The 72,089-nt window shown below is 35.7% G+C and overlaps 3 protein-coding genes and 1 non-coding gene across 4 annotated transcripts; 2 read left to right on the forward strand and 2 right to left on the reverse strand.

Annotated features, from left to right (window-relative positions):
* The first annotated feature begins 292 nt into the window (after positions 1-292).
* On the forward strand, positions 293-24,485 carry LOC142628498 (piezo-type mechanosensitive ion channel homolog). Its single transcript, XM_075802584.1, has 22 exons — positions 293-863; positions 2,437-2,517; positions 2,628-2,813; positions 3,278-3,437; positions 3,556-3,713; positions 4,338-4,494; positions 4,604-4,790; positions 7,266-7,381; positions 8,009-8,093; positions 9,506-9,721; positions 9,806-9,983; positions 12,285-12,413; positions 12,670-12,843; positions 13,023-13,253; positions 14,347-15,894; positions 16,292-18,789; positions 19,663-20,058; positions 20,974-21,132; positions 22,559-23,062; positions 23,183-23,324; positions 23,432-23,576; positions 23,901-24,485. The coding sequence occupies exons 1-22, from the start codon at positions 815-817 to the stop codon at positions 24,034-24,036; spliced, it is 7,635 nt and encodes a 2,544-aa protein (XP_075658699.1). The 5' UTR covers positions 293-814; the 3' UTR covers positions 24,037-24,485.
* A 2,135-nt stretch (positions 24,486-26,620) lies between these two features.
* Positions 26,621-26,702, forward strand: TRNAS-UGA (transfer RNA serine (anticodon UGA)). The gene has a single exon. It is a non-coding gene; the product is annotated as a tRNA-Ser (tRNA).
* Positions 26,703-29,332: 2,630 nt separating this feature from the next.
* Positions 29,333-31,023, reverse strand: LOC142627504 (uncharacterized). The gene has a single exon (XM_075801382.1). It carries the CDS (start codon positions 30,928-30,930, stop codon positions 29,959-29,961), a length of 972 nt encoding a protein of 323 aa, XP_075657497.1. The 5' UTR covers positions 30,931-31,023; the 3' UTR covers positions 29,333-29,958.
* Positions 31,024-70,697: 39,674 nt separating this feature from the next.
* On the reverse strand, positions 70,698-71,291 carry LOC142628500 (protein DMP4-like). The gene has a single exon (XM_075802585.1). It carries the CDS (start codon positions 71,289-71,291, stop codon positions 70,698-70,700), a length of 594 nt encoding a protein of 197 aa, XP_075658700.1.
* Positions 71,292-72,089: the final 798 nt, after the last annotated feature.

Consider the following 72,089-nt stretch of genomic DNA (forward strand, 5'->3'; position numbering starts at 1 on the left):
CTTAAAATTAAAATTGAAAATTATAACTATAATCGGCATGCTATATGCATGACCGTGTATAACTATGCGTTTACATTAATAATGAGTGCCCAACTATAAAACTTATTTTTTACCTCTTAAAAAAGAAAACTATATAACTTGTTTTTATTATTTTTTATTTGCTGAATACCTGACTATATATCTTAAAAACAATTCTACATCATTACATTGATTTGGTGGGACCATTTTCAAGCCAATGGTACAACTCAAGATCTAGTTTTAAGATACGCGGATGACAATTCAGTTGCCTCTTATTCAGGAAACATACCCCAGTGGAGCGTCATTTTGTTACATCAAACACAACGAACTGAGATTCTTCTTAGAAAGCGTGGAACACGCCTAGTTAAATCTGGAAATTCGTATGCTCCTTCTAACTTCTTTTACAAGGCAAGCCCCAATTTTCTTCTAATTTCTGGGTTATGTTCCCAAATTGGGGTAATAGGAAAAGGATTTTCTTGATTCTTGATATGGATGTTGTTTGTTAATTGTAACTCAACGAACCCATTTGCCATTTTATGCCCTTATTCCCTTTGTTAACAATCCAGGAAGAACTTCAAGCAAAAGAATGAAGAAACCAGGAAAATTGAGGTTAATATGGAAAAGGTCATTATCATAAGCTGTTTGGGCCTAATTTGGTTCTTCCTCAAATGGGGTTTGTTTATTTCGATCAAAGACTTAATGAAAAGTGATGAATTTGTAGTATTATTATAGATGGAGATAATGCAATTCAAATGATTCTGAAAACACTGAAATCTTATTGTTGAAAGAGGTTGTAATGGGAAGGTTCCTCAGTGGATTCGTACTGCCTATGCTGCTGTTGACAGGTATTCAATGTTTTTCGTCTTACAAGAATTATTTTTTGTGATTTATAAACCTTTTAGGAAGTTCAACGTGGAATGCTTTAGGAATTACTCAGCTAATATACTTTCAACCTAGAAAGGATGTGTCACATTTAGATTGTTTGAAGTGTATGAGCTTGGAAGTATTTTAAACTAATAATGCTAGTATATGTGAAAGCATATATGTGTTTCAATGAAATTTTATACTTGAGTAGGTAAATGGGTCGAATTAGAAACTTCTTCTGTGTCTGGATGAATTTTATATTGTACATGGTCTATGCATATGGAAATTGTAACTTGGTGAAGTAACAAAAGATAAGCACTAAACAATCTAGTGTGCAGAATGTATTATAAGTTTATGGCACTTGTAGACACTTATTAGAAAGGATCATAGGGATGATACTTGTCATTGAATTTGAATATAGGTTACATAGGGCTTTAGTTTATATGATTGCTTAGAATGAGTTCTTTTGCTCGCCCCCCACCAACAGAAGAAAAGAAAATGGTGAAGCCTTCTTATGAGTTTGCAAAATATCAGTCATAAGGTTTGTATGCCACCTCTTTCATTTTGGAAACATGACGTTGTTTACAAAGATAACTATGTTGATCTTGCGTTAGGATTTATATTGGCAAATATCCATGACAATGTATTTTGTAACAGTCTTAATTATTGGTCCAAAATTATGTCTTAGAGCTACTAAAAAAATTGTTCTTTGAACATTCGCCTCTTGCTTGCCTAAAGCTCACTCAAGTGAAGTTCATCAGATAAAGATTTCGCCCTTTGCTTGCTTTTGTCCCGCTCAAGTGAGACATTAACCTGCTCGTGCAAGGTCATCAGAATTCTTTTTTTATTTATTGAAAGTGTATTGAGGAAGCTTATTTGGGTTTCTCAGTTAATGCTGCATACCGTTTTGTTGAAGTGTGTGCCTGAGCCTAAAGAAAAGAGGAGGAAGAGTTGTAGGGAAGTAGGGTTAGATCAATAGAAAAGAAAACAAAGGGAGCATTGGGTTTCATGCCTCTAGAGCCGTATTCTTAAAAGGATATACGGAGAGTGCTTTGAGGTAGATTGGTCAAGCTCTTGAGCTCCCAGCCATTCTTGATGGTGTATTGGGTAGAGCTATGGGTGTGGGTTTGTTGACCAAAAACAAGAAAGCAGAGAGGCTCTTGGTTTTGTTGAGCTCTTGTGCCTTGAGAACAATATAGAGCATTTTGGCTAAACTTGAGCAATAAGAGAGAGCTCGGTACCTTAGCTTGCATATTCCCTCTCTCCCTCATTTTATTTGGTTAGCGAGGGAATATTTGTCACTAGGCATGTGCCCTTCAAATAATGCTATTAATGATCTTCAAAGATCTTAATGGTGATCTCAAACTACCCCTGTCTGAAAAAAGAATAAAGAGAAATCATCTATTATTTATGATCTTCATTTGAGGTCAATTTGTGAGTTTACTTATATCATGCTTAATTTTGTGCATCCGCTAGGTGATTTTCTTTATGTGCATACTTCTTTCCTACTATACCAACTGTATTACCATTCACTTCTTTATCTGCTACATGCAGCTGCCTCACTCAATTGGAATTTGATATCCCTGGCTGATTTATTAGCTTTTCTTTTCATTCAATACAATGCTACAAAAATTGGTAAGCTGCTTACACTATTTGTCAGCTAAATTTTCTTTCCTTTGACTTCATTTTTTCCCTGTTATCGTTGCCTTTGAGTTTGACTGGATCATCTTTCTTGAATTATTTAGGTAAGGTTTATCATTATCATTTCTACCTTATTTCAATCTGGAGGGCCGCTGTCTGGACATTACGTGCTTGTTTTTGGCAGAGGGGTGCAGTTGTGGAAATTTTAGATTCCATTGTCCGCTTAAAGTTGTATGGAAAAGAAAAAAGAAGAAAAAAAGAAAAGAAAAGATATGCTGCAAGTTATGACTGTAACTATGATAGCTTAGTGTTAGACCTAATGCGTCTTTGTATCCTCAAATCCTATGAAAACTACTTTGAGAAAACTTAATGGGTTATCAGTTTTAAAATACATACATGGTAAATTTATTGTTGTGAGTACTATTAAACTTCTGATTATCCCCTAATTATATTATTCTGTTAACTTATGATGTAAAGATCATTGAACCATTTTATGATAAGTTTTTATTATTATTTGGTTTTAAGATTGTTAAAAAATTGTTATCTACATGGACTGATAGGATCAACTATTATGTTAATAGGAGTGGTTGATCTAGGATTTAATTGCATGTATTTTTTTCCCTGACCCAAATTAAATATGGCCATACATTTGCAACTGTTTTGTCATTGCTTATTATTATTATTTTAAATTAATTTTTGGGCTAATAATTAATACTTATTTTCTAACTGTTATTAATGTTTTGTCATCTAATAGGTTCTCGATTTCAGAGACAATCCTGGTTCTCATGGTTTGTTGTTAATTTTTCCTTACTGGCTATTCTTTCACATGCCTTATTTCATATTGTTTTGGCTATTGAGGGGGATCAATGGAGTATAGCGGATGCTCAGTGGGCCAAGATAATTGGTTTTATGAGGTATAGGATGTGTCTATTTCTTATGTTTTACCTTACTATCTCATAGATGCTCGGTCATGAAGATACATGATTACCTTGTCAAAAGTCACTCTATACATAGATGTGGGATGTTTTGCAGAGTCCAATCTTGGAGGTCTTTGTCTGTGATATATTTTTTGGTCATACAAGTATTAGCAGCCTCCGTTGCTCTAATTGAAATCTATGGGAGTAGATTTGGTCTGGATTCATGGAGAGATTCTTGTTTGGGGCATCTATATTCTTCTGTCGATCGCATAGGTTTGTTGATTTAGACTATGTAATATGACTTTCTTTTTGGTTATAAATTTACTATTTCTTTATCTTTTCTTTATGGATCTGAAAGGGTGCTATTTTTTCAAGAGTATAGCTTGGTTAAGTCAGGAGTGCTTATGTGTGGATTTGAATGTTGTGATGTATAATATTTACTAATTTATTTCCTTACAAAAAGGAAGAAAGGTAAGTCTTGCAATTTTCTCAGAATTTATAATGTTTTAGATAATTTTAGTAGATCATGAACAGGACGAATGCAATAAGCATAAAAGTTTGCTCTTAACAACCCCTCTCCCTCCCTCAGTCCCTGGTCCATTGCATAAAATATGAGTTATAAAATTTTAACATCCTTCAAGTAAACACTCTTTTACTTGACTTCCATTCTCAACAATCGGGGAGATGGCATCTCATCTGCATCTGAGGTGGTGAAGCATCTATGATTTCATTTGCATCAAACCTAGGATCACTTGAGTTCAATGAAGTAGAATTTCTCTCATTAGGTCTGGGTGATGGGTCACACTTGACTAGAATTGAGTATTGATTTCCTTTTTACAATATAAGTTTGACTTGGATGTTGAATTTGGACTATTTTCTTGTTTTGCTGCATTGAAGGTTCTCATCTCCGGGTTTTATGCTGCTTATTGTTGCCCGCTGTACAGCTAGTCATGGGAATCAGTCACCCATCTTGGGTCTCTTTTCCATTTTTCATTTGTAGCAGCATTGGACTTGTTGATTGGTCTTTAACAAGCAATTTTCTAGGTCTCTTCCGGTAAGCATTATAGTTTGCATCAAATGTCAATCTTTCTACTAGTCATTCTACTTATAGCAGACAATGCCAATCTTTTTACTGATTTAAATTTTTTCATACTGGAATGAAGGTGGTGGAGGCATCTTTTGTTTTATTCAGGCTTGAACATCATTCTTCTTTATGTATATCAACTTCCCATTGAGTTTTCTGAGATCTTTCTTTGGGTTGCTGAATTCATTGGGCTCTTCAAAATATCTGCAAAATCAGAGTGGTCGGAAGTTTGTTCTGGTCTTTCCCTCTTACTTTTCTATGTCATGGTGAGCATAGTTTTACTAGTACATCTATTAACTAGGTTATGTTCTGTTTGGGGCATTGGCTGGTATGATGGTATAGTATTGGTTGTCAAGTGGGGATGCATCATACGTGAGTTTAGAGTGGCCACTTCTTGCAAAAGTTCTGAAGCTAATAACCTTTCTTAGGTTTTGGCTGGACCATCACTAGGTAATGGCCTTATCAAATGAAACAATTATGTTCTCATGTTGCAGTTTGTTCCTTGTTTCTTGTATCAATTAGGGTTCTATGCATATGTGTCTAATTTGTTCTGAATTCCCTAAATAAAAATGACCACTCTTTCTAGGTTATAACTTATTACTAGCATTTCTTTATCTTAAGAAAGATAGAATACCATGGTCAATTTTGTGGTCTTATAAGTTTTCTTCAATCCAAATGTTGTGATCATAATCTTGAGTTTGTCAGTTGGTCCTCAAAATTTTTTTTTTTCTTATTTTTGATCTTTTATGGAGACTTTTTTTTTCAGTAGTAAAAAGTAAGATCTTGGATATTGTTAAATTACAATTTTCCGAAAAGCTTAAGCTCATGGGAAATGGTAAATTTAATCATTTAATGATATAATTCTAACACTCCTCCTTATGTGTGGGCTTAAATTAGCTTTTAATAGGTGAAGCCCAACACATGGGATTTTAAAATAGGAGGTAGTGTAAAGGAGGTAGGGATCAAACTCGGAACCTACTACTCTAATATCATGTTAAATTACCAATTTTACCAAAAGCTTAAGCTCATGGAAAATGGTGAATTTAATCATTTAACCACATAATGCTAACAAATATGCTTGTTGGTGTAAGCTTGAAAACATTGTTGGGCTGGTTTCGTATCAACTTAAGCTTTGGACAGAATGGGATCCCTAACATGTTATCAGAGGTCTATGATTTTAGTCTTGCTCCCCAGTTTCTCCTTTTATGTTTGCATGTTCTTCATTTAGTGTTTACAGTAAGGCCTGTACATGAGGTGGTGTTGGTGTAAGATAGGTATTCTCAACAACTTGAGCTTTTGGAACAATTGGTTCTTATGTTGTTTCCTTCACAAAATGGATCTTTTCTCTATTTTCTAAAATAAAATTTGAAGAATTGTTAGTAATTTCTTCCTTTATCATTTTTTTTTTGGGGTGTAATGAAATTTACAAGTTTTCCTTTTTGATAGTTGACAGACATCAGCAAAGGGAAGGCTTAGACTTTAGGCACTAAGGGATAATAAATACATAGAATCATTAAACAGACACTTCGGTACAATAGTCCTTAGGCCATATATACTGGAGTTTTTGATGAAACCCAATTCTACAGAAAAATTCATAGGAAGGAGGAAAGTGAATAATAAATTTTAACCATCAAGATCTCTCATTAAATGCTCAAGATAGTGAAACATCATCCACAACCATTTGGCAGAAATGTTCTTGTTCTGAGGAACCATATGATAGGATGCCTAGTTCCTTCTAATTTTGATTCTTTACCCTGAGTATCTCCCAACCTAAAGCAAATTAAATTAAAACTCGCAATTTAAATCTACTAGTTACAAGTGGTTCTGGAAAGCACGGTAAAATTTATGACATGCATAGTACGAGTTGAAGTTAAGCTGCCTTCTGTTAGTGAATTGTAAAATCTACTTTTATTGAACATATTAAGATTTTTTATCTCCTTTTTAATACATTAATGATTTGGAAAGTGTCCAAAATATACACATTCTTTGAGTTGGTTCACCTTATTTCTGTGGAATCTACCTGCTGACTGTAGCCATTTATGTATAGATTGGTTCTATTATAAATTGGCCGTAGAAGTACTTCAAAATATTAGCATGGGGCAAATGTAGAGCCAGGTTATTTCATGAGCATCTTTGCAAAGGTCAAAATGCTATTTTAATCATCTGCATGTCTCCAAGTTGGAGATTAAGTCTTATTTCTTACACACTCTCTTCGAATGGAGTGTGGTTTTTTCTCATTTTTCCTTTTCTTCCTTCTCTATTTTTCTTGATCGTTGTTCTCTTGTTTCATGATTTCTGCATCATTAGTACATCCCCTATGTACTCGGTTTGGCAATTCCTTTATTATTATTAATAATACTCTTACGTTATTTATCAAAAAAAAAAAAAAAAAAATGTCTCCAAGTTGACATTTTATTTGGTACACTGAAAAAGGTATGGTGAAAATGATTTCTTGGGTACACTTATCATTGTTCGATTGGTATGGGTAGTTCTATTATCTATTATATTTGAGCTTTGATACTTGCACAAATCTTGTGCATTAAGACACAATTTAGTCACTGGTGGTATATGTATGACACTAGGAAGGGAGTGGAGCTCTAGGGCACGTAACTTGACATGTTGACTGTTACATGAATTTGTACCCGGGAATTATGAGACATAGATTTGTGCAAATAGCAGTTCTCACTATCCTTGTTCTGTTATGTGCTCATTAATTTTTCAATTGTTACTTTTGTTCACAGCTATCCTGGATTAGATGTGATATTGCAGAAATGGATATTATCATGTCCACAGGAGAAAGCAGCTTGACTGAGCAGCTTCTGCCCAAAAAGCATTCGTTTTTCATACGCAAATCAAGGTAATTGGGAATGGTTATATCATTTTAATCTTCATTGTTAAATTAACGATTGTCCCAAAAGCTTAAGCTCTTAGGAAATGATGAATTTAATCACTTAACCATAAATCTAATACTTCCCCTCACTTATGGGCCTAAACTTCTCCTTAATAAGTGGGGGCCCAACAAGTGGGAATTTAACATTTTAAATAGGAGGTAGAGTAAAGGTAGGGATCGAATTCAGGATCTCCTGCTCAGATACTATGTTAAATTACCGATTATTCCAAAAGCTTAAGCTGTTAGGAAATGATGAATTTAATCACTTAACCATAAGTCTAACATTCATAATTTCATCTCTTTTTTTTTCAAGGAATTTATTCCTAGTTACACAATTCAATTGGCTATACTTCTGTAAAATTTTGGAGCAGACTTTACACTCTTATGGAAATGATATCTTAGAAGGGAAATAGTTTCTTGTCTCTGAAAACCTCTCTAATTGCATAAATGGATCCCTTTCAAGTTTTTTTTATTTTTTTAATGTGCCAGATCTTGTCTCAGTTGCAAACTTATATATCTTTCATGGACATAGCTACGTGATGTTTAACTTGCAGTCTCACTTTTTATTCACCCTTTCTTTATAATCTCCAGCAGATCTGGTATAAGGCACACCAATGTTTTAACGCGAGGAGCAATTTTTCGGACTTTCAGTATCAACTTTTTCACTTATGGTTTTCCGGTAATCTTGCCTCGTTAGTTTATTGAATTTTTTTGCCTCTTCTTTACTAACTGATCATTTGATTGCTGGTTTTATTATTACATATATTGAAGTGTACATGATTTCCTTTGAATGTTTCTGGAACATTATTAATGCCCGATGGAATAACTTGTACTGTACACCCCCTATGAACCCATTTACAACCCAAATTGGGCTGTAGTGAGGTATCAGTAGATCTTGTGTCATTGGAAAAATTTACTTGAGACTATGAGTATGATTAAAGAAATTTGAGATCATGGCCTGTAAACTGAGATTCAACTGTAACAGATCAAGAGTACTTTAGATATTGAAACAAATAAAGAAGCAAACATGTATGGATATGCAAAAACGCACACGTTCAAACCATAAATTGTTCATAATGAATGTTTTTGTCCAAATCACATTTGGTGTGTAAAGTCAATTTGTAAAGCTTCTAATCTGTTGTGCTATTTAATGTCTAGCCACAATATATATTCCTAACCGGGTTGTTTAGCCAATGAGCACTAGCTCAATTGACAATTAATGCGATGGAGGGTGAGGTTGTCAGTTTAACACCTGTTAGAGTTACTTCTAGTTATAACTTATAAGTAACTCTAACAAGACCCTCTGGTCCCATTCAGTAAGTGCATTGTTGACTTAAAGGAAATCTGTAGATTAAGATTTGCTGGTGGTTGGGACCAATGTGCAAACTAAAGACTCTAAGTGGTATAATTCTGCCACTATAAAAAATATTTCGGGAGAGAACACTTGTGAGCATCAATAGGCTCTCAATCATTACTTGAAAAATTATAAATTAGAAAATACTGTCAAAATAAGTGTTAATGTTGTAATAAAATAATTTCATAATAGCCATGGCAAATTATATGGTCATCACCTTGTCTTCAACCAAAAGTTTTCTAAAATTTTGAAACTAGGGAACAGGAACAACTATCAATGTCAGAGATAGATGGAAAAGCAAAAGATGTAAGTAGTAGGACTATCTATATTATGTAGGTCCTACCCTCCTCAATGCTTCATACTTTGTACCTCATTGAAATTTTACAGGGTCTCCATAAGTGTTGATTTTTTTTTTCTATATTGAATAGCATCATAATCTGATTGACTGAAACTCATTTAAATATAAAATATTATACCATCCTCATAAGTAACTTATTTTTTTTTTCATAAGTAACTTATTTGTATGGTGAATTTGTATGAGGCATTATTGTCTTGATCTTAGGTTGGTTTCTACCTTCAAAACCAAAATACAAGTGTTTAGTTTCCTTAACTTAGTAATATGTCTATTATCTTATTTCCTCTTTGGGATTTTACTCTGCCTTTGCTTTCTATATACTAGTATTATTAATATTTTATGTCTTCTATACTTTAATGCGTACAGTGTTTCAATGTGGCAGATTTTATTGCTTGCTCTTACATTTTGGAGTTTCCATTTTGCAAGTCTATGTGCGTTTGGATTATTGGCTTATGTGGGCTACATTTTGTATGCCTTCCCTTCCATGTTTCACCTGCACTGGTTAAATGGCTTGCTTCTTGTTTTTGTTCTCTGTTGGGCTGCGAGTACGTATGTCTTCAATTTGGCATTTACAGTCCTTAATAAGAAACTGTGGAAGGTACACTCTTTTATTGGATGCTTGGGGTTCATATTCACATTAATATATGATTTTCTTGGTAAGATCTTCAAAACTCTTTTGCAGGACATGGAGATCTGGGAAACTATAGGCTTATGGCATTACCCTATCCCAGGATTTTTTCTACTTGCTCAATTTGGTCTTGGTGGTTTTGTTGCTCTGTGTAATCTTGTGAACAATTCTGTTTTCCTATACTTGTCTGATGGAAATGGACAATCTTCAAATGAAGATTCTTCTTTTGAAGGTGAGGAATCACATGGTTGGTAAAGTAGGCTACTAACAAAAATTTCATTACATAGAAATTTGATTCTTGGGGGCTCATGCAGGTTGTTTTTGTTCTTGTTTTTGTTTTTGTTTTGTTTTTGTTTTTGTTTTTTTTGTTTTTTGTTTTTAATGAATAATAGACAATACACAAAAAACCTCTCAGTGCACTTGAAGTTTACTATGAGAGCAAATCAAGAAAAAGTGCAACTATCAATGAAAGCTAACAAATTAGAAGAAGAGTGGATGGGTAACGCAGCTATCCACTCATGCAAATCACTAAGAAGGAACAACTTCAACTCTGTGGAAAGCCTCTCTAAACCTTCAAACGCTCTTCAGTTATACTCCTTCCAAACAGTCATCGTAATACAAAAGGGAACTGCGCACCACACATCACAAATACCCTGCCTAACAAATGTTGCTTTCCAGCATGCCAACACATCAAGGACTTGTTGAGGCATAACCCAATGTACCTTGAATAAACAGAGAACAGGGTACCAAAGCTCCCTAGCATAATCGCAGTGGAGGAACAGATGGTCAGCCATCTCCCCGGCCTTCTTACACATGTAACATCACTCAATTACATATACCTTATGATGGTGTAGATTATCAATCATGAGAATCTTACCCAGTTCAGCTGTCCTAGTTACAGAGTTGACCTTAAGTGGAACTTTGACCTACCAAATACTTTTCCAATGAAAATATAGTACTTTCCTTTAGAAAGAACTCTAAAAAAACTAGACCTTGAACTTTCCACTCTTAGTAGGCCTCCAATACATCTGATCTTCAACATCACTATTAATCTTAGTTGAGTGGAGAAGATCCATAAAAGTGACCGTCGCTTTCAACTCCCAGACATGTACTAACTGTGTGAAAGTAAAATTTCAACCTTGGAACCATCTCTTCAGTTAAAATGATCTACTGCAATAGCCACCTTTTCCTAAGCAATAACATACAAAGCATGGAAAACATACTTAAGAACCCTATCCACGCACCACCAATCTAGCCAAAAACAAACATGGGTCTTTTCTGACTTGAAATGACAGACTTGACAAAATGATTCCATCTGAACAAATAAACTTCCATAAATAGACCCCATACCCTCCTTTGACCTCCCTTGAACACCATCCACCCCAATCACTACTGTACTTGCACTCCACAACTCTCCTCCAAATAGCATATTTCTCTGTAGCAAATCGCCAAAACCACTTCACCCAATAAAAGCTTGGTCGAACGGCATCATCTGCCTTAATCCCAAACCTCCCTGTTGGATTAGGGTACAAACTGCCAATTCACAAGGTGATATTTAAATTCTTTTCCATTCCTCCCCAAAGAAAGTCCCTCTTCACCTTCTCTATACACCTAGCAATACTATAAGGAAGAGGGAAGAGAGAGAGAGAGAGAGAGAGAGAGAGAGAGAGAGAGTAAATATGTAAGCAGACTAGAGAGTGCTCCTGAACAGAGTAGGCCTATCCCCCTTAGATAAATAGAGTTGCTTTCAACTCGCAAGCCTTTTCTCCATTTTTTCCAAGACAAGATTCCAAATCTCCCTAAATTTAAATCTAGAATTGGCTATTATTCTTCTAAACCCAAGAATAATTGGTTCCTGAGGTAGAGGAATTGGCTATTATTCTTCTAAACCCATAAATAATAGCCAATTCCTCTACCTCAGGTACCAAACCAACAGGTACTAATTCAGACTTTCCGAGTTTTATTTTTAGACCCAAAACTGCCTCGAAGCACAACAAAACACACTTCTAATGAAGCATATGATCCGTTTTTTTATCACAAAAAACTAGGGTGTCATCTGCAAATAGAAGATGTGATACCGCCTGAGTTAGCCACCAAAACAACAAATACGGATTGAGGTTGTTTCTGCCATATGCTCGTGTCCTGTGTCTACATGGATACATATAGGTTGGGGGTGTAAGATTGGTTTACACCACAGAATATGCTCTTTTTTTTTCCTCATGAAAACTTGGCTAGGTATACCATATAGTAAAATGTAAAGTTGGTATATCCTTGAAAGCAGCACATTCCTAATGCTAGTGTATTTCCAAGTGTGAGGCACATCAAGCATTCATATTTTTAGTGTCCCAGTGACTCTTTTTGTTAAGCTTTCACAGTTATATCTCTTCTATTTAGCGTTACTCCTATATTTCACTATAAATGTTGTAATCATATTTTTAAAAGATTCCTTCTTGGCCTTTCATTTTATTATTGGATAAGTTATTCTCAATTATGTAATTATCATTCCAATTTTAACATGAATTTACTTTTTTAGAGAAAGAAGAGACTAAAGTATTGATTGTAGCTACAATTGCATGGGGCCTGTGTAAAAGCTCTCGTGCTATAGTGCTGGTGCTGTTGTTTCTTATTTCTGTGAGACCTGGCTTCATCCATGCTGTATACAGTAAGTCAAATAGTTCACTCCTTTTTCTTTTCTTTTTTTCTGATTAACTTGTATTTACTCATTAATGTGGCACTGAAAAAAGTGTTCATATGTATAAAGTCTTTTTTGGATAGCATCCAATATATATGAGTATTCTTTTCTTTTTTTCAGATCTTTTTGAAGGAAGGCATAATTCTGTTATCAATATTAGCTAATTTGATATAAAGAATTTTACTATGTACTAACTTAGTGATTTTCTTTATGCTTCATTCCTCAGTGATTTTCTTTATGATGCACCTATTGAGCAATAGCATCAGTAGGAAATTACGCCAATCCTTGATTCTTCTATGTGAGGCACATTTTGCGCTGTTATACATTCTTCAGCTTAATCTGATCTCCAAAGTGTTGGAACAGAAAGGATCATTTGCTATGGAAATGATCTCACAATTAGGTAAAAGGGTTGTGTTAAAAGTAGTCTGATTCAACCTCAAAGATACAAGTATGAATATTTTATTCTAAATATCATGCATTTAATATTATTCAGATATGTGGATGTGCTTGTGAATGTGCATTTATCAATAATTTTCTTGATACGATTAATCTGTATTTACATTTTATGAGTTGTTGCAGGTCTGCTTAATCATACTAGTGGGGATTTCATGAAGATAGCAGCGCTTGCATGCTTCTGTGCCATTCATAATCATGGGTTAGATATGCTGTTCTCATTTTCAGCCATTGTGCAGAACACTCCTTGCCCTCCAATTGGGTTTAACATCTTGAGAGCAGGTTTGATCAAATCAGTATTATTATCAGTTCATACTTCAACATCCAGTGAGACGCAGAACAATAACCACTCTCAAGGTAAAACTACATCCAGGATTGACTATATTGTATAATGCTTTAAATTCTTTTTTCTCCCTTTTATCAATAATTTCTTTTTAGTATGTGCAAGTGTCTCTGGAATTATTCTCAGTCTACACATTCTTACAAAAGATGTCAATAAACTGACTTTATGGTCATCCACAAGGATAAAGCATTTTGACCTCTATTAGAACATGCAGCCAGAGATGCTGCCTGCAATTATAGGTGTATGATTCTGAGCATCCACTATGTCCCATACTGGATTGAATGAAAAATTTTCTGCCCCTTTAAATTCTTTTAGATGTTTCTTTGCTATCATTGTCATCATCTCCATCATAATAGAAAGTCTATTGAAATTTTCTTTTATCCGAAAATCCTACAATTATTTTTTTCCATTCAAGGAACTCACAAAATAAATTTTTTGGTGCAAATTGGTGAGTAATCAGGCAACCAGGTAGGTTAGACATCTGGGAGTGCTATGTACCATTTTATTTTATGGATGGTATGTGCTAGCTGATTAGATGAAATTAAGTGCTTATCTAGGAAAACTTAAATGTAGCAGGATCTATCCAGCCATTTAATTTGCACTTTTAATTTCAAAGCTGATATGTTCTTAATAAAAATTTTCGTTATCTATCAAAAAAATAATTCAAAGCTGATATGAATCTTTCCTACCTAGCAAAAAAAGAAAAAAGAAAAAAAGTAATTCATGATATCTTCTGTGCTATTGGTATTTTTAGTTGGGTCCCAGTTTTCAGAAGCATTCTGCTTGATATGCTAGGATTCTTCATCATGAGTTGATTTCCAACATCCATCAGTCTGTGCTTTTATATAGGAATTTTGATAATGACCATAGATTTGGCCCCTTTTTTATGTTAGATATAGTCAAGTGTACTGTCTGTAGTAAATATCATTGCTGTATATAATGTGACAAATTTATAATGTTGCAAGTGGTCTAGGAGTTATGAAATCGAATCATGTTGATATTTTTAGTTTAGGCCAACACAATTTGAAATTTTGTCAATTTTCTCAGAAAAATTATTTATATGTTTTGAAAATGATGATAGACTATAAGTTTTGTTTCATCTTTCAGAAAGGAGGATAACATCATATCTGGCTGCAGTGGGGCAGAAGTTCCTTTCAACTTATCAATTGTGTGGAGCTTACATTGTCTTTTTGACCATTCTTCTTAATCTGTACCTATTAACACCTAATTATACTTCATTTGGCTACATGTTCTTCCTTCTACTATGGATGATTGGGAGACAACTTTTAGGGAAGACAAAAAGACGCCTTTGGTTTCCTCTGAAAGTTTATGCAGCTATAGTGTTTGTGTTTATCTATAGCATGAGTGTCTTCCTCAGCTTGCAGACATGGTTGTCAAAGGTGGTTGACTTTAATTCTGCCTTTGGCTATAGTCCAGAAGCTTCAACATTGAAGAATATTTGGGGGCCCTTGGCTGTATTGGTTGTGATGCAACTATATAGCTATGAGAGGAGACAGAGCAAAAATTTCAGATTAGGTGACAATGATGCACCTGAAATAGGAGCCTTTGCTTTTATGAAACGTGTATTGATTTGGCACAGTGAAAAGATACTATTACTTGCCCTATTTTATGCATCTCTCTCCCCAATAAGTGCATTTGGATTTCTTTATCTTCTAGGTCTGGTGATTTGTTCTACATTACCAAAATCTTCTCGGATTCCTTCAAAACTGTTTCTAGTTTATTCAGGACTTCTTATGATGGTTGAGTATCTTTTCCAGATCTGGGGTGATGAGGCTGAGATGTTTCCTGGTCAAAAGCACTCTTATTTGTCTCTGCTTCTGGGTTTGCAGTTGTATAAGCCCGGTTTCTATGGGTTAGAAGCAGGCTTGAGGGGAAAATTTTTGGTTATTGTTGCATGTTTATTTCAGTACAACATATTTGGTTGGTTGGACAAGATGCCATGCCATAATGGAAATAGAGGAAAATGGGATGAGCCTTGTGCTTTGTTTGGTGCAGCAGAAGAAGTCTCATGTATAACTATTGCTTCTACCACAAAAAGTAAACCATCAAGAGATGCTGACCCCCTGCTTGAAAAGAAAGAAGAAGAAACAAGACACCTATGGTCATCTCTTAAGTCTGGCTTATTTCAAGGTCCAGGTCTTGTATCTGAAAATGGTGGCTCCGAAGGCAGTAATACCAGAAAATATCTATATAGGTATTTCTGGGAAAGTTCCAAAGATAGACACAAGTGGAACAGAAAGAGAGTCCATTTTTTTAGAAAGGAGAGGCTTGACATGCAGAAGACTACTTTAAAAATATCTATGATGTTTTGGATGGAGAATATGTTTAATCTATTCGGTCTTGAAATTAACATGATTGCATTACTTCTTGCCAGCTTTGCTGTGTTGAATGCTCTCTCATTGCTTTATATTGCATCACTTGCTGCCTGTATTCTTTTACATCGGCATGTTGTACGAAAACTATGGCCTGTATTTGTGTTCTTATTTGCTTCAGTTGTCACTCTTGAGTACTTGTCTATCTGGATGAATCTGGCATCTTGGAAGCAACATGCCCCTAGTGAGGCACAAGTGACTTGTAATGACTGCTGGAGAATCTCTGATGTTTATTTCAACTACTGCAAAAAGTGCTGGCTAGGTACTTCTCTCAAGAAATGGTTTAAATGTGTGGACGAGCAGGAATTGTAACTCTGTCTGCTTTATATATATGGGTTTCTAAACTCAGTCCCCAACCAATTCAGCTTTCTTTATATTGTGGATAAAATGATAGGAGACGTTTTTATCTTATTTAAGTTGTTAAAGAAACTTCAAAAGTTCCAAAGGACAAGAAATATTTATATTGTACTCAAATTAACGTGAGCTTTTTCAACATATCAATCCATTTCATTGTGAGCTTTTATTTTTCAATTGCCCTGGATATTGGAAGTATATCCAATCATTTCTATGTGGTTTTAGAATATCCTATAAACTTTCTTTTTATTGAATCATTTATTAATAGATGTTAACTTTATCTAACATCAAAAACCTCTCTGCAGGAATGATTGTTGATGATCCTCGAATGCTTATGAGCTATTATGCAGTTTTCATGTTTTCCTGCTTCAAACTTCGTGCTGATTATTTTTCCAGTCTCACTGGATCAGAGACATACCAAAGAATTATGTCTCAGGAAAAAAGTGCAGCTTCATTGAGTGATCTCTCATTTGAAACGAAGTCCTTGTGGACTATTCTTGACTACCTGAGGCTTTACAGTTACTGTCACTTACTAGATGTGGTTCTTGCTTTAATTTTGATCACGGGAACCCTTGAATATGACATTCTTCACCTTGGCTACCTTGCTTTTGCTCTGATATTTTCCCGAATGAGGCTTGAAATACTAAAGAAGAAGAACAAAATCTTCAAGTTCTTGCGACTGTACAATTTTGTGCTAATTGTTCTCTCCCTTGCCTATCAATCTCCTTTTTTGGGGTATTCTAGTGAGGGAAAATCCAAAACAATAAATTACATAAGTAAGGTGATTGGCTTTCATAAGTATGATTATGGGTTTCGAATTACGTCAAGATCTGCACTTGTTGAAATTATCATATTTATGCTGGTATCGCTACAGTCATATATGTTTTCATCCCAGGAGTTTGATTATGTTTCAAAATATCTTGAAGCTGAGCAGAATGGTGCCATCTTACGTAAGCAGGAGAAGAAGGCTGCTTGGAAGACTGCACAGTTGCAACACATACTTAAATATGAACAGCAGAAGCACCTGCGTAACATGCAAGTGGAGAAGATGAAATCAGAGATGCTTAGCCTTCAAATCTGGCTTCACAAAATGGGCACCACTGCACACTGTTGTGACACTTCTCCACAAAGTAAAGGCCTTGAAAGGAGATGTAGCTCTTCAATAGATTTATATAGGGCAAATAGTTTCTCAGACAAAGGGGAAAATAAACAGAATCTAAATCTGAGCAGTGATTCAATATTCTCCTTTGATATGACTGAATCTCCAACAAGTGGAAGAACTGGACGTCCGTTGGCAGAGGAATCCAGGAATCATTCAATGGATTCTTTTCATGAGATTATTGAATTAAAGGAAAAGTCTTCTTGCAGTGAGTTCCCGAATTCACAAATAAGCAATAATGCAAAATTCCATGCAAAGGAAAACCCACTAATGTCAGCCGTACATCTAATCGGTGATGGAGTTTCTCAAGTACAGTCTCTTGGTAATCTGGCAGTTAACAATCTTGTGAGAATCCTGGACATAGAACATGAAGAATCAAATATAAATGAGGATTCTTCTGAGGATGAGGTTTATTATGAGGTGGAGAGTCAGAATATAGAACACGAAAAACATTTGGACCGAACATTTTCTGTGCAATCAGGTATTGAGCGTACCACGTCTGATGCTGCAGGCCCACAAATTGGTATAATCATCCGTTATATGTGGTCCCAAATGCGATCAAACAATGATGTTGTTTGCTATTGCTGCTTTGTTCTGATATTCTTATGGCATTTTAGTTTGCTTTCTATGGTTTATCTTGTGGCTCTCTTCTTGTATGCTCTTTGTGTAAATACTGGTCCAAGTTATATGTTCTGGGTTCTTATGCTAATATACACTGAAGTGTGTATTCTGCTTCAGTATTTATATCAAGTCATCATTCAACACTGTGAATTGACTATAAATGAGAGCATACTTCAGGAATTAGGATTTCCTGCACATAAAATTATGTCATCTTTTGTAATCAGCAACCTGGCCCTCTTTCTGGTGTATTTATTTACTCTCTTACAAATTTCCATAGCTGCAAGAGACAGTGACTGGGCAATGGGAACTGAATTCAGCTATCATAAGAGAAGAAATCATTATGAGGAAGAGATTTTAAAGAGTTGTAGTTGCAGGGAGAGAATACAAAGACTGTTATTACCTCTAAAAAATCTGATTAAAATGTTGATTATAAGGCTCTACAGATACTGGGGATCACTGACACAGGGAGCAGAGACCCCACCGTACTTTGTGCAGTTGTCAATGGAAGTTATCTTGTGGCCTGAGGATGGCATTCAGCCTGAAAGGATTGAGTCGGGGATGAACAAGTTGCTCAAGATCTTGCATGATAGGGAGTGCAAGGAGAAGAACCTAAGTCATTTCCACGCGGCGAGTAGGGTTCATGTTCAAAGCATTGAAAAAAGTCCAGAAAATGCTAATATAGCATTGGCTGTTTTGGAGGTTGTATTTGCCTCTCCTTCAGCAGAATCTAACTCAGTAGAATGGTATAAATCACTGACTCCAGCGGCTGATGTTGCCAATCAGATTCTGAAAGCTCAACATGATGGTATTCTTAAAGGAATAGGGTTCCCATACCCTGTACTTTCAGTGATTGGTGGAGGCAAAAGGGAGATAGATCTGTATGCATACATATTTTGTGCAGATTTGGCTGTTTTTTTCTTGGTTGCCATTTTCTACCAATCAGTCATAAAAAACAATAGTGAGTTCCTTGAAGTCTATCAGCTTGAAGATCAATTCCCCAAAGAGTTTGTCTTTATTTTAATGGTAAATCTCCTTTTCCTTTGAATGCATTTTTGTAACAATGCATAATCATAATAAGGAGATTTTTGTCAATTCATTCATCTGAATTGAACCTTTATTGTGATTCACATGGCATTTGAGGTACAAATCCATAAATTTGAAATGGGCACATGGTTGAAGTTGGAGCCATCACAACTAATGGTGTGCAATCAATTATTGGTTGTCCCAAAAGTTTAAGCCGTATGGAAATGGTGAATTTAACCATTTAATCTAAAAATCCCCCTTCATGTGCGAGCTTGAATTACCCGTATTAAGTGGGACCCAACACGTGGGAATTTTATGAAAAGGGAGGTAAGGTGGTGACAAGGTTTAAACCCAGGTTTTTCTACTTTGATACCATGATAAATTACTGCTATCTCAAAAGGTTAAGTTATTAGAAAATGGTGAATTTAGTAATTTAATCTAACAGTGTGGACTGGTTCTAGAATTTCGAGAAATGGGCTATCTTGACCTTTCACTACCATCATTTGTAAATTCTACATTCCTTGTCTCGATCATAATGATATGTTTGTATCAACAAAGTATAAATGGAGAAATACACCTTTCTTATATATCATATAATGAGTTCCTAATGTACTTGTCTTTTTTATATGACACAAACTTGAATATACATACTTACCAAATAAACTTAGATGGGTTTGAGAAATTTAAGAAAGAATAGTGGACTCATTTCCAAGTGTTTCATACTCTTATTAAGTAGGAAAAAATTTACATTACTTGAATCCTTGAGTTGACCTGACCAAGTTGAGTTGGCTTCTTCACTCTGTATTAGTCTAGTAGATCTATGATATCAAGATAGTTTCTGAAATTGATAAAGTGTTTGCCCCACTCTTGCAGGTAATTTTTTTCTTGATTGTGCTTGATCGCATTATTTACCTGTGTTCATTTGCCACTGGAAAAGTGATTTTTTATCTTTTCAACCTTGTGCTCTGCACATATTCAGTCACAAAATATGCTTGGCACATGGAGCCTTCACACACATATGGAGGAAGATTAGCGCTCCGTGTTATCTATCTCACGAAGGCTGTTTCTCTAGCTCTGCAGGCCATACAAATCCGATTTGGCATTCCACATAAAAGCACTTTATATAGGCAGTTTTTGACAAGTAGTATTTCTCAAATCAACTATTTGGGCTTTCGGCTTTATCGTGCTTTACCTTTCCTTTATGAATTGCGATGTGTACTTGATTGGTCTTGCACGACTACATCTCTGACCATGTATGACTGGCTGAAGGTAAGTCCATTGCAGTCTTCAATGTTTTAATCTATTATCATCATCATTTTCATGTGAGATTTTCCTGCTTCATTTATATTTTCATTCTACAGCATTTAAGATTTTAAATGCTGTAGTTCTTATATTACCAAAATTGATATTATTATAGTAATTAACATAATTCAAATAATAATAAAAATTCCAAAATTCCAAGTATAAATATTAATTATTACCACTTTTAAGTTAATTAGCCAACCAACAATTGTTTTCTCATTATTAGCTGCTTCTACATGTATGTGCAAGGGCTTTATAGTGCACACATTTTGAAACTTACACTTACATCCCTTCAAGTTTCTGGATATTAAGTGAGCTCAAAATTGCAAAACCATATTGACTGTTCCTCTATTTAACTGATGCTATCACAAACCTCTTCTATTTGGTGGCCATCAAATTTACTGATGGAATATGCTGCAACTACCCAAATTCTTGATATTATAAAATAATAATAATTTAAAAAAATACCTACCAAATTCCTTTTTTGATTCTTAATACAGACACTAATTCTTATATAGCTAAGAAAATCAAATCAAACCTAGGTTCTCCCATGTGGAGACTAGGTAGTGCCACTGAGAATGCATAATATTCTAAATAAAGCATATGATCATATAGGCAGACACAGGTATCTTGCCTATTTAATGATGCTGGAGAAAGCATGTTCAGTTAACTATTATTATGGTAGTATCTTTACAACAATATGATGCAGAGTTTCTATACTCACCTTTACACGGTGTGATACATAATTTCTAGTCATCCCTGTTACCTTATAAAAAGGTAACACTAGATATAGAGCTCTTCCCTGGTTGTTGTTTCCTATAATCTTATAGATGGTAACATGCACCTTTTTATATCGGGATCTGATATTGGCTTTCTTCTTAGTTGGAGGACATTTATGCAAGCTTGTTTCTTGTCAAATGTGATGTGGATCTGAACAGAGCTGGACGCCAACAAGGACAAAAGCAAACCAAAATGACGAAGTTCTGCAATGGAATATGCTTATTCTTCATATTGATGTGTGTTATATGGGCTCCTATGTTGGTAAGAATCTTATAACTAACTGTCACAGCACGACCAAGTTTTTTAAGTTCTTTTTGGCAAGGTTGGAATCTGAGAATATATACAAGTATACTCTACACCTTCTGTATCATGTAACATAATAGTGTTGTGAAAAAAGAAGAAGGCAAAGGTTAAGAATTAGTGAAAAAATAATAGTTAATACTAGAAAATTACATTATGAAGAAATGTATGACCTCTGAATAAAATATGAATGAATACATAATAATGATATAGTGACAAGCAATATAAATGACCTCTAAGGTATTTCTGCTAGAGACACATTATGAAGAAACTTATGACTGAGGTATACTGGCAAAATAAATGACCTCCATATAATTTCCAAAAATGTATTATGCAATAATTGAATATGAAATCAAGAACTTTATGGCTTAGGCATCAAGATATAGTAACAAGCAATGTAGATGATCTCTAAACAGTTAGAAAAAAATACAATGAAGAAATTTAATGAAGTTGATTCAATCATAAAGTTTCCTATCTTAAATGTGGATTGTATTATATGCATAATCTTTTGTGGTTATAAAGATATTGCAAATGTTTTTGGACAGCAGGAACACACCTACTCTTACTTGATTGTAAATCTGAATTGTCTGAAAGAACTTTAAATTTTGAAGCATCTGAGAGTGGTAAGTGTTGGTACTGCCCTCCCTGGTCATGCCATTAAATGATTGGTAAAATAATTGAGTCAAAAAAGTTGGTCTGCTTCCATCTCACTGCTGGCATTCATTCATCTGTTTTCTGATTAATAGCAACTCTGAAATTTATGGATTACAAAACACTGCCCCTAGAAATTTCACCTCCTAGTTCTTTGGAAAACATATATTCTCCCATCAATCTCTTCATATATTCAAGTAGCACATATTCTTTAAGAAAGAAATGGTAGTACTCTATTGGAAATCATGGTTAGTGCAGAGTGATAGTACATTGTTAATTCTCCTGATCACAGGATCTGTAAGATGGTGCACTAGCACGCAAGGTATCTAATGCTTTAGAAGTAAAACTTTCTTCCTACTTTCATTTGAGAGATTCAAACGATTAGGTTCAGGATATATAAAATAGAAATTGCATGTTCAAGAAAACGTTTCATGAATCTCTCTAGAAAATAAATATATATGCACACACGCACACACACAAAATTAAGTATGAATTTGAGTGTGTTTGGGCGTGTAGTATGTCGTGTAGTATGTCACTTCTTACCTAAAACTAACTTTGATGTCATGAATTCTATTAGATATCCTGTTTGATTTTTTTTCCTCTTGATGGTTTTATGAGGACTCTGTCTAAGGGAAGTAATGAAAATATTTCCTTTTCATTGATTTATTTTATGTGATTTCTTTCATTTTATGCTTTGGTTCCTGCTTGAATTTTCTTAGCATATTCCTTTGGGCAGATGTATAGCAGCGGTAACCCTACAAATATTGCAAATCCTATTAAAGATGCCAGTGTTCACATTGATATAGAGACAGTCAGTGGAAGGCTGAAATTGTTTGAGACCACTTTGTGTGAAAAGATCTCATGGGATGAGCTTGATGCACATAAGAATCTGGATCCTCAAGGTCATCTAAGTGAATACAACGAGAACGACATTCAATTAATTTGCTGCCAAGCTGATGCAAGCACTTTGTGGGATGTTCCCCCTGTTGTACAGGCCAGATTTGTCAAATCTCTAAGATTGAGTATGGACATTGTCTTTTCTTGGCAATTTACCAGAGAAAGACCTAAAGGAAAGGAGGTAGTGAAGTATGGACTAACCATACAAGATCAGGACCTTCCAAGATCATCAGAAGTGATGAAGGTGCTAAATGGTTCCACAAATAGTTTCACAATATATAATGTTTATCCAAGATACTTCAGGGTAACTGGTTCCGGTGATGTGAGGTTTCTTGAACAGAAGGTATGTTACATTAATAATCTAACAAATTTTTCACTTGATTATTTTTAGTGGGACGGTTAGATTAAATTATGGCAAGCTTATGCATTAGATACCAATCAAACAACCTTAATTTATATACAGGTAGATCTGGTCAGTGGGGATCTTGTTCTCAATCGTGGCAATCCAGAATGGTGGTCTTTCCATGATATCAATTCTTTAAATTTTAGTGGATGTGGAGAGTTGGCAGGACCCATGGCCATAATTGTATCTGAGGAAACACCACGTAAGTGCTACAGAACGAATGTGTTCATTCTAGTTCTGTTTGATTCAGAATCATAAAGAGAGAATGTGCCCACGACATCTAATTTGTTATACTTCATGCTTATTTAGAGGGCATTCTGGGTGAAACGCTCAGCAAGTTCAGCATTTGGGGTCTCTATATTACTTTTGTGCTAGCAGTTGGCCGTTTCATCAGGCTACAATGTTCTGACCTCAGAATGAGAATTCCTTTCGAGAACCTTCCATCTTGTGACAGGTATGAGAGCTTTATCTGCTGTGCATTTGTAACTCATCTCATTCGAAAAATATTTTGAAGTTTCATTTTCATAATTAGATAGTTCTTCTGGGTTCCAATAAAACTTTATCAGACATGTTATAGTCAATAGTAGCTCTTTAGGTGTCCATTATGTCCTATTGTACCATCATGTAGCATAAAGTGTCAGAGGGAGAGAGAGAGAATAATTTCAATTTGCAAATGTTAAATACTCCTGAAATACAAGACATATAAAAATAGACAAACTCCAAGATGATTTGTGTACATATATTATGGGTTAAATTTGATTAATGTTTGTTTTTCTAGATTGCTGGCCATATGTGAGGATATTTATGCTGCAAGAGCAGAGGGTGAGCTTGAAGTTGAAGAGGTCCTATATTGGACACTGGTGAAAATCTATCGGTCACCACACATGCTGCTTGAGTACACCAAACATGACTAACTTATCAAAAGAGTTGTGGGATTTCTGAGGCCCAATCTAGCTGAACTTTTCAAATTCTATTGCTAGCATATTCAGATCCAGTCACAGGAAGAGCACATCACTTTTGAGTGATTTTACATATGAGAAAATTTGTGGAGTTTATATGAAAAGTATAAGTAGCCTTATACATTGGCTCGAAGACACTAACGTACAATCTTTTGATTTCTTCCTTTGTGGATTGCCCGGACTTAAGTAACTGAGACATGCACAAAGAAGAGATAGTGAATGCAAAAATATGCTAGCAGATAGTGATTACAACAGTTTTATCTCCTATCTATGTACAGATTGTGACACTAAGCAATGCAAAATGTAAATTTTGGAATCATTACTAAAGTCTGAGTAATCTAGTGGGTTCCTGCAGACATTTTTTCTCTTCCTTTCCCAACGTAACATTGACATGTCATGACTCTGACTGATATTGTGAGTCATGAAATATTTTGGAGTACTTTTAAAAGTACTCCAAAATATTGTTTAGCATAAGCCTGACCCACACCTAGTCATTCCATAGCGTGCCGCCGTGCCCCCTGCTACTAAAGTTGCTTAGATACTACAGAATTTGAATGGACCTTTTACACCTGCGTGAAGCAATCTATTTCATATTCTTAAAAGCATAAGCTTGAGCCCACCTCTTGTCCTCATTTGCTGTAAGTTGCCAACAAAGTTTAGCAATCAAGCCATCTTTACATCTTTCAGACGTTTATGGCCTGTTTGGAAGTTTAGAGAGGGAGGAGAGTATAGGGAAATAGTTATCTTCCACCTTGTTTGAATATTTTTAAAATTAGTAAGGGGAAATGGAGTAATTAGCTATTCCTCTTGTTTGGATGTTTTAAAAATTAGGAGAGATAGGTGAGAAAATGATTTAAATAGAAAAATTTACCCCTATTTGAAAATGGACTTGCAACATTGGTCTATGATTAATTTGCTAGATTAAATAATAATGACTATAGCATGCAATATTTTTTTTGATAATTTTTTTTTTCTAATGTGAATTAAATAATCAACATTGGTCTATGATTAAAATTTTTTTTTTCTGCTTTTGTGTTATACTAAAAAAAATCCTTAATTGATAATAATTAAAATAAGAAAAAAAAAATTGGTTTGTTTGTTTACTGTTTGAGTATTTCTTTGATTTATTATTATTATTATTTTAAATATTTTTATATAAAATACTCCTCAGCCACCATTACAGCAAAAGACATCAAAAAGGAAAAAGAAAACACGCACGGACCCATTCATTTAGAACCTGGTCCGATATGATCTGATCTCTTTCTTCTTCTTCTTTTTTTTTTTTTTTTTTGTGTGTATGGTCCGATATGATCTCAATTGGCTGAGCACAATAAAAAAGTCGAACTCGAAAAATCCATACGATCCAAACTTTTTTCTCCAATACGTACGTTTTCTCAATCTCCACTAAGCTCTGTGATTACGTGTGGAAATGTTAGCTATAACCAACATAATGTTGTGTTGTTATGATTGGCTTGTATTGTGATGAATTTTTTTTACTGTTAATGCTTGAAGAATGAGTGTAATTTGAGGTTTATAGTCTGTTTGGTTGCTGAGAAAATTGGGAAGAAAATATTAGAATTATATTTTGGATGATCATGTTTGATGTTGTTTGATGCTTGAAGAAGTTGTGTGTGAGAGTTTGTAATTTTGTTAATTGATGTTGTTTGATGCTTGAAGAAGTTGTGTGTGAGAGTTTGTAATTTTGTTAATTTAGAAAGAGTAAATTGAATAATTCATTTGGTCAATAATTTATCTACTCTACTGTTCCTCCAAATCTCTCTAATTTGGGAGAATTAAAAATGAGGAGTTAGAGGTAGTTGAAACCCCTCCAAACTCCTCCTCCTCTTTCCTTAAAAAACTTCCAAATAAGATAATTAAATCACTCTCCCTCCCTCTACTTTACTCTCTCTCCTTCTTTAAACATCTAAACAGGCCATTAGAGCCCAAACCACCCCATGCTTCTCACTTCCTAAGGTCTACATATGGAAACCACTTTTGGTACTCAATATTCATTATCCTTGAACCCCACCAGATGTTTGTGTTCTGAGTCAAAAAGATGCATGGGTTATTGGGAATGTGATGGGAGTTGAGGAGACAGGAAGAGCATCTTCACTCATTCACTCTCCCAAGTTGGGAAGAACAATATTGAATCATTACAACCCTACAACAATTATTATTGCCATTTTACACATACAATAATACAAAGAATAGTACGACTAGATGTCACATTGACAATACACAAGAATATTTTAAGCGCGTGTTATATGACCGTGCAGTAAATTTCATTTTAAATATGTACTAGATTAATTTAAGTTTTATAAATTATTATAAGCAACTCCAATTATTAAAAAAAAAAAAAATTGGAATGTAAACCATCCAAATTGGGTAACAGGTTGGATCAATATTTATGATTTTTTGAATCTTCTTGATTCATTCACCCAACGAGCATAAATTAAAATCGCAACCTTGTTTTCCACCAAGAGGGAAAATTTTTTATTCTGTTATATTATTAATTAACAGGAAAACACATAACAATAACGTCGATATGTCCGAGTGGTTAAGGAGACAGACTTGAAATCTGTTGGGCTTCGCCCGCGCAGGTTCGATCCCTGCTGTCGACGTTTTATGGGTTTTGGAACAAACGACAGTTTCATTTTATTTTTAGTATGGTTAAGTTATGTTTATGTTTCAGAACATCTAAATCTGCAATTAAAATGGCATATCATTCATGTCTAAAGTTGTAAATTGCTTCTCAAAAAAAAAAAAAAATTGTAAACTAATTTGTTTACAACATTCTTAAATTAGTCTGTCAACTTACTTAGGAGTCGACCATAATCTGCAATTAAACTAACCTATCATCCATTTTGAGGTTGTATACTAATTTGAGAATACTATGAAACTGTTGTCCTAGAAGAACAAAACATTAAAATTTATTAAGAAAAAATTACAATTTGACAAGCTATGTAATTTTTTTGTTGGTATGGTTATGATAACAATATCAAAACATTGCAATTAGTAAGCAATATGAGGCATAGCAGTAAGTGATAAGAGAGATATAATATATTTTACTAAAAAGTATTTACAAATTGATGTCACAATTATGAATGGGGTTAATATCACATCAAGAACATAATAAATAAATCACATTTTAATTTTAATTATTTTTTTGGTTGTACTTAAAAATTATCATATCAATATTGAAAGTTTGCAATAAAATTTGTAGTATTCTTAGTAGAGATCAAATTTTATAAGGATGTGGTGTAAAACCTAAGTTTTACTCCTCCAATCCTAACATAACACATTATCATATTTCATATTAAGGAATAGGTAACCACACTCACAATTCTAATACTCATTTGAAAATTTAACTCAACTGTGAGTTTAATAAGATCTTATTATTTGTGGTAAAATTTATTAAGTTTTAAATAAAAAGTCAATGTGACAATTTCTTATTAGATGATACACTTCATCTTTACTGAATTTGGACTCTTCTTGATATTACTCTTTTGTATTTGTAAATATAGCATTTTTTTTTTTTTCCTGAGAAACAGTATGTTAGCATTTAGATATAGCCAAGTTGTGTTTAAAGGTTATACATCAATTTTTTAAACGCCTATCTTTGTAAATAGAAGAGGAGTTCCACTGGGAGAAAATTGCCATATTAGAAAGTTTTTGGATTTCTTTGTTATTTGGGATTTCTCCTGTGTTCTTATTTTTTTATTTTGGAGATCTCTAAAATAAAAATAAAAATAAAAAAGGATTTCTCCTATTTGTCTTGTTTAGCCAATTCAAAGGCTCACGATTTGTCGTGGGTAGTCTTTTATTTATTTATTTATTTTATTTGGAGTTCAAGGTTCCACTGCCATCGCCTCAACTCCAGATTTTTGCAGAGGATGAGATCAATGGATTGGGTTCTTAGTCTTACTTCTCACTTCTCAGTAGTTTCTTCTGTATTCTCCTTTTTGGCTTATTGTATGAAACTATGAATTCCAATTAAAAAATAGAGATTAAAAAGTGCTGCTACTCCAAAAGTACATACTTTTAGACTGCCAAAAAATAATTTTTGTCAGAGCTTTATGCTGACTTTTCAATATACACAGTCAACAGGTGTGTACTTAGACCCTCTTACTTATTTCCTTTTATTTTCTTCTGGGTGGTAATGATATTTCAATACCTCTTTACTTAGAAAAAATTCACATCAAATTGTAAATCCTTATTTATTTAAGCATAAGAATTTTTTTTATTTGACCTAATTACTTTTCAAAACACTTATATCATATTATCTATTTTAATTTCTATATCATTAAAATATTAATTTTTCTTGATTTTCTAAAAATTATTTTTCTCTCTTTACACATTACAATCATCATCAATTTTCTCTCTTCATTTTAAGGTAATGTAGTAAAAATACATTTTGCACAATAAATACATAAAATATGGGTAATTTTTGAAGTTGGTTGGAAAAAAATTGACCTTATGCCATTTTACCGCAATTAATGCGAGGGAACTTATATTTTAATGGCCATCTTTCTATGTTAAATGTCAAGATCAAAGAGAGTTGTAGCTGAATTCGAGTTCAGTTGGGCCTCCAAAAAAGAAGAAAGAAGAAGTAGAGAAGATTTAGAGAGTTAGAGAGACAAAGAGAAACTGGAATGAGTTTGTTCTTATTGCCTAACTCAATACAACAGTAATGCCCCTTTTTATACGTTCCTCAATCAATCCTACTCTAACTGATAATTGACTATCATAATCATCTACAGCTAACAGCTAACTGCACTTACGGCCAGTAATAGCTTGCATTAGCAATACAATATAATTTATGATCCTAACACTAAAGTTGGAAGGAATTAGGACTTGGTACTGAAGTATTAAATGGTGTAAAATACTTCATCTCCAAAAGTCCTGCATTTACTTATTTTTCTTTAAAAAAAAAAAGAAAAAAAGAGCAGATGTGCTAAAAATTAGCGTGAGACTTTTCCTTCTCCTAATTCAATGTCACTTCAAGAGTCCCTCTCAGTCCCCTTTTTAAGTGGTCTATTGATCACATGAAGTACTCAAGTTCTCATCTTATCAAAACATGTCCACCCATATTATTGGGATAAAATTCAAAGTCTCCTCTCATCTGACTTGCTGTGACAAAAATCAGGGCAACACAAGCCAAGTCATGCACCCTACCAAACTTCCCACAAAAATCACATGAATCTCATGGCCATACATTAGGATTTAGATGCAAATTCACCAAAATTTCAACTACTAGACAAAATCATATCCATTTACATGCTAGGAACTTATTCATGAACAAAAATGTAAATACAAAAGACGTCTTTTTTTTATTTTTGGGTACAAACTTAATTGTTTACTCAGCATCAGTTTAGGAAGCCCTTGTACACAAATTCTGAGAGCACTTATCCTATTCCCATACCAATTAAACAAAAAATCAATTTACAAAGAAATTGATTTTGGGTGAATTCTCTGATAATGGTGGGTGTTCCAAATTTTTCTTTATTTGATGGAAGATGAGCTTTGGATTTGAAAAGAAATAAAAAGTGAAACTGTGTCATGTCCTCCTAACAGAGACTTTCTAAATTTGGCAATCTCTCTCTCTCTCTCTCTCTTTTTCCCCTTTGAGTTGGCTATTGAGAGTTTAATTTTCACTTGCCGTCATTCCCCCAGAAACTCCACTGTTGTATCGACACCAAAATTTGAGCTGGGACACATCATATGCAACCATCTCTTGCTGCTAAATTTGGCAGATATAACACATTGCAGAAAAAATCAACAGGCTCTAAAGAAAAAGACACACGCACAAACATACACTTCCTCACAAAACACCACCTTATAGAGTTGTTGCCTGTCATGTGAATAAACATGCTAACTTCAGCCGGTGGTCACACAATGCTGCCTCCACACATTCAAGTTGTGGTGGTGATTACTATGATGATGATGATGATATTGATTATGATGATCATGGCTCGCCATCTCAATACACCGCCTTAATCCCTCTCCACTCACTGGAAACTTCCACTCCTCCACTCTCTCTTCTTCAATATCTTCTTCAACCCCTTCTACCATTTTTTCTTCTTCTCCTTCTTCTTCCTCTTCTTCTACCGTTTCTTCTTCTACCATTTCTTTTTCTTGTTCTTCTTCTTGTTCTACTTCTAAATTTTCTTCTTCTTGTTCTTCTTCTTCTATGCAATCTTGGATGAGGTGCAATCTCAACCTTCCATCTTCGCGAGAAGCACAGAGAGTCTCAGCCCGATCAAGCCTGACCTCAGTGAGCTCAAGCCTGCCATCTTTCCTCACTGCACGCAGGAAGAAACTCCTCCTTCCATTGTGATTCAAAGAAGAAAGCGGTGGAGGAAACTTCTTAACCTCACCAAATTTCATTCTACTCCTCCTCATCCTCCTACTACAAACCCCACCTTCATCATTACCATTAATATCATTATTCCCATCAACCTCTACACGCCTCTCATCTGAACTCTCAAACCCAAGACTCTCAGTGCAAGACATCAACCCGTCAACGATGCCATCTCCTATATCATCCAAGAAAAAGCCAGAATTCCCACTTGGATCTTTCTTAGGAGGTGGAGAAGAACAAGGTGATGATGGTGGTGATGATGATGTGGCCTTAATTGATGATGATTCAAGAACGTTTGGTGAGTGTTGGGTATCATTCGCAGTGATTAAACCTAACCCTCCTGAAGAAGAAGAAGAAGAAGAAGAAGAAGAAATTTGAGAATGACATTGATTATAAGAGAGTTTGTGAGGGTCATTCATGGTGGTGTCTAAGGGGGTGGTGAGGTTAAAGAAAGAGTGAACGCTCTTCTTGCAAAGGCTCATAATCATAGTTGTAAAGAGCAAGAGATGGAGAGGTGTTTGTGTTGTGTTGTGTTGTAGAGAAAGAAAAAGAGGTCATGGAAAAGAATTGCTCTTTGGGTTGTGTTTATTTGAAGAAGAGTTGTGAGAAGGAGATGAGGGTATTAATAACATCCTCACGCCAAAGATAGGGGGGAAGAGAGAGAGAGAGAGAGAGAGAGATGGGAATGGTGAAGGAAATTGCCACAAAGACAAAAAGGTGGTGAAAAATGAGCTGGAGTGATAGAGGAAACGGTGCCGGGTCCCACGAAAGATGGCCTTAGACTTCGCTAGATCTGCCTTTTCTTCCACTCTTTTTTTCATTTTCTTTCTTCTTAATTTTTTAGAGCCACACTTATAGCTAAACATAATTAACTAATTACTAAACAAATTCTAATAATATTACTTTTTTTTTTTTTGTAATCTCTATCTAGTATAACTATATAGTTCTATTTGTGTGTTGGGGAGCTAATTGTGTAGCTTGGTGATGTGCATTAATATTGGGAGTTTGCCATGCACGCGTATAGGTAAAATGGTTAAGTTGATTATAGTTCTAAATTTTGTTTCACAGTTCTAATGGTTTTGATAGCATCATGATTCATGAGGGTTATATCCTTATTGTTATTTGAAAACTTATAGTACTTCTTTTCAATATTTAAGAAGTAGAAATTAAAGAGAAATCTTGGAGAGCCAGTTAAATTGTGGGCAATGATCAGGCCGTTTTGATAAAGGTTGACTAATAGGATTTTGTAAAAAATAGGAGCGGTTTTGCTGCCCATTTGATACAATTAATTTTTCAACTTTTAAAAAATGGGTTGACCAAAGTAAAGTCAGCCTAACTCTTACTAGTACCTCAAAAGAGAATGAGAATGCCATTTGAAAGTGCGCTATCCTAATTATTAGGTGCTATTTTAGACCTTCATATTTTAATTATGGCTTAGTTAATTTTTTAAACTAATCACAACTCATGCGAAATTTATGTGATTAAACAATTAACCAAGCATGCTATTTTTAATTTGCAAGGATAAACATAAATGTGCAATGCAATAATGTAAAGAGTAGTAAAAAAAAAAAAGATGTAAACCAAAGATAACTCCCAGTGTGTTATCAAAGAGATAAATCGAAAAACTTTCCATAAAAACCTCTCCGCGATCCTCCATGCTCAAAACAATCCATTAGTAAATAAGTTAGAGTATAAGAGTACACAAAGATTCTTCAAACCTAAGTTACCAAATGTACTTGAGACCTTCAAACTTCAGCTATCAAAAGAATTCATAAAATCTTGTCTTTACTAGCTTTTTGGATCCCATAACACCTCCCGGCTGTACCACCATGCCCTCACTGATACAATATGTTATCAAACTCCAATGCTTCTCAATGAACCAAAACCTCAACAAAAATTCATGACCAAAACAGTCAACGATTAAACAATAGTAATAATAAGAAAAAGTAAAGGAATCTAACACCTTGCAAGTTGCGCCAGGTCCAGGCCATATAGCTCATAATGATAAATGTGGCAACAAGAGGGCATGAATTATTGTCAGATTGGCTATTTAGCAAAAAGAAAAAAATTATAATAATTATTGTCAGATTATTGGCTTGGGATGCTTAAAGGAAAAAGACATTAGAAAATAATAACGAAAAGTGTAACCTAGCTATGCCACCATCATGCATTATACCCCAACATTGAAAACAATAGAAAGTATCGAAAAATATATATATATATCTATATGTCAAGTGTTTGATCTGTTTAACAGACTATAGTGTGCAAGTGTGCCACCATATGTCAAGTAGTTTTCTAAATGGTCTTAGTATAAGAGACAGGCAGCAAGTAGTGTCACACAGGCATATGTAGCCATCGATCGAAATCCTCTCGGTGTTCTCAATTCTAGGCATGACATCATTTGTAAGCTGAAACCCTTGCCTGATTTTTTATTATAAGTTTTTTTTTTTTAATTTATGGAGAATGGATAATTTGATTTATGAGAATAAATAATTCAGGTGCAGTTTATAGTATGCTATTTAAAATTTTAAATGATGTAATATCAGATATCAGATACACATTTAGATTTGTAGTATCTTTTATACCAGGTTCAGTATAAGGCTCTACTAATTTGTATCTATCTATAAAATGGAGAATTCATTGACTTCAGTGTTAAAGATTTACTCTGCCACAGTATTTATAGTCGATTAAAATTAAAATTGATATAATACTATGCATGTATATCCTTAAATTCTTGATAGCTCAATCTTGACCGTGGAATGGATAAGATTCATTTCCTTTGAAGTCTAAAATTAAGAGAATTTAGACAATCTTGAAATAGTCCAGGTCTTTAGTAATTGGACAATCTTGAATTGTTTTTATTTTTTATTTTAATTAAGTAGTTCATATAGTAGTTGTCACGTTTATTTATTATAAGACTGTATTTGGATTTTAGGGCTTAAAAACAAGAAATTAAAGAAAAATTATTAGGGTAAATTTCTTAATATGAATTTTAATAATAGATTGTGTAAGATTTAGGATTATAGTTTTACTCAAACAAAAACATTTATTTATAAATATACAATAACATTATATATTAATCATTTCAAAAATATATTTATAAGCCTTAATTTGATCAATTAACTTCCTCAAATACTTCTCAAAAAAAAAAGCTTCAAATAAAAAAAAAGTACGTATTAATATATCATACTTCATCAAACTATTTAAAATATAAAAATTAAATCTAAATTAATTAATTTGGATATCATGAAAAAAAAATACTGTGAAACTTTTGGTTTCCTAAAAGGATTGGAATTTAAATATAAAGAATCATCAAAGATAAAAACTTTTTGATCTACTGATGGAAAATTTTTAAATATTTTCAAAATATAATGAAATTATGCTCACTTTTTTTACATTTATGATGAACTCCACCATATATTTAATAAGTGAATCACATCATAAATGTGAAAGGAAAAAATATCATTTACTTTACTTTTACTTGGGAAGGACTTAAAAATTATCCGGAATATTTGACAATTTATAATTTGAAAAGTGGGGGCCACTTTGGTTTTGATATTTGGTAGAGTGCGAAGGATATTCTTGGATTATTCAATAAAGGGAATCTCTCTACACAACTTGTCCACATATCAACCAAAATTGGCATATGACCGTTGCACAAACCACGTATGCTCTAAGAACATGAGGGGGAAAAGTAATTTGCTAATCCCCAAGACTTGTCTTATACACACTCTCTCCTACGTACGGGCTTTGTATGTGGACCTAAAATTTGAGCATATTGTTTTAGACATGACTTGTCAGCTGTTTGTATAAGTTCGAGTATTTAGAGGGCATTTGGCAACTTGTTTTAGTAAAGTTATTTATATTTTTTAAAAATATGTATAGATGAAAGAATGTGTAATAAAAATATGTAATATTATTTAAAAATTGAAAAACGTTGCTGAAATAATCATACCAAACAGCCCCCATAGTCTACCCAGTTCTACTGTTGTGAAGTTCATGATGAATTATTTGGATTAGATAAGCATTAGATAGTGGACGATTGATTAATGTTTGATATGATTTTATAGTGACAGCAATCAGTGCATGTCAATGTTTGGTCCTCAAGTGACAAAGTTCATAGCTTTCAGTTGATTATGACTTTAGATTGATATGATCGATGTCCTATAATCGTCGGTGGTTTCTTGTCGTAAGTCTGCCCTGCTGTCTGTAAAAATTGGATGTTATAACAAAAGGAATTATTATTGTCATTTGCTTTCATATTGGTTTTTTTATTATTATTTTTTATATAATATAGAAATTCTACTCTAACCTAATTTAAATGTACACGTGTATAAAACTCTTTTCTAAAAACTTGAATCTTGACTTTTACCCCTCGCACTCCATAAACACTTATATTTGTGAAGTGATCATTGTATTAAGGATGTACAGTAGTTATATTAGTTTTATTTGTTACTCTCTTTATACATGTATAAGAGATTTTACCAATTAGTATAATTGAAGATTAATTAATAAATGTTAAGTATATTACCAAAAAAGTATCAGATCTTTTCTAGAGTTTTTCGTTTTTAGTGAGATAAAAGATCAAGCAATATTATTCAAGTAATAGGAATATCACAATCAACAAAACAAGAAATATTTTGTAGAATAGACTTCATCAAACTAATAAAGGAAAAAACAATCTAGTTCTTTTAGCTAAAGCATGTGCTATAAAATTATCCTACCTCCTAGTGTGAGAGAAGGAATGAGTTCTTAGAAAACTCACAATAGACACAGTGACTTTAACGATATGACCAATGGCTAACAATGGAGGATCACCTGCTATGATGGCTTTGTATACCACCTTTGAGTCTCCTGCAAAATCTGATTGGAGGATGCCTAGTTCAACAATAAATTTTGTGCTATAGAGCTTCTAGTACTTCTACTAATGAGGGTAGGGAAGTTCTCTAGGATAAACCTGCTAGAACTTCACCATTTTCATTACGAACTATCACCCCAATCCCAGCTTCTTTAGTTTCTTCAAAAATCACCCCATCGTAGTTTGTTTTAAAATTGCCAATAGTCGAATGTTTTCACTTGACAAAGTTAAATACACAGTGTTTGATTTTAGATAAAAGAGAATAAATAAAAAAGGAATATGTGGCCAACTCCAACTTTTTGAGACTAAGGTTTTGTTATGTAATAAATAACACAATCTCACTCTTACATGGATGTAAAATCCACAATGAGTGAGAGTGTTATATACACTTGTTGTAGAAGGTACTTTTTACTTTGCAATAATAGGAAGCAATATTAATCAATCAAGATATAGTTGTTGTATGATTGATTAGGACCCGTACAAATTAAGGAGGTTAAGGAGACAACCCTGATAGCTAGGGGCCAATGGATGATATGAAATTTCATCTTTTTAATTGATTTATTCTCTTTGATTATATCTTTGAGAGTTAGGATGGATTATATATGTCCAATATGCATGATATGACTTTGTGGGACGGCCTACATTTCGGTGAGCAATGACATATTAACATACTCATTGATTTATCTCTAAAAAAAAAAAAAAAATACTCATTGATGTTTAAGTTCTTTGCTTTATAAATTATTAATAACTACATGATGTGGCTGCATTTTGGTGAGCCAGAACGTCATAAAAAAAATAGTTTTTGAAGAAAACTCATTGATGTTTTATACCATTACTCTGTATTTTATTGACTATCAATTGATGTTTTACACGATGCACAAACATATAGGCTATAATTTTATTTTGAAATAATTTATAGGTAGTGTTTTATGTAACACGTGTGCAATAAATATTTTATGGTATATAATATCATTAACATTTGGGAATACAAAGTATAAAACTCATTGATGTTTTATATCGTCACACATCCTTGATGCGATGGTTACTCCATAAGTATAAGTATTTGTGAGATATGGAGGAAAATGGTTGAGGTTCAAGTCTTCAAGAAAGAGCTTCACGCACAGATATATTTATATTAAACTAGGGTAGAATTTTATCTTGTATGTGTGTGTGTGTGTATATATATATATATATTGTTTTCGTTTAGATGAGAAAAAAAATCATAAAACATAAAATTGTGAAAAACAATGTAATATTTAATTGATATTAAGAATGTATTGTTTCGATGAAGTCATAATTAATTGATTGCTTATTTCGGCTAATTTAAGTGCACAATTTTCCTTCTATATTCTTGATTGTGAATGTTAATTGTGGTACCCAAAATTATGTGGATTGAATAAATGTGTATTGTGTGGATGTGTGTTGAGTCATCACGTCTAGTATTTACTATGTAGATTATAAGTAATTAAGAGGAATCTTGATTACAACTTGATTTGTCATTTTGAGATATAATGCAAATATGGCTATCAACCTATCATTTCTAGAATTGTTGAATCCTCCATAAATAGTTTCCCCTTTTTTTTCGATCAAGATAAATTGTCAATTCGGCACAATATATGATAGTTTAACTAACATCTCTTCTAGATTATGAATATCAATTTAGATGCACACATGTTATAAACTATCAGGTTCTAAAAATAGAAAGTTTCCTTTAAATTAAGCTACAAAAAATATGTAAAATAATAATAATAATAATTGATTATGTGGAATATTGATATAGAATCTATTGAGGACAAAGGAAACAACTACCTTTTCAATAAATATGTCACATGTTTGAAACTCAAGCTCTTGTTACTTTCGCGGTTTATAATATTATTATATTTAGATTAGTTTAATTATCACGTCAATTATTTTTTCTAAAATGAGATTTCATTTATTAATGGTCCCATTCAATGCATGGGATTCAATATTTAAGGTTGGAATCTTGTACCGATAGAATCTATATATATGCTTGTCAATGTCATGTGAGACAATATCAAGATTTTGAAAATCATGGGATGGCATGGCAACAAAAAAGTTGTAGAGACTCTTTAGTGGTTGGAGTGGTAGATAATAGTCCACATGGATTTTCCATGAAAGTGTGCTCAAGGTTGGGTTGAGCAGTCTCCATCGGCAACCATTTCAAAAAATAAATATAATGAAGGGGGCAGATCGAGCACGTTGATTTTGCATACATTTTCCGATTTGTTTTAGGCCACCACCCATGCACATCTTATCCTCACGAGAAACAACCACGTGTTGTGTAAAAAGTGGTGCCACCTGTCAAAAGCAAAGACACTTTTTATTCTACTTTTTTGTTTTTTTTGTTTTTTTTTTAATTTGAGGAAAGAAACTTGGTCCACTTTGAGGGAGAGAGGATCATATAGGAACCCTTTAAACTCCTTGTGTATTTTTATATATTGAGCGTAAATTTTGAAAATCTAACTGTTAAATTGCATGTTCTAATTATATTCTACGTAATTGCAAAATTTCAAGATAATCGAGAATCAATTGTTATGCCATCAAATAAATGTTAAAATTTGAAGTTTTTGTAATATAAAATTGTGTATAAAAAAATAAATTTATTGATTGAATAGTAAATAACATTTGATTTGAGTGAAATTTAATATACATGTTAAGAACTTAAGAAATATAAAATTTAATTGTTAAATTTTTAAAATTCACAAAAAAAAATCCGATTTATAAGAAGTTTGAAAAGTTTATCTAAACTATTTTCGGGTGAAAATTTATTCATTCATCCAAGCCTCTAGTGCCTCACTAGTATTTAAAGTCATTGTCACCATATATGGTCTTGGTTTACACACTTCTGTTTTATCTACTCTTTCTGGTTTTGGGTTGGGGATATTTGTCTTCACAAACTTAACAATATGGACCTAAACTTGGAATCCATATATATCTCCTTGGGCCTCACCCAAAAGAGAACCCTTGGGCTAGTAAGATGGTGACAAAATTCTACGCAAATATTTCAAGGAGAAAACGGAGACATTTTTTTCGGCCACAACTATATCGTGGAACAAAAAAAGGGGGATTATGTGAAAGTAATTGGCTACTAATCATAATTTTTCTTGCCAAATTTGTGGCAAAAAACGTTTTAATCTTATAACCACTCTATTTTATGCATAAAAAATCAGTCTAATTACAAAGGGAGAAAAAAAGAATTTTTTTTTGAGATAATATAAACAGGAGAAAGAGAATTCTAAAAATGAGAAATAGTAATATCTACTTGTATTCTGGTTAACATTTATAGTTTTGTCATTCATTAATTAATTATGATTTTGTAATATAATAATATAATATAAAAGTTGAGTATTACATGCATGCATACAGCATACATCATATATGTAGCCTACCGTGGAAGTTGCACGTCATATGATATATGCTTTTGTCGTGGCTCAATATTGATACATTAAAAGTATATTTAAAATAATTTTCCCCAAGAGTTATTTTATTTCCAAATTTCCCACAAATTTAATAAATTGCTTCTAAAATTATATTTTAAAAAATGCAAGAAATTTAAAAGACAATACATAGTTTAAACTATGAATTGTCTTTTAAATTTCTTGCATTTAAATATAACATATTTTCACCATATATGTAATTTATAGTATTATTTTCTATTTTAATGATATTAAGGAAATATTTTTAATTTTATATAATTTTAAATTCACTAGCGAATTGTACAAATATATTACTAGTTTGTGTATACAGGTCAAATAAGCTAAAGGAAGTCATCTATACGTCCTCAAAAAAAAACCATTGCATCGGTACGGTTTACATATTTGTTATTGTTAAGTAGTATAAATGTGTGAGTAAAATTTCATATTGAATAATAATGATAAAAATAAGTGGCTAATATAACATAATTGGACTCAAATTTATAGACTTAAACTTTTTGGATAGTGTTATATTTGAATAAGGTACTTCAGTATATATACCAATAATCTTGATGTAGGAGGAACTTGCAATATGATTAAAAGTATCAAGGAAATAAAGCATATATTAGCTGTAAGCAATTTTATAAATGCAAATACTTTTTCATTGCCTTTTTCTTTGTGTGGTATATTGCTTTTAGTACATAAGTGGCTCTAGCAGCAATTATTAAAAAAGAAGAAGAAGTGATTCTAGCAACAACAATGGAGTGATTATGAACTCAGATCCAAACAGTGCTTAGTGTTTATCAACCATTCAATTCAAACACCATATTTGATAGATTCAATAATTAATTAAAAACAATGCCAGCTTATTAAGATTGTTCAGTATTTGATATAGCTTATTTTTATGATGCGAAAATAATAAGTTGGATATAAGAAAAAAATTTGAGATTTTAAAAAGTTATATTTAAGGGAATAAAATAAACTACTTAATTTCATATTTATACCATATCAAATTAATGAATCCTAAGTCGATGTGGGGTTTTTTTTTTTTGGGGGGGGGGGGGGGGGGGGGTTGTATAATCGATTTCCATCCACCTCTCATAAACCATACAGTGTAGATTAATCGTAGAATCTGCATTAATTTCCAATGAGATAGAATGAACGTGATTATCAAAAAACAGCAAAGAAGAAAAACTTCCGCCTTTTCTTGTCCTGGAATCCTAGATAATGTTTTATAGACACCACGCCTCTTTGTTTCTGTGGACAATAAGCTCCTGTTGCTACCTTTAAAGAATAACTAAACATGCAAAACACAGTGCTCGGCATAATTGGCAGCAGAAATATCACAATATCTTTCGTTCTTTCATCAACTCAAGGGGAATAACATAAACGCACCCAGTACTTTAACAATTTAAATTATTCTGATTTAGCCAAAACAAAAATCATCATTCTTATTCTTAATAGTAGTAAGAATAAGAATTCCTTTACTACTTTCTTCTTCCATCAAGAATAAGATCAATGTTTAAAAAAAAAAAAAATTGACATGAAAAAATGAAGTTCACAAAATTTTTGGAGTAATTACACTTTACTACTCTAAACCATATACTTCAAATTACACTTTTCATCTCTAAAGTTTTAGAATGCACAGTTAACACCTAAATTTTCAAAATGCATGGTTAACACCTTAAACTATAACACGTGTTATATTTTTCACACTGCCGTTATTTCTACCGTAATCTTAAATGAAAAATCAAAGTTTAGGGTGCAAAGTATAATTGAGAGTATAGTTTAGGATAGTAAAATATAATTTATACTTTGTTTTTAAGGGATTGATAAGGGGGGCAATTGAGTCTAAACACATAGGGTCCGTTTGGATAGAACTTATTGCTGAAAACTGAAAACACTGTAGCAAAATAATTTTTAAAGGGGTAAAAATCACTGTTAATTCCAAAAGTTACTGTTCATTGGCCTAAAATCACTGTTTATGGCCAATGAACAGTAACAAACACACGTTGAAAAAAAAAGAAGAAGAAGCAAAATTTGGACGTGGACGGGCTATCCAAACGCCCTCATAATGTCATCCAATATAACCGCGTTGTGCACTATATGTTTATTGATGATAAGGTGTAACACGGGTTGTAGTTTAGGGTGTTAATCGTGATTTTAAAATTTTAGGGTACAAAGTGCAATTTGAGGTACAGTTTAGACTAGTAAAGTGTGATTTCCTTAAGATTTTTTTAACTGTTTTTTAGTTACTCTCCAATTATGACTAACTAATTTAATAAACATATAGTACAATAAACATATAGTGCACATAGGGATGACAATTTTGCCCTGCCATGCTTGACCTGTTCCTCCCACTTTGCCCCCATGGGTTTTCTCTACCCCGCAAAGGTGGTGGGGAGGGGATAGAACGAGATTTTAGCTTCGCAACACAAGGCGGGTGGGGATGGATTTAGATTTTTTAGACCCAATTCTCGTTGCCCTACCCCAACCCTGCTCCGTCCCGCATTGATAATGGTTAAATTGTAAATTTTTCATACTCTAAAACCCTACTATTTAAACAAACATATCATTACCTTATTTTATTCTACCTAATAAGGCTTTCCTGCCTCTTTTTTTCTCTAGCAAGATTGGAAATAAGGTACCAATTTTAATATTTACTTTTATCTTTATTATAAACAAATTTATTTACTATTAAATAATTGATTTTGTATTATAAGATTTTTGTTTTTGTTGTAATGTTGTCTTGTTAAATAATTTAATAATATTTTATTCAAATTTTGCTAAAAATTAGTTTGATTTGATGGGATAAATTTATTTATAATTTCAAGTATATTTTTATTAACAAAACAAGTTTTATTAAAAACAATTGTAATAGTTGTGGGCAAATTAACAAAAAGTAGAGTTTTATGAGGTGAGATGGGGCTTCGCAAGATCCAAGGGGAGGGGATGGGGTAAGGAAATTTTTCCTATCATGTGGGGCGGGATGTAGTTGGGGTAAGACAAAACCATGTGGAGCAGGAGTGAATACCCTATCCTTCAAACCCTCCCAGCCCCATTTCCATCCCTATGCACATATTAGAGCTACAAAATTAAAGTACCTGATTTACATTTTAAATTGTTTAATAGTACTCTTTTATACTACAACACAAAGTAGGAGCATTGTGTGTGTGTATATATAATACTCATTTTTTATATTTTTATTTTCCCCCTATAACAGATTATTGACTCTGCTACTATCACTATTTTTTCTTATGTTTCAATTACAATATTATAGAACTAAACTTATTTTTTTTATTCCTCTGAAAAAAACTTATTGTTTTCGAAAATATTTTCCTTCTTTTGTCACTTCTTTCTCAAAAAAAAAAAAAAAACAAAAAAAAGTAATACAAGAAAACTCTTAGTAGGGATCAAACATATGATGCTTGGGTCTCTATAGCTCATCCCAAACCTTTGATCACTAGACTGCACCCAAATGGGTCATTATCCCATAATACTTTGACAAATTGCACTATGAATCTATGATACATTGACAAAGGAATTGAACAACTAGCACAAGACGGTTTACTGTTTGCAACACCATTGTCATCAAAGACGGTTCATTAATATATATATATATATATATCTATGTATGTATGTATATATACATGACATGTTTGGTTGAAGTTTTACTTAATATAATTTTAAGCAACGTTACACTATTCAATAGTTTTAAATTAGATAAGAATTTTGACAAATTCACCATTGGTTTACATTATCTTTGTATATTTTTTATATTTGCAAAATTTCAAGGTGATTAAAATTAATATTCATGTTATCAATTAATTGTTTAAATCAAAGTTTTTGTAGTTTAAAATAATGCATAAAAGATAATTTTATGAATTGAATGGTAAATAACATCCAATTGACATGCATGTTAAAAACATATAGAATATATAATCCAATAGTGAGATTTCAATATTTGAATTCAAAAACAAATTATTAGGTGGTGTAACATTATTTAGTGTTACACCAGGTGTCAATAATAAATTATTAAGTAGTGTAATATTGTTTATTGTTACACCAGATGTAACTTTAAACTGAGAATTTTTAATTGAAGTGACAATTTTTTTTTTTTTAAAGGTAGAAAGTGGAGAGGTGCGGTTTGAATTTTGAACCACATAAATAGATTATCAGAAAAGATACCTTTACTTTTGAATTATCATTTTAAAAAATATAACATAACATTCTTAAGTGGTTGATTTATGATATCATTCGCCTAAGATGTCATATTAGTTTAGATTTCTTGTGGTGAAATTAATTGTAGTCATCCCAACAAAATTTTTGAATATTCTAGCATACTGGCGAGTGCAACTGAAACTTAATTATTGTATCGGCCAACACTTATACCTAGTCAAGTATGCCCCAACCCCCAAGTGTTCTGTAGTTCAGCTAGTTGCATCTACTAGTATTTTAAACAAAGACATCTAACTCCACTTAAAATGCCAACAAAATAGGACACTTTCCTATTAATCCATATTTTAAAAACAAACTTATCTAATTTTTTTTTTTTATAAAAATTATGACACTAAATTTGCGCATGTGATGAAGCTAATATATATATATAACCTTTAAGGTTCAAATATCCATTCTCCTTGTAATTATCAAGTTATAAATAAAAATTTTCTTAAAAAAGTTTCTTTAAAAAAAAACTAGAATTATTTATAAATTTGAACACACTCTCATTTCTGTGAGGATACTTCCCCAATTAATCGGATTTATCCGCTTTGGGGAGTCAGTCCCTCACGGTTTATCGGCTCGTCCCCGAGTGCAGGCAGGATTTTCACCTCGACCAAGGGCTAGACCTTGTAATCGCAGGCTTGACACCAAGTCCCACATCGGTTAGAGTTCCCTCCCACATATGGTTTATAAGCTTCTGAGTGTTAGTAGTGGTACACATATGGTTGCTCCAGAAGCTTATAAACCATATGTGGGAGGGAACTCTAACCGATGTGGGACTTGGTGTCAAGCCTGCGATTACAAGGTCTAGCCCTTGGTCGAGGTGAAAATCCTGCCTGCACTCGGGGACGAGCCGATAAACCGTGAGGGACTGGCTCCCCAAAGCGGATAAATCCGATTAATTGGGGAAGTATCCTCACAATTTCATTTACAATAATTAATACGGTTAATTATGATTTTATACAGTTTTTATTAATGTAAATCTTACATTATAGATATAACAAATGTGTATTATATTGTACACATATTTGCAAAACTTGTATAAGATTGTACACAATACAAACTTTATATTGCTAGTAGAATGTAATCCAAGAATTTTCTAACTAATGGATTGAACTTGCAATCTTATAATTAGATCTTGAAATATTAAAAGAAAAGAAAAAAACATCACCAAGTAGCTCTCAAATTGAATCCAAAACATTCTCAAAATAATAATAATAATAATTAAGTCCAAAACACCTGCTCACACTCAACCCGATTGGATGCTGGATGTGTCCAAAGCTTGTCACAAGTTAACATCATATCAAATTTAGTGCATAAAAGTATTGTCACCATGAGTGGAAAAAAAAATAATGACATACATATATACACACATACATGTACTTTTAATATTGGATAGTTCTAGAATTATAAATTATTCTATAATTTTTTTGTTACTACTTTGATATGACAAATTGTAAATAAGTAACCATCACTTACACATGAATCTACCATTTTTTTCACCAATTACACTCTTATACAAAATTGTGAAAATATTTTTGTTACTAGACTTTTAATATTGGGGTACGGAAATGGTGTCTCCGTACCCAAACCCTTTACGTTGAGTTGGGAAAAGGGAAAACAAGAAGCTGGACAAAACTCCAGACACTAATGGCAAATATAACACCATTGAGTACCGATTTTCACCACCGTCTGGAAAGAAGCAATGTAGCACGTCCGAACTGCTAAAAGCAAAGATCAAGAACACAAGTAGCGAACCAAATGCATGAACATAGTCTTTGGGTTTGATATTATGGTTCTTTCTATTTTCTCGGACTTTATTTTTTACATTTTGACTGGTATTACCGTCGTAGTTGAGGACCCAAAAGTCTTTGAATGTGGCAAAACCATAGTATAGTTTGCCATCAACCATGAAGCTATCAGTGAAGGAAGAGAGGAAACAAGTGGTAGCACAAATGATAATGACGAATCCGATGAGGTACTTGTTGAAATATTGGCATTTCCCAGTACTGTTTGCAAGAGAGGGTGTTAGTGCTTGAAATAGAAGGACTGTACTTGTAGGTAACAGGTTTGCCAAGTTGGTTGCTTTGTTTGCCAGGTTTCTTTTCTGTGGTTTACCATATGTTAGTTGTTGTAGTGCAGGTTTTGATGCGTTTGATGGTTCAGACACTGTGTTTTCTTGGAAATGGTTCGGAACATTGGTGGGGTTTGAGCCTTGGCTTGGTGGTGGTGCTGATGTGTTTGGTTGAGAGTTTGATGAAACCACGAAGAGGGCTGGAGGGTTTAAGTTGTATGTTATTGGTTCAGATGGTTGAGCTTTTACAGCAGAAATAGCAGCTGGACTTTGCTGGTTGTTAAAGTCCTGGATTTGTGGTAAAAAATTTGATGGATCAATCCGCAAGATCCACTGAAGGGACCAAGGGACATGGTTTTGGATTTCCAAATTTGGTTCAGCCCAGGGGTTCTGGAATGAAACAGGGCTTGGTTGTTGATGATATGGTCCAGTTATGGGCTGGGTTGAGCCCCAATTTGGTTGTAGTGCTGTGGAGGTTGGATCATTATGGTTGACCTGGTTGTGGTTTCTGCCTAATGATGATGGTATTGGTGGGCTTGGTTCAGATGCTTGAGGTATAATGTGCTCAGCAAACCCTAGGTTTGGTGGTGGTGGTGGTGGTAGTGTTGATAGGTTTTGTTGTGGCAGATGTAACTGGTTTGGGGCCGAGTTTGATGGTGTGCTTGGTTGTACCAAATATGATTCGACTGTGGAGGAGGCTTGGTCTTTTTGGTTCAACTGGTGCGTGTTGGAGCAGTGGACATGATTGTTAGAAGTTAAACTTGTTTGTAATTAATCCTTCATAAATAAGTGAGTTTGATAAGTTAATGTAGTGGGAAGTTTATTAAAGTTATGTGTGAGATTTATGAATGTAAGAGTTAGAAAATAAATGTAGTGAGAGTTAAAGGTTGGATGGTGTACTATATAAACTCATTCATCCGTCAAATTCTATGCAAGAGTTGAGAAATACAAAACCTTAAAGAGTTCTAACTCTTCCCTCTCCACTCTCTCTCTTTATTTAATTTGTGAGTGTGAGTCTTTCTTACACACTAAGTAGTGTGTGGATATTTGTGAGAGTAACTGAGGAAAGGCCAATCAATATTTTGTTTTATTTCCAACAAAGTGGTATCAGAGCCAATCGGTTCGTGGTGAGAATGGCTATTGCTAATGGGATGGTGTCATTCCAATTTCCTCGACTTACCAAACAAAACTTTGAAAATTGGAGTATCCGAATGAAGGCGTTGCTCGAATCCCAAGATGCGTGGGAGATTGTGGAGAAAGGTTATGTGCAGTCACAAGATGAAGAATCTTTAACCCCAAACCAAAAGGAAGCCTTGCAAAAAGCTCGAAAGAAAGATCAACAAGCACTTACGTTGATTTATCAAGGCTTGGATGAAACTATGTTCGAGAAAGTTGCAAATGCAACTTCATCCAAGCAAGCATGGGAGATTCTTAAAAACTCTCTAACGGGAGTTGATAAAGTGAAGAAAGTTCGCCTTCAAACATTGAGAGGCGAGTTTGAAGGTTTGCACATGAAAGAATTTGAATCTATTTCAGATTATTTTTCAAGGGTGTTGGCAATTGTAAATCAATTGAAGAGATATGGTGAGAACTTGGATGATGTCCGTGTAGTAGAAAAAATTCTACGGTCATTAACTTCAAAGTTTGACTATATTGTTGTAGCAATTGAGGAATCAAAAGACTTAGAGTCAGTGACCATTGACCAACTCATGGGATCATTACAAGCCCATGAAGAAAGGCTCAATAAGAAGAAGCAAGAGCCTTTGGAGCAAGTCCTACAAGCAAAGCTCACCTTGAATGAGAAAGGTTGGTGTGAAAGTAGCCAAAGAGGCCGAGGACATTGACGTGGTAGAGGGAGAGGATCTAGAGGAAGAAATGGTCAAAACTCTCCCAATTATGAAGAGAGGGGTCAAAGTTCAAAATCCACAAGAGATCATGGAAGAGGAAGTTTCTCAAGACCATATAAAAGAAGGTATGATAAGTCTAATATCAAATGTTATAATTGTCAAAAGTATGGGCATTATGCTTCTGAATGTAAAAATGCCACTAACACTATTGAGGAGAAAGCTAACTATGTTGAAGATAAGAATGAAGAAGTGGAGCCGACTTTGTTGTTGGCATACAAAGGAGAAGGCAAAGAAGAAAATGGTGCGTGGTATCTTGACTCTAGTGCTAGCAACCATATGTGTGGGAATAAAAGGATGTTTATGGAGATTGATGAATCGGTAGTCGGGAGTGTTACCTTTGGTGACTCATCCAAAGTTTCAGTGAAGGGGATAGGTAAAATTCTTATCCGTTTAAAGAATGGAGATCATCAATTTATTTCTGATGTATATTATGTGCCAAGCATGAAAACTAATATTTTGAGCTTAGGACAACTTCTTGAGAAAGACTATGATATCCAGTTGAAAGATCGTAGTTGCTTAATAAGGGATCATCGAAATAATGTGATAGCTAATGTGCCTATGACAAGAAATAGAATGTTCTTGTTAAATATTTAAACTGATACTATTAGATGTTTGAAGGCTTGTTTTAAAGATTCTTCTTGGCTTTGGCATCTAAGATTTGGACATTTAAACTTTGGAGGACTACAGTTGTTGACAAAGATGAAGATGGTGAGAGGATTGCCTTCCATTGAGCATCCTAACCAGCTTTGTGAAGGATGTCTCCTTGGCAAGCAATCAAGGAAAAGCTTTCCAAAAGAAGCTAGTACAAGATCAACCAAGCCATTGCAACTTGTTCATACTAATGTGTGTGGACCTATCAAACCATCATCACTTGGTAAAAGTAACTACTTTCTTCTCTTTATTGATGATTTTAGTAGAAAAACATGGGTTTATTTTTTGAAGCAGAAATCTGAAGCATTTGGTGCATTTAAGAAATTTAAGGTATTTGTAGAAAAGCATAGTGGTCATGAAATTAAGACCTTAAGATCTGATAGAGGAGGCGAATTCATATCAAATGAATTCAAAGAATTTTGTGAAGCAAATGGGATTTGCCGCCCTCTAACAGTTCCAAGGTCACCACAACAGAATGGTGTAATAGAAAGAAAGAATCGCTCAATTCTTAATATGGCTAGAAGCATGTTGAAGAGCAAAAAAATGCCTAAAGAATTTTGGGCTGAAGCTATAGATTGTGCAATCTATTTGTCCAATCGTTGCCCCACAAGAAGTGTACAAGGAAAAACCCCACAACAAGCTTGGAGTAGGAAGAAGCCTACAGTTTCCCATCTTCGTGTGTTTGGGAGCATTGCATATGCACATGTACCAGATCAAGAGAGATCCAAGCTAGATGATAAAAGCAAGAAGTATGTGTTCATTGGCTATGATCCAAGCTCTAAGGGCTATAAGCTCTATAATCCGAGTACTGGAAAAGTCATTGTTAGTCGAGATGTGGAATTCGATGAAGAAGGCACATGGGATTGGAGTACCCAAGAAGAGGAGAAGTATGATTTCTTTCCTCTATCTGAAGAGGAAGATCAAGGGAATGAAGTTCAGGAAGAGCCTACCACTCCACCTCCATCACCAGCAGCATCATCTCCCATTCATGAAAGTCCATCATCATCATCTTTACTAGAAGGAAGTTCTAGTGAAAGACCAAGAAAAATTAGAAGTATCCAGGATCTTTATGATTCAATAGAGATTACTGATGATGTAACACTTTTTTGTCTGTTTGCTGATTGTGAACCTACAGGATTTGAAGAAGCAGTGCGAGACAAAAAATGGAGAAATGCTATGGATGAAGAGATAAAGGCAATAAAGAAGAATGATACATGGGAGCTTGCAACTCTTCCAACTGGAAAGAAGACAATTGGTGTAAAATGGTTGTACAAGTTGAAAAAGAATGCAAAAGGAGAGGTAGAGAGATACAAAGCAAGATTGGTGGTGAAAGGGTATAGTCAACAGCAAGGTGTTGATTATGATGAGGTATTTGCCCCAGTTGCTCGTTTGGAAACTATACGATTGCTAATTTCTTTAGCAGCTCAAAATCAATGGAGAATTTTTCAATTGGATGTAAAATCCGCATTTTTGAATGGCTACCTTGAGGAAGAACTTTATGTTGAGCAGCCTATAGGCTATGTTATAGAGGGGCAGGAAGATAAAGTTTTGAAGTTAAAGAAAGCTCTATATGGCCTAAAACAGGCACCAAGAGCTTGGAATAGTAGAATTGACAAATACTTCCAAGTTAATGGGTTTTCTAAATGCTCACATGAACATGCGCTTTATTATAAGGTGTATACAAATGGAGATATCTTAATTGTTTGTCTGTATGTAGATGATTTGATTTTTACAGGCAACAATCCAAGCATGTTTGAAGACTTCAAGAAAGCAATGACTAAGGAGTTTGAAATTACAGATATTGGACTTATGGCCTATTATCTTGGCATTGAAGTGAAGCAAATGGAGGATGAGATTTTTATTTCCCAAGAAGGTTATATGAAGGATATTCTCGAGAAGTTTGAGATGTTAAATTCCAATCCAGTTAGCACCCCTGTAGAATGTGGAGTGAAGTTGTCAAAGCATGTTGATGAAGAGAAGGTTAATCCAACATTCTTCAAAAGTTTGATCGGAAGTCTGAGGTATCTAATATGTACAAGACCAGACATTCTTTTTGGCGTTGGACTAGTTAGTCGTTACATGGAAGCACCGAAGATGACTCATTTGAAGACTGCCAAGAGAATTCTTCGCTATTTAAAAGGTACACTGGATTATGGACTGTTGTATTCACCCTCTAAAGATTTTAAACTTGTTGGCTACAGTGATAGTGATTGGGCCGGAGATACAGATGATAGAAAGAGTACTACTGGTTTTGTATTCTATATGGGTAATACTGCATTTACATGGACGTCCAAAAAGCAGCCAATCGTGACGCTTTCCACTTGTGAAGCTGAGTACGTTGCTGCTACCTCTAGTGTTTGTCATGCAAAGTGGCTTAGAAGTTTATTGAAAGAGTTGCAAATGTTTCAAGAAGAAGCTACCAAGATATTTATGGACAATAAGTCTGCACTAGCTCTTGCAAAGAATCCAGTCTTTCATGACCGAAGCAAGCACATCGACACAAGGTATCATTTTATTCGAGAATGTATTGCAAGAAAAGAAGTTCATCTTGAGTTCGTGAAGTCACATGATCAAGTTGCAGATATACTCACTAAACCACTCAAGTATGACACATTCAACAAGCTGCGAGCCTTACTTGGAGTAATCAAGAAAACAAGTTTAAGGGGGGATGTTAGAAGTTAAACTTGTTTGTAATTAATCCTTCATAAATAAGTGAGTTTCATAAGTTAATGTAGTGGGAAGTTTATTGAAGTTATGTGTGAGATTTATGAATGTAAGAGTTAGAAAATAAATGTAGTGAGAGTTAAAGGTTGGATGGTGTACTATATAAACCCATTCATCCGTCAAATTCTATGCAAGAGTTGAGAAATACAAAACCTTAAAGAGTTCTAACTCTTCCCTCTCCACTCTCTCTCTTTATTTAATTTGTGAGTGTGAGTCTTTTCTACACACTAAGTAGTGTGTGGATATTTGTGAGAGTAACTGAGGAAAGGCCCATCAATATTTTGTTTTATTTCCAACAATGATCTAGTTGTATAGATGTATTTGGTGGAATAGAAGTTGAACCAGCCATTAATGTAGAGACTAGATAGAGAAAATTTGAGATTTGGACTGGTGTTGAGTTTTTGATGTGGGAGGAAGCTTTATATCGACAATGAGAGAGAGAGAGAGAGAGAGAGAGAGAGAGAGAGAGAGAGAGAGAGTTTGGAGAAAATGGGCACTTTCTTCTTTTTTATAAGAGTTTAGAATGATCAATTATGCATATACTCGTGCTTGTTTCAAATTGTGATTATCAAAAAAAATAAAAAAATATGTGACGATGGGCCTTAATAGAGGCACAATGTCAGCAACTCCTTGAATGGCCTAATTGGATAGGTATACATGAGGATCATATAATTTGCCACCTTAAAGTTATATCGATTTCCATCCACCCATTGGCGGAGCCAGAGGGGGGCGAGGGGGGGGGGGGGCACCTGCCCCTGACTCCTTTTTTTTTTTTTTTGGTATTAATAGTCACATGGAGGGGGAAAAAAAGATTTCTACTTGTTGAAATTTGAAAGTGACCAAACCACCCTATTTCATTATTTTTTTTATTTTTTATTTTATATCATTATTTACACCATTTTTATTATTTATGATATTTTTCACAACATTTTATCTTTGAATGATGCTAGAAATATTACAAATTTTACTACTTCTGTCTTACAAATTGGCATGTCACCAATCACAAAAAATAATTTCAAACATTTATTCATTATATTTTTTAAGTAACACTAATCATATTTTTACTCCATCAGTTTGTAAATTTTTTTAGTAGCTATAAACTGGTTGTTTTTGTTTATTTATTTTAATAATATGAAATATATTCATATTTACTTACAATTGTTTATTTATTTTGTTATTATTGTTGATTAATGTTTTTTAGATAAATTTCACTTTTAATATCGTCTTTTGATTTTGCCCCCTCTAGACTAAAATCCTAGTTTCGCCACTGCATCCACCTCTCATAAAACATGTATGCCTATAGTGTAGATTAATTGTAGAATCTGCATTAATCTCCAATGAGCTAGAATGAAACGTGATTATCAAAAAACAGCAAAGAAGAAAGCTTCCATCTGTCCTTGTCCTGGAATCCTAGATGGTGTTTTATGGGACACCACCTCTTTGTTTGTGTGGAGAATAAGCTCCTATTAGTCTGTTACTACCTTTAAAGTATAACTAAAAATGCAAGACACAGTGCTCGGCATCATTGGCAGCAGAAATATCACTATATCTTTCTTTCTTTTCATCAATTCAATGGGAATAGCAATCACATAAAACGCACCTTGTTCTTTAACAATCTAAATTATTCTGATTTAGCCAAAACAAAAATCATCATTCTTATTCTTAATGGTGATAAGAATAAGAATTCTTTTTTACTTTCTTTTTCCACCAAGAATAAGACTAATGTTTTTTGACTCTCCGATTTTTGATTGACTAGCTAGCCTTGTTCCCCACTAATTAATTATTTCTTCTCAGAATAATGCTATGCATACATTTTTTGTTTCGAGAAAAAATTATTAGATATAATTAATTTCACAACATATTAGACTGCTAATTTATGATTAGAGTAAATTCAATCCCATCCAAAATTAGGCCCTTTTTTTAAAAAAACTTATTTATAAATTAAAAAAAAATCTTAAGTATAGGTATAAAAGCCTTATATATATATATATATATATATATATATATATATATATATATATATAGTTTCTATAAGAAAGTACAAGGCAATTTATATTTATCCGAATAAAGTCAAAATCTCATTAGTGATAAATTGTATATGCCTATTCCTTAATTTAATTTTTGAAAATTCATTAAACTCTAATAAACACAGTTATCTTTAGAATTATCTCAAGTAAGAAAGGAAAAAAAACTTAGGTTTCTTTTTAGCTAGTCCCTTATACTTTCTGGATTGCAATTTAAATAGAGATACATAAATTTTGAATTTTTTGTATATCTTTTACTTGTGTAGTACTTAAATATCGTTGATTTAAGATTTGTTATGAATATCAAATTTTTTTTAATATTTACACAATATTTATTTTTTATTTTCTTGATTTTTTAAATTTATAAATATATACTTTGTAGCACACATATTATGTTTATAAATACTTGATTTAAATTTTAAAATTTTTATAGTACTTTTTCATTATCTATCAATTGCAACAGAGTGCAACGAACAGTTATGGAAAAAAGAAATGGTAAAAACTTTTATATCCTGAAACTTATTATTTTCAAAAGTATGCCCCCTCTTTTGTCCAGCTGAAAATTGATCAATGTATGCCTCTTTGTTATTTATTTTAAACGTGGGTTGGGCATGAGCTTGCATATTTGGGTCACAATTGATTAAATTATCACAATCATATTATGATTAAGAAAATGTAAACCTTCTATTGGATCAACATATTAGGTTAGGCCTTTTTTTTTTTTTTTCTTTTGAGAAACGACATATTAGGTTAGACATAAACTTATATTTTTAAAGGCTCTTAAATAAATTATATAGAGTATAATGACATAACATTTTATGCAACAGCTGATATGACGGAATGTAATTAGTGTAAAGTACAAGCAATGATAATGATAGTCATAATGACAATTATGTTGTAATAATTATAATATACTACTTTAAAATTTGTGAAATTTTATTATGTTTGTACTATTGTTGAATATATAATTCATTAATGCACGCATATATGTATACTTTTTAAGTTCATGGATAAAATCATATATATCAGTATTATATATAGCGGTGTAATAAATCTTTACTAATTGATAATTATTCGTACCGAAAATGTTTCATTCTCCTCTACAAAGTGTTAGTCTCCGGAGAGTATTTATAATTTTGCCAACAATACTCTTATTTTATGTACAGTAGCTCATCAATATTCAACGTACAAACTAATAGTAACATTTTGGAACATTAAAAAAAAAAAAAATCACCATGCAGCCCTCTAAATTGAGTACGAAATATACTGATACAAATAAAAATTATTTGTCTCATGTTTGACTCTGTTGTATTAATTGCAGAATTGTAGACATGAGAGCAAATTTTTTTTATTCATAATACAATATTGTAGACCTTGAGTGGGAAAAAAGAATGTGACATGCACCATTAGAAACGGCGTGAGTCTGCGTAGCCAAACCCTTTACGTTCAGTGGGGCAAATGGAGAACAAGAAGCTCGATAAAACTCCAGCCACTAATGGCAAATATAACACCATTGAGTACTGATTTTCACCACCGTGGGGAAAGAAACAATGTAGCACGTCTGAACTGCTAAAAGCAAAGATCAAGAACACAATCAGTGAGCCAAATGCATGAACATAGTCTTTGCCTCGGATTTTACGCTCCTTACACTTTTCCTTGATCTTTTCTTCGTCACCTGGGTTGTTACCGTCGTTGTTGAGGACCCAAAAGTTTTTGAAAGTGGCAAAACCATAGTATAGTTTGTCATCAACCATGAAGCTATCAGTGAAGGAAGAGAGGAAACAAGTGGCAGCACAAAACGCAATGACCATTCCGATGAGGTACTTGTTGAAAACTTGGCATTTCCCAACACTGTTTGCAAGGGAAGGTGTTAGTGCTTGAAATACAAGGACTGTGCCTGTTGGTAAAAGGTTTGCCAAGTTGGCTGCTGTGTTTGCCACGTTTTTTTTGCGTGGGTCGTTACGGGACTGTGCAGGTTTTGATATATTTGTTGGATCAAACGCTGGGATTTCTTGGGGTGTGTTTAGATTAATATTGGTGGGGTTTGAGTTCTGGTTTGGTTGTGGCGGTGGTGGTGGTGATGGAGGTGGTGGAGGTGATGGATCACTATGACATTGTCCACTCATGGAATTTGAGCCATGGTTTAGAAGTGGTGTGGATAATAACGATGGTGGTGTGTAGGTGTTGTAATAGGTTGGTTGGGGTGCTGAAACCATAACGATGCAAGGAGATGGTGGATTTAAGCTGTATTGTGTTGGTTCAGATGCTTGAGCTATTACAGCTTGCAGGGTGTTAGAGCTGTCCTGCTGGTTTGTTGGTGGCATAAGGGGCCAGGGGGCATGGTTTTGGGGCGGTAAAGATGGATTTGGCTGTGCCAAATTTTGTTCAGCAGTGGAGTACTGGCATAAGCCAAGTCTATTTGGTTGTTGTGGTGGATATTGTCCAGTATTTATGTACTGGGTCGAGCCCCAGTTTGGTGGTACTGTTGTGGTGGCAGGATTATGGTTCTGCTGGGGGTTTATGGTGAATGGTGGGCTAGGCTGATCAGATGATGGAGGTATTACAATGGAAACAGTCTGGCTCTGCTGGGTGTTACAGTCTTGGTTTGGTGGTGAGATCGATGGGTTTTGGTGTGACAAAGTAGATGGGTCATTAAATTGCACGATGTAGTTCTGATCAGCCGGGACATGGTTTTGGGGTTGTGCCACATTTGGTTCAGCCATGGGGATATGGAATGACCCATGGTTTGGTGGTAGTGGTGGAGTTGAAAGGTTTTGCTGTGGCAGATGTACTGGATTAGCTGTCATGAACTGGATCGAGCCCCAGTTTGATGGGGGTAGTAGTGGTGGTGTGTTTGGTTGTAACAAAGATGATTCGACTATGGGGGAGACTTGATCTTTTTGGTTCAGCTGGTGGTTGGAGCACTGGTCATCTAGTGGTATAGATGTACTTGGAAGAATAGAAGTTGAACTAGCCATTAATTAATTGGAGAGAGAGAGAGAGAGAGAGAGACAAAGAGATTAGTGAAATGGGGTGCTTTTTTTTTGCTGGTGTTGAATTTTTTGTGGGAGTAAGCTTTATATAGACAATTGGGGATGAGAGAGAGTGAGTTTGAAGCAAGATTTTTAGATTCAATAAGGAGTTATTGTAAAACCTGTTGTTTACACACCTTGCACGTCAACGTTGTACAAATTAATGAATAGGAAAAAAGCCATTCCACAATCATAAGACCTACCATGCACACACAATCATATATGGTAACAAATGAACACTTTCTTCAATTTCTTCTCTTTGATAAGTTTGGGCTGATTTATGCTACTGTTTGAAATTGTGACGATGGACCTTGTGAGTGGTACAGCGTCAGCAACAACTTCGATGGCCTAATTGGATTGCCATGAAGTTCATATCATTTGCTACTTTACAGTTATTGCATACTTTGCACGTGCTTGTTCCAAATTGTGACGATGGGCCTATTGAGAGGTACAGCATCAGCTACTTCGTCAATGGCCTAATTGGATTGCCATGAGGATCATATCATGGGCAAGTGGTGCAACATCAAGATGCCCCTTATAAACGTTGCATGCTTTAAAGTTTTTCCTTTTCTTTTGACTTCATCATAAATTTTATTTTAACAGTATAGGTGGTCCTTCCAACCTTTTTAAAAAAAAAAAGATGTAATAGTTGCTAAACCCCCTACAATTTCATTTCTATTTATAATTTCTACATATTATCCCTAAAACTGTATCTTTTGGTAAAACTGTATCTTTTGGTAAAACTGTTAGATAACGTAAATTTGTATTTTTTTTTTCTGAAAAACAAAAAGTGATAGTCTCCACAGATCGTATTAACAAAAAAAAAAAAGTGATTAGTATTATATAACAAAAAACTCTATTGACAACTTTTTTTCACAATTTTTTTCTCTATGATAAAAAAAAAATCAAAATAATGTAAGTAATAAGTTCATATAAAAATCAATAATAATTTGTCATTTCAAAGTTTTGGAAAAATAAAAATTGGGTTTGTAAACACTTTATATAATGAATCAATGATTAAGGAAAATTTATCTTCCATAACCCAAGGTAAAACATAATAATAATAATAATAATAATAATAATAATAATAATAATAATAATAATAATAATAATAATAACCCAAGGTAAAAAAGAAAAGAAAAGAAAAACAGAAAAGTTTTATTCTTGCTGTGCTGGAGACACGAGCATTAAAAAGTAATTTTATAACTTTGTTGACACAATATTTATTGTAAGTGCACAATTGCACCTGGACCCAAAGAAGATTACGGGCTCAGGCCCAATGAGCCTTAAACAATAAAATTTGTAGAGTGTAGGCTTGAAACCTAGGTTAGAAGTACTGGGAGCTTGATAACAGGCTTTTATAAACAAACACAAGTAAATAACGAACGATAATGACAAATGGATCTCCTCGGACTCGAGCCGATGACTACTTCTTTATTATTTCTCTTTCTTCTTTCAAGATTACAATTTCTTAATTTCTTTCTTTGTTTTTCGATCCCCCTTTTTTCTTTGGCCTTTACCCCCCCTTTATACTTCCTTCCCTGATACTTTTTGAACAGTGACTAGAAGTTTCCACCTCACTGTTCAGGGGTCACTTCCCCCACACGCGGCCGGGGAAGTAGGTGCAAGAGCCTTTAATGCGGAGGTGGCAGCCTTTACTCTTGATATTTTCTTTAATACCGGTGCATCTAGAAGATTCGGGATGTCCCCTTTTAACCACTAGTCTTTCCGCAGTTGTGCCACGACCTTTATAATGGAATCTTGAGTTCTCTTGGATCTGTCCGAGGTGAAACTCTCCCTCGGCTGTATCCTCGGACCCTCGGCGTATGGGCCAACTCATAGGGTTTAATCCTGGAGCAGGTCGGCCCTCCATGTTACGGCCCAAAGGCCCATATGCCCACTTGGGTCCTTTTACTCCCCACAATAGCCCCTCAAAACTCTATTTTTCATCATCCGAGGAGAAAAATAGGGTTTTGATCGAACGAACACTTCCTCCACACTTTCTGTAAATAACCACACGTGTGAAAACCGTTCCGTGTTCCGGAGGGTGACACTTGGCGGTTTTATTTTCAAAAACGCGCGTATTTATTACTATAAGTTACACCTTGTCCCCCACGCTCAACGGTGAGGTGGGCATCCAACGGTCCTCGTTATTTCACGAAAATTTAGGCGGGACAAATATAATTTTGAGGCCGCTTCTCGCACGTCGTGACGTTTCGGGAACCTGCGCCTTCATTTATTTCTCTAGAGACTAATCCCATCAAAACATCAGCAATCACCTTTTGTCTACACAAATCTGTGGAAACTCGCACAACTTCAAGTCTGTAAGTTCTTATTCCTTTTTTTTTCTCTTAACCCTTTCTTCTTGGACCTTGTCCTCGGCTCTCCTTATAATCGTTCTCCCTCTTAGAATTTAGCCTTTCGTTCCTTTCTGATGGGAAAGTTCAAGTGTCTAGTTGATACCACCGCTGGGATGGAAGGCTTTAGAGCCAAGTATAGGATTCCCAGCGACGTAGGTTTAGAATACTGTCCGGTGGAAGCCGTGGCTGGTTCTAGGAAGGCCGGAGAGGTCATCATCCCAATGGTCGCCTTTGTAGAAGGTGGGATGACCCTCCCAATGAAGCCTGTAACCAGGGAGTACCTCCGCAACCACCGGTTGTGTCCCGATCAGTGCGCCCCAAACGTGTTTAGAGTTTTGGGTAGCGTCGACGCTCTGAATGAGCAAATGGGTCTGAACCTCACCTGGCATGATGTCGTCTTTATGTACGAATGCCACAAATTCACTGGAGTCGGTTATTACATCAAATCCCGCTCCAGTGTAGTTAGGTTGATCTCCTGTTTGCCCAAGTCCAAAAAAGGCATGATGGCCGACAACCTGATCGTCTCTGGGAACTGGCACGACGGCCTCCATTGCCCAGTTGAGTGGGGAGATCCAGGTGCGACACCTTAGGATTAACCCCCCCCACCGCACAACTTCCTCTAACACTCACAAAAATGCGTATTCGCATGTATTCATGTTTATTTAAGTTTATTGTATGTTGTGTGAATCTGACCATGTTTGTCTGTTTGGATGTTTGTCTTTGCAGATAAGCAGAACGTACGCCCGCGCTTAAGCCACTGCAACGTTGCAGACTTGAATAGGGTGCTGCGCTCCGAGGTGTTTGTTAGCAGAGACCTACAGCTTAGAGCGGCCTACTTGATTTTGGGATATGATCCCGTCTCCTCGGACTTCCAGGAGATTGAGAACGCCATAATCGCGGGTGACCGAAGGCGTAGGAAAATCAACGTAGCCAGATGTCACTTCTTGGACGATCACGACATCCCTGACGCCCCTCACACCGTCTTGTACACACAGCCCATAGCGGCAGTTCCCCTCGCTGTGCACTTTCAGGCTATTGACGTCCTAGAGGAGCGAGTGTCTTCCTCGAACACATTGGACGAGGAGATAGACCAGTTTCAGCTCGAGGACTCCTCACGACCTCGCGGAAACCCGTTTGTCATCCTTTCCGACGAGGAGGAAGAAGAAGCCGAGGCCTCTAGGATCGCGGGTCTAGTGATAGCGCGTCCAGACGACAATTCCATTAAAGAAGATATGGACAAGCTAAAGGATCTTATGACCGATAGAGGCGCCCGAGTGGCAAAGAAAGGGACACGGGGGTCCCAGGTTCCCCCTGCTTTACCACTACCTCCTCCTCCTCCAGCTGACCCTAAGCCTCCAGCCGAAGATCCCAAGAAGAAAAGGAAAGCGGAGGTTGAGGGGGCTGGAGGTGAAAAGCAAAAGAAGATGAAACGGCCGCCGATCCGGCGGCGAAGTTGGACAAGGGCAAAGGGCGCGCCCCGCTCGCCTGAAAGCGGGGAGATCAGAGAAGTGGCCGAGGTGCGCCGAGCACCAGCTACCTGGTCTCCTGACCTGAGACTAGACGGCGCTCCCGTTCCCTGCCATTCCAGTATCAGGGCGGTCCAACAAGGCCACGCTCACCACCTAGCCGAGGTGCTGGAGCGCCCTCTTCTGCTGCCCAGGGACATGGAGTCCTTGGAGAAGATGGGCCAGCCGCCGAGAAATGCTCCTCCTCGTTAAAAGGGGCTTAGCTCTGGTAAGTTCCACCTTACATTTATATTCTATATTTATTTGTAAGCAACTTCACTGTTTTTAACCTCCTAGCATATTTGCAGTCCATCCAAGAGGTTTTCGCGGCCGAGAAGTTCGTGGAGGATTCTCGGAAGCGCGCTGGGATGGAACAAGAGCTAAGACAGGAGACAGAAAGATCCCTAGGCCAGGCCTTAGCAGAGAACGGGAAGATCACGTCAGAGCTAGCCGACTTGAAAAGAGAAAGAGATGGTGACAAGGCCAGCTTGAAGACGATGACAACCCAAGTGGAGGGGCAGCGTAAGCTCCTTTGTCAAAAGGATGACGAGCTCGCCCAAGTCCAACAGGCACGCTCTGACTTGGAAAAGGAGCTTACGCGGGCTAAGGAGGAGGCTCGCGCCCATCAGCACACACTGGAGGTTGCGAAGAAGGCCAGTTATCAGGAGGGGGTGGCCGAACGCAAGAAGAGCCGACGAGAGGCTTTCGCGGCCTTGTGCCGAGAGACGTCGGCGAGGTCCGGGAGAGGCCATGAATGCGGTAGGGGTTCCTCAAGCTTCCGAGCTGAGGAAGCCCGAGAACATCTGGCTTTCCCTAGACATACATGAAATTGAAGACCCTCCTGTTGTTGCCTCTCCTGCCCTTCCTCCTGTAGTGGAAGAGCTCGTTCCTGCTCCTACAGAACCTGAAGGTTCCCACAAAGAGAAGGACGAGTGTGGTGGTGCCGAGAAGGAGCAGATCCAAAGTGTGGAGCCCCTCGTTCCTTCAACAGACAAAGGGAAGCAAGTTTTGTCAACCTTTGAACTGGAATTGAAGAGTACTAAGGCTGGCAGCAGCTCCCTTCAAGACCCCCCTTCCCTAGTTTAGGGCCTAGTATATGAATTTTCTGTACTCCCCTTCTTTGTATATAATTAATGAAGAAGATTTTTATTCAATTTTTGTTCACATTGTCTTGGTTTTACTTTATTCTTTTTGTGTTTGCCATGAGAGCTTTTAATAACAAACAGTTAAAGGGGAAGCAGAATAAATAAGTACAACTCTACCATGCAATTAATTATGACTTCAAAACTGATGCATAACTTAATTTAGACATCAAATAATACCAAAGTTAGACACTTAATTTTGCTTAACACTTAAGAATGAAGAACTTGAGATCCAAATTAATAAATGATGAGATAATGATTTCCATAAAAAGGGTGATAAGAATAAGAACAGTGACAAAATATTAAGAATAGTGACAAGGTTCGGTCCGAGGACTATTCTTAACCAAGTTTCTATTTGATTCTTAAGAACAGTAGCTTCAAATGTTAATTTTCCCAAAGTAGGAGGTCCGAGGACCCGGCATAACTAAGGTTCTGTTTAACAAATGACAAGACATCAATTTCCACAAGGTTTGTGGTCTGAGGACTGCACTTAACCAAGTTTCTGTTTGATTCTTAAGAACAGTAGCTTCAAATGTTAATTTCCCCAAAGTAGGAGGTCCGAGGACCCGGCATAACTAAGGTTCTATTTAACAAATGACAAGACATCAATTTCCACAAGGTTTGTGGTCCGAGGACTGCACTTAACCAAGTTTCTATTTGATTCTTAAGAACAGTAGCTTCAAATGTTAATTTCCCCAAAGTAGGAGGTCCGAGGACCCGTCATAACTAACGTTCAGTTTAACAAATGACAAGACATCAATTTCCACAAGGTTTGTGGTCCGAGGACTGCACTTAACCAAGTTTCTGTTTGATTCTTAAGAACAGTAGCTTCAAATGTTAATTTCCCCAAAGTAGGAGGTCCGAGGACCCGGCATAACTAAGGTTCTGTTTTACAAATGACAAGACATCAATTTCCACAAGGTTTGTGGTCCGAGGACTGCACTTAACCAAGTTTCTATTTGATTCTTAAGAACAGTAGTTTCAAATGTTAATTTCCCCAAAGTAGGAGGTCCGAGGACCCGGCATAACTAAGGTTCTGTTTAACAAATGACAAGACATCAATTTCCACAAGGTTTGTGGTCCGAGGACTGCACTTAACCAAGTTTCTGTTTGATTCTTAAGAACAGTAGCTTCAAATGTTAATTTTCCCAAAGTAGGAGGTCCGAGGACCCGGCATAACTAAGGTTCTGTTTAACAAATGACAAGACATCAATTTTCACAAGGTTTGTGGTCCGAGGACTGCACTTAACCAAGTTTCTGTTTTATTCTTAAGAACAGTAGCTTCAAATGTTAATTTTCCCAAAGTAGGAGGTCCGAGGACCCGGCATAACTAAGGTTCTGTTTAACAAATGACAAGACATCAATTTCCACAAGGTTTGTGGTCCGAGGACTGCACTTAACCAACTTTCCGTTTGATTCTTAAGAACAGTAGCTTCAAATGTTAATTTCCCCAAAGTAGGAGGTTCGAGGACCCGGCATAACTAAGGTTCTGTTTAACAAATGACAAGACATCAATTTCCACAAGGTTTGTGGTCCGAGGACTGCACTTAACCAAGTTTCTGTTTGATTCTTAAGAATAGTAGCTTCAAATGTTAATTTTCCCAAAGTAGGAGGTCCGAGGACCCGGCATAACTAAGGTTCTGTTTAACAAATGACAAGACATCAATTTTCACAAGGTTTGTGGTCCGAGGACTGCACTTAATCAAGTTTCTGTTTGATTCTTAAGAACAGTAGCTTCAAATGTTAATTTCTCCAAAGTAGGAGGTCCGAGGACCTGGCATAACTAAGGTTCTGTTTAACAAATGACAAGACATCAATTTCCACAAGGTTTGTGGTCCGAGGACTGCACTTAACCAAGTTTCTGTTTGATTCTTAAGAACAGTAGCTGCAGGTGTCAGAGGTACTCATAACTTTGAAATGTTAACTGACAAAAACCCATTTTATTAATAATAATACCTTCTAAGATTATTTACATTCCACGGACGTGGTACAATTCTTTCATCTAGGTCAACTAGCCGATATGACCCTATGCCTGCTACTGAAACAATACGATAGGGGCCTTCCCAGTTGGGTCCTAGCTTACCCCAAGCTGGGTTCTTAGAAGTGCCTACAACTTTCCTTAGTACAAGATCACCAGGTGCAAGTGGCCTTAACTTCACGTGGGCATCATATCCCCGTTTTAGCTTCTGTTGATAATAAGCCATTTGGACCATGGCTGCCTCGCGTCGTTCCTCGAGTAAATCAAGACCTTTCTCCAGGAGTCCATTGTTATTCTCCGGGCTAAAAGAACTTGTCTTCAGGGTGGGAAAACCATATTCCAAAGGTATCACCGCCTCGGCTCCATAAGTCATAGAGAATGGCGTTTCTCCCGTGGACCTGCGCGGTGTGGTCCGATACGTCCATAGAACATGAGGGAGCTCTTCTAACCATCTGCCTTTCGCATCGTCCAACCTTTTCTTAAGCCCACTGACTATAACCTTGTTAACGGCCTCAGCTTGCCCATTTCCCTGAGGATAAGCTGGGGTGGAGTATCTGTTTATGATACCCATGTCACCACAATATTGCCTAAAGGCCTTGCTGTCAAATTGAACGCCATTTTCGGAGATAAGTGTGTGTGGTATACCGAATCTAGTGACAATATTTTTCCAGACAAACTTTTTGGAATCAATATCTCTGATATTTGCTAAGGGCTCGGCCTCAACCCATTTGGTGAAATAGTCTGTTCCCACAAGAAGCCATCTTTTATTTCCTGCTGCTCTCGAAAATGGTCCCACTATATCCAGCCCCCACTGCGCAAAAGGCCAAGAACTGGAGAGAGGGTTAAGAACCCCTCCAGGTTGATGAATATTTGGGGCGAACCTCTGGCATTGATCACATTTTCTGGCATAGTCCTGAGCCTCTCTCTGCATGTTGGGCCACCAATAACCCTGAGTCAGGGCCCTATGGGCTAAGGACCTTCCTCCAGTGTGGCTTCCACAAATCCCTTCATGCAGTTCCTCGAGAAGTGCTTCCGTTGATTCAGGGTGCACACACAACAAGTACGGTCCTGAGAAGGATTGTTTGTACAGTTTCTGATCCTCGGATAGCCAAAAACGTGGCGCCTTTCGACGCACCTTCTCTGCTTCAAACTTGTCCTCAAGAAGGATGTCATTCTTAAGAAAAGATATGACCGGGTCCATCCAACTAGGTCCAAGCCTTATTAGATGGACGCGAGCCGCCTTGGCGGGGATAAGAGTTGGCTCCAGCAGATCCTCCACAAGGATAATCCTGGGAAAATCCTGAGCCGAGGACGTTGCTAACGTAGCCAAGGAATTGGCATGAGTGTTCCCACTCCTAGAGATGTGAGCTAAGACAAAGGAGTTAAATTCTGCTTGCTAACGCTTGACCTGGGCCAAATATTCTTGCATTCTTGGGTCCCTGGTCTCCATGGTCCCCATGACCTGGCCGACCACTAATTGAGAGTCCGAGAACGCATGGACATCCTTTCCACCCATCTTATGTAACATGTTCATGCCTACCAGAACTGCTTCATATTCGGCTTCATTATTAGTAGCCGAGAATGATAGCCTTAGAGATTTTTCAAAGATAATTCCCTCTGGGGATATCAGAACAAGTCCCACGCCAGACCCTCTCTGATTAGCTGCCCCATCCACATACATTTTCCAAGTCGAAGGCCCTGCGGCCGTGATCACACCAACTGATTTTCCATCCATGCGTGCTTCTTTTAGAGTCTCTTCTGGCAATGGTTCAGTAAACTGCCACTAAGTCGGCGAGGACCTGGCCACTTCAGGAAGGTGCGAGGTTTGTATTTAACGTCAAAAGCTCCTAATATGGTTCCCCACTTTGCCACCCTACCAGTGTAGTTGCGCCGTGTAACAGCTTGAGAGGCAATTAGGTCGAACCACCACAGGTGACGAAAATAATGAGGGAGCTTCCGCGTGGCATGAACTATGGCCAGAAGCGCTTTCTCCAAGAGCAAGTAGCGCACCTCGGCCTCATTCAAAGACTTACTAACATAGTAGACCGGTCTTTGCATCCCACTTTCATTCCTGATAAGGACCAGGCTGACCGCGTGTACGGCCACTGCCAAATAAGCAAATAAGACCTCGTCTGCCTCGGGGCGAGACAAAATGGGTGGCCGAGAAAGATATTGTTTAAGCTGCTGGAAAGCTAACACGCAGTCCTCGGTCCATTGAAACCCTTTCCACTTATTCAACAATTGGAAGAAGGGACGGCATCGGTCAGCTGACCTAGAGATAAACCTATTCAATGCGGCAATCATCCCGGTCAATTTCTGGATCTCTTTTGGGTTGCGAGGAGGCTGCAAGTCCTGAATAGCCTTTACCTGGGCTGGGTTTACCTCTATGCCTCTATGAGTGATCATGTACCCCAAAAACTTTCCAGACCCAACACCGAAAGAGCATTTTGAGGCATTAAGGCGCAGCTTGTACTTTCTTAACACCTGAAAGGTGTCAGCCAGGTCTCTCATGTGTGAAGGTATCGTTTTGCTCTTTACCACCATATCGTCTACATACACCTCAATAGTCTTCCCCAATTGCTGTTCGAACATCCTGGTCATCATTCTTTGGTAAGTAGCCCCAACATTTTTCAAACCAAATGGCATGACCTTATAATGATAATTCCCCGTCGGAGTAATGAAGGCAGTCTTCTCTTGATCCTCCAATGCCAAGGGAATCTGGTGGTAACCTTGGAAGGCGTCCAAAAAACTCATCCGAGGATGTCCGACAGTGGCATCTACCAGTTGATCAATACGCGGCATGGGGAACGAATCTTTGGGACAGGCCTTGTTCAGATCGGTAAAGTCCACACATACCCTCCACGTTCCATTCTTCTTTTTAACAACAACTGTATGGGCTAACCACTCGGGGTAGAAAACTTCTTTGATAGCCCCAGCCCTCTTGAGTTTAAGCACCTCTTCCTTCACAGCCTCGGAATGTTCTCTGGAAGAGCGCCGAGGTGGCTGCCTTCTCGGAGCAATAGTTGGGTTGACATTTAAATGATGACAAATGAAGCTCGGATCGACACCTGGAGCTTCATAAGGATCCCACGCAAAAACATCAATATTTTCCTTCAGAAATTCTAACAATTCGATCTTCTCCTGGTGTGGCAAAAGTATGCCGACTTGGAAGAACCTCTCTGGATTATCGGCTACTGGAAACTTCTCTAACTCCTCACAATGTGTCTCTTCTCCTGTCACCATCCCTGATGAACCAGGAGCTGTTAACTGCTATAAGTCTTTGGTGATTAAAGCCGAAGACTCGGCTTCCCCGATGCGATGCACTCCACGATATGCATTGCCTGGCCACCGATTGGCTGCCGAGAACTTCCTCAACATATTCCCCCGAGGGGAATTTAACTTTAACATGCAAAGTAGAGGAGACAGCTCCTAGAGTGTGCAGCCAAGGCCTGGCGAGGATGGCCGTGTATGGAGAGTACGCATCAACCACGATGAAGTCCACTTCAACTGTTTCTGAGCCGGATTGAACGGGCAAATGGATCTGTCCCTTCGGCACAACGGACCTCCCTTCGAAGCTTATAAGTGGTGAGTCGTAAGGAGTAAGATCTTCCAGCTTCAATCTTAACCCCTGAAATAGATCAGGGTACATGATATCTACACCGCTGCCCTGATCTATCATCACCCTCCTCACATCATAGTTCCCTATCCTGAGCATAACTACAAGAGCATCGTCGTGGAGTTGGATAGTCCCTACCTTATCCTCCTCAGAAAATCCCAAGACGGGCAAATTGAGCTTCAACCTCTTCGGCCTGCAGCCTGTCTCCTTGGCCTGAGAATGGGAAACTGCCATCACCCTAGTGGGAGCCGAACCGGTCCTGCCAGGTGCAGCAAAAATAACATTAATTGTTCCTAAAGCCGGCCGAGATAAATTATTCCTCTGATTGTTCGAACCAGATTGACTACCCTGCCCGCTAGGTTGGCACAGGTGTTGCTTCAGTTTCCTTCACTGACAAGCTGCTCCAAGTGGTTCCAAAGGGTCCGACAGTTCTCAGTAGTATGACCCACATCCTGGTGGTACTGGCAAAAGAGGTTCTGATTCCTCTTCAAGGGGGTCTCCTGCCATCTTATCGAGGCCATTTGAAGAAGGGTTCTTTACGGAACTTTCTCCGACAGGGCTGATGTGGTTCTCGAACACAAGTGTTCACGGCCTCAGGTGCGCAGGGACGCTGCCCAACGTAATCTCTCCTCGGCACTATTGTGGTACCCTGACCTGAAATCCCTTCTCTCCTGCGGGATAACCTTCTCCTTACCCTTTCCTTGCTGTTGGTCTTCCTCCACTCTCTTATACTCGTCAATACGGTCCATGAGGCGACGTACACTGCGGACAGGCTTTTTAGTCAAAGACTTTCTCAGGTCGTGATCAGTAGGAAGGCCTACCTTAAAGGTATTAAGCGCCACCTCATCAAAGTCGCTATCTATTTCATTAAACATCTCCCAATAACAGTCGGAGTATGCTTTCAACGTCTCCCCCTCCCTCATGGTCATGGATAACAGCGAGTCCAATGGCCGAGGGACTTTGCTACACGTAATGAACCGCGAAGCGAATGCTCTAGTAAGCTCCCCAAACGAACCTATAGACCCCGATTTAAGGCCGTTGAACCACCTCATAGCAACAGGTCCTAGGCTAGAGGGGAAAACTTTACACATCAGGGTCTCGTTGTGAGAGTGCACCGCCATCCTCTGGTTAAAGTGACTCACGTGCTCCACCGGATCAGTCTGGCCATTGTAGATGGTAAAAGTGGGCTGGGTAAACCTCCTGGGAAGCCTTCCTTTCTCAATCCTCCGTGTAAATGGAGATTTGGAGAGTTGGTGCAACGCTCTACTCATAGCATCGTTGCCTAAGCCCCTAGAATGAAGCTTCTTACGTCTGCGAGTTGGCTGGTCATCCTCCTCATCGGAGGACGTTGCACTGGTGGGGGAGCGCGACCTCGAACTGTAGCCACCTCCCCTATCCTTCTCTGAGGAAGGATTAGATGAGGACGGTGAAAACCTTCGTTTAGCACGACGTAACTTTCTCTTCAAACGATTGATTTCCTTTTGCATGGATTTAGAACCCTCCTCGTGGGTGGTGCTACCCCCATCATGAGTATGGCTAGCCCCTGGATATTCTGTATGGACACTTCCCTCACGATCCCTTCGATGTTCAAGACGTTCGAAATGATCTTCCGGTTGTGATCCCTGTGACTCTGCATGGTGAGAACTTAGGCCTGCCATGGTATCCCAACCTTTTCTAGACCAGGTTCCCCACAGACAGCGCCAATTGTAAGTGCACAATTGCACCTGGACCCAAAGAAGATTACGGGCTCAAGCCCAATGAGCCTTAAACAATAAATTTGTAGAGTGTGGGATTGAAACCTAGGTTAGAAGTACTGGGAGCTTGATAACAGGCTTTTATAAACAAACACAAGTAAATAACGAACGATAATGACAAATGGATCTCCTCGGACTCGAGCCGAGGACTACTTCTTTATTATTTCTCTTTCTTCTTTCAAGATTATAATTTCTTAATTTCTTTCTTTGTTTTTCGATCCCCTCTTTTTCTTTGGCATTTACCCCCCCTTTATACTTCCTTCCCTGATACTTTTTGAACAGTGACTAGAAGTTTCCACCTCACTGTTCAGGGGTCACTTCCCCATTAATGCGGCTAGGGAAGTAGGTGCAGAGCCTTTAATACGGAGGTGGCAGCCTTTACTCTTGATATTTTCTTTAATACTGGTGCATCTAGAAGATTCAGGATGTCCCCTTTTAACCACTAGTCTTTCCAGAGTTGTGCCCTGACTTTTATAATGGAATCTTGAGTTCTCTTGGATCTGTCCAAGGTGAAACTCTCCCTCGGCTGTATCCTCGGACCCTTGGCGTATGGGCCAACTCATTGGGTTTAATCCTGGAGCAGGTCGGCCCTCCATGTTACGGCCCAAAGGCCCATATGCCCACTTGGGTCCTTTTACTCTCCACATTTATCTTATTTTTTTTTCATAATTTTTGATATAGCATGTTGTGATTGGTGCATAATAAAAGTGATATCAGTGGTAAACATATGTGAAAGTGATTTTACTTTTATTACAACAAACCTTGTTAGCACATCTGCTAAAAAATTGTGAAAAAAAAAATTTTCTTTAACATTACTAAAAAAAATTTGCTAAATTTGTAGATAGGACAAATCATCCATGCATGCTCACTGTGCATAGTGCCTCTTATTACACCCATTTTCAAAATAGAAAAATATTTTTCTCTAAACTAATTTGAAAGAAGATTTTTCTAATTCATTGTGTGACAATTGATAAAACTATTGTTGTGTACTTTTATCAAACATGTGACTTGTTCAAATAATATAAGTTAACATAGGGCAGCTCTACTGAAGAAGCGAATGAGGCGATCACCTAAGGCCTCAAGTTGAAAAAGGCCACCAGATTTTAACTGATAGAGTAGTTTCTTTTATTGTAATAGTATTAATTAAGCCCAAATACTAACTAATAAATAAAATAATATTTTTTATCAAATAAAAAACAAGAAAAAAAGAGAGGGAAAAATGCTATGTCTACAATGTTTTTCACAACAAATCATAAGTGACAGATTGTTACTGGCTATTATTGAAGGGCAAAAAAGTAATTTCAATGGTAGGTTCAAATTAGAACCAATAACAACTTAATACTTAGAATTTGTTATGAAAATATTATGAATATAACACTTTTCACAAAAAAAAAAAGAAAAAGAGCAATACACAAAAAATTTCACATATTTTTCACAACAAATAAGTTAGCAAATTTTTATTAGCTTTCATTTAGGTCTACCGCTAACATCACATTTTGATTTACCACTACCAATCTCTTACATCAACAGCTATGAAAAGTTTTGTCAATTTTTTTGTGTCTATAAATTTTCTGAACAATATAAAATTCTATGTGGTTAATTATAGTAATTTTGCATCTAAAACAAGATAATAAAATTTAAGTAACATTAATTTTTTTCCCAAAAAAGTCATATTTAAATATATAAAAAATCTCAAATCCATTTTCGCCTAAGGCTCCCAAATGCAGCAAGTCACTCTTCAATAAACGGTTTTATGAGTTGTCACGTAATAAAGTGGAGGAGATTTCTTCAAAGAAAACCTTTTGCCCCTCAAAATATTAGCCAAGCAAGAAGAAAATAATACAACGCGGTAGAATTTATTATCCTCTCATATTGTGAATGTTAAGTCTGCAATCGGACCACCGCATATCCTTGGTGCAGTGGTCACTCCACAAGTATAAATGTTTGTGGGGTGTGGGAGGCAAGGGCCGAGGTTCAAGTCTCTAGGAGGGAGCTTCACACACATATACATTTAGATTAGGCTAGATTAGAAATTCTATCTTGTAAAAAAAAAAAAAAAAAAGTCTGCAGTCGGAGTGGGTCATACATACAGCACACACCAAATAATAGGAAAATTGACTTGAGTAGGACTTTACGTAGCACTGCTTAGACAATTTTATTTGTCAAATGAAAAATATTCGATGCATGAGAGTTGAGCATAGAATTTGAACTTTGAAATAACTTTTACTGCTGCAGCAAAAGTGTGCAAGAATCCAAATATATTTCTTTTCTTTAGTATTGGTTTTATAATGCATTAGAATCTCTGATAACATGTTCATTTTTTGAGTTACACTGATTGCTAGTATAACTTGAAACCTTACCCTATATCTATAGAATACATAAAAAATGAAATATAATTATTTTTATTTGACTCCTTTTTTTTTGGGATAGAATTTTTATTTGACTCTTTCTCATGTAGCCATGTAAGTCTTTCAGATAAATTTTTATTTAAAATAGCCTAAATTTTTACATATCATCGTTATAATGTGTATATTATTAATTAGTATATACAATTTGTCTTTTTATAAGTCTTTGGTTTTTAATTTGGTCAATTACTCTTTCCTATGAGACCATGTAAGTTTTTGAAAAGCTCTCATTATAATATTTATTTATTTATTATTGCATTATTAGCTAAAACGAATTATATATAACTCACTATTATATTCAATAAATTAAACAACCCAGAACTAAACAAAACACGATTAAATTACATTTGATATTTCTAAAAAAATTCTAATTTAATTAAGTTGCATATTTTTTACAAATTCTAAACAAATAATAAAATATAAATCATTCGTAAATATTTTTCAATAAATTTTACCGTGCATAAAACAGATTAACAACTAGTTATTAATAACATTAATTATCCCCATGAAAATCTAAAAAATAAATATAAGCTAAGTAGTATATGTATAAAACATCACTATCCCCCAGCTTCACACGTCTGCATACCCAGACATGTCTGCATACCCAATGCTTCTGCGTCTGGTTGGGAAAATTGTGAACAGAAAGCTTGACAATATCCCAGCTCCTAAAGGCAAATTCATCATCAATGCATTCTCATCAGCTCCAGCTCCAGGAAAGAAACAGCTTTGCACATTGGAGTTGCTAAGAGCAAATACCGTGAACACCAACAACGATACAAAGGCATGAACAAAATCTATGAAGCTGAGTTTGAACCTGTTCATGTCCTGATGATCACGATCAATATTGTAGTTGAATAAGTAAAGGCCTTTGAACGTAGCGATTCCATATAAAAGCTTTCCGTCCTTGTTGATGAAGCTATCGGTGAATGTGGATAGCAAGCAAAAGATGGCGCAAAATACAATGATGCACGCAGTGAGGCACTTGTTGGAAAGTTGGCAAGAGCCATTGTTGGAGAATGAAGGTGTGAGCGCTTGAAACACAAGGACAGTGCCATTTGGTAGAAGGTTAGCAAGGTTGGCTACACTGGCTAGAGTCTTGTGGACAGGATGGTTTGAGCCACGGTTTGGTGGTGGGTGTGTTCGTGAAAAAGATGGTTCAGCCATGGAGGAAGAGAATTGTGGAATAATTAGCTTTGTATATATGTTGGATATATATATGATTTTGGTTCATGCATGCTTTATAAGAAGTTAGGAGTTTGGAGTTTGGATGGTATGTGCCTAATTAAGCTTTTGGACATGTCAAACATGTGGTGTTAAGTGGCCTTTTCAAGAGGGATATATAGCGTCATGAACTCCTATTTTGGCTTAATTTGTATGCCTTACGAAACACAAATGAAATATGAGTCATGCATTAATACATGAAGGAAAGCAATTTGTTTGCTTGTTCCTTCTCCCTAGACTTTACATCATCAACATGGATGGCCCTCCCTAATTATTTTGGTATAATTGATAAGGACATAATTATTGCTCAATTTTTTTATTTACTCAATATCCATTGTGCTATGATGGCATCATTCAGATTTCTTCAACTTCTTACCAAATTTGCACAATAGCTGGAAAAAACCATGAAAATTGGTGGTCTTTTGTCAAAGCCAATTTATTAGAAGTTAGGCTTTAGTTTTTTTGAAAAGAAATTAGGCTTTAGTTTAACATGTGGCGCGACACACTTTCAAAAAATATTTGATTTTCCTATCAATTTTTTTTTTTCTTCAATACGACTGAAAATTTTAATGGAATTGACAAAGTGCTTGTTACCAACATTTATAGAGTACAAGACTGCGTTTAAAACTAAAGAGGGACATTGCAGTAGTGTAGTATATACTTGAGGTGAAAAGGTACAATTTACTTAAAAAGATATTTAAACCTTAAATTTTTTATTGGGCTGTATTTATTTAAAAGGTA

The sequence above is a fragment of the Castanea sativa genome, chromosome 3 (genome assembly GCF_040712315.1).
Source record: "Castanea sativa cultivar Marrone di Chiusa Pesio chromosome 3, ASM4071231v1".
NCBI classification, from domain to species: domain Eukaryota; kingdom Viridiplantae; phylum Streptophyta; class Magnoliopsida; order Fagales; family Fagaceae; genus Castanea; species Castanea sativa.

What these genes read in the sequence shown, in the direction of transcription:
- LOC142628498 (XM_075802584.1), top strand. Translation starts at nt 815, where the DNA reads ATGGGAAGGTTCCTCAGTGGATTCGTACTGCCTATGCTGCTGTTGACA. An exon ending in ATATGCTGCAAGTTATGACT is followed by an intron (nt 2,814 to 3,277) that starts GTAACTATGATA and finishes GTCATCTAATAG; the next exon opens with GTTCTCGATTTCAGAGACAA. An exon ending in TTAATAAGAAACTGTGGAAG is followed by an intron (nt 9,722 to 9,805) that starts GTACACTCTTTT and finishes ACTCTTTTGCAG; the next exon opens with GACATGGAGATCTGGGAAAC.
- LOC142627504 (XM_075801382.1), bottom strand. Translation starts at nt 30,930, where the DNA reads ATGATTATGAGCCTTTGCAAGAAGAGCGTTCACTCTTTCTTTAACCTC.
- LOC142628500 (XM_075802585.1), bottom strand. Translation starts at nt 71,291, where the DNA reads ATGGCTGAACCATCTTTTTCACGAACACACCCACCACCAAACCGTGGC.